At 39.4% G+C, this 72089-nt stretch overlaps 3 protein-coding genes across 12 annotated transcripts; 1 reads left to right on the plus strand and 2 right to left on the minus strand.

Moving 5' to 3' along the window:
- Window positions 1-1536: 1536 nt before the first annotated feature.
- On the minus strand, window positions 1537-18205 carry LOC123744850 (uncharacterized). Of its 2 annotated transcripts, none has more exons than XM_045725030.2 (8): window positions 17988-18205; window positions 15040-15205; window positions 11971-13577; window positions 11185-11423; window positions 6661-6872; window positions 4879-5480; window positions 3368-3786; window positions 1537-1751 (listed from the first exon to the last, which is right to left on the minus strand). In XM_045725030.2, the coding sequence occupies exons 1-8, from the start codon at window positions 17992-17994 to the stop codon at window positions 1590-1592; spliced, it is 3414 nt and encodes a 1137-aa protein (XP_045580986.2). In that variant the 5' UTR covers window positions 17995-18205; the 3' UTR covers window positions 1537-1589. The 2 variants fall into 2 exon arrangements, with proteins under 2 accessions (XP_045580986.2, XP_045580985.2); XM_045725029.2 differs by having other exon boundaries at window positions 3275-3786.
- A 5119-nt stretch (window positions 18206-23324) lies between these two features.
- LOC123744848 (uncharacterized) lies at window positions 23325-49692 on the minus strand. Of its 7 annotated transcripts, none has more exons than XM_069311745.1 (4): window positions 49338-49692; window positions 35153-35318; window positions 34197-34245; window positions 23325-28579 (listed from the first exon to the last, which is right to left on the minus strand). In XM_069311745.1, exons 2-4 carry the CDS (start codon window positions 35308-35310, stop codon window positions 27572-27574), a joined length of 1215 nt encoding a protein of 404 aa, XP_069167846.1. In that variant the 5' UTR covers window positions 35311-35318; window positions 49338-49692; the 3' UTR covers window positions 23325-27571. The 7 variants fall into 7 exon arrangements, with proteins under 7 accessions (XP_069167846.1, XP_069167845.1, XP_069167847.1 ...); XM_069311744.1 differs by having other exon boundaries at window positions 49471-49691; XM_069311746.1 differs by lacking the exon at window positions 49338-49692 and adding an exon at window positions 47873-47890.
- Window positions 49693-52941: 3249 nt separating this feature from the next.
- On the plus strand, window positions 52942-71429 carry LOC123744847 (terminal nucleotidyltransferase 4B). 3 transcript variants are annotated; one of them, XM_045725022.2, is made up of 10 exons: window positions 52942-53452; window positions 58981-59151; window positions 60062-60182; window positions 61132-61368; window positions 62576-62722; window positions 64254-64400; window positions 64605-64829; window positions 65519-65680; window positions 67868-68264; window positions 68562-71429. In XM_045725022.2, exons 1-10 carry the CDS (start codon window positions 53115-53117, stop codon window positions 68792-68794), a joined length of 2178 nt encoding a protein of 725 aa, XP_045580978.1. In that variant the 5' UTR covers window positions 52942-53114; the 3' UTR covers window positions 68795-71429. The 3 variants fall into 3 exon arrangements, with proteins under 3 accessions (XP_045580978.1, XP_069167849.1, XP_045580979.1); XM_069311748.1 differs by having other exon boundaries at window positions 52959-53452; window positions 68551-69442; XM_045725023.2 differs by lacking the exon at window positions 52942-53452 and adding an exon at window positions 58522-58561 and having other exon boundaries at window positions 68562-68937.
- Window positions 71430-72089: the final 660 nt, after the last annotated feature.

Raw genomic sequence — 72089 nt, forward strand, 5'->3', positions numbered from 1 at the left:
AGACAGGTTCAGGTGATGCAGGAGCAGGCCAGAGATGAAACAATGTGTGAAAAAGCATGTGGGGCCAAAGAGAAAACGACTCTGAATGCAACCCAGAGCGACTCCATCAGCGCCACAAAAAGAGAGGTGAAGATGGTATATGGCAGAAGACGACAAGCAAGGACAGAATAACCTATCAGAAACCGAGAAGCAACGATGAAGGAAGAAAATGGTAGAAGGCACGCCATGCCATGACAAACTGTCGCCTGGAGGGCTGCAGGTGGGACACCATTAACTAACCACCTGATCACCATAGATATGGTGATACACATGTGTCAAAAACACCAGACCCAAAGAGTGGAGGAGAATGTCGAATCAGCAAAGTATGTCACTCGCCCAACCCTTTGAGAGAGGCAGAGCCGCAGAAAAATGCCTGGGTTAGGACACTGAGCAAGCAGTGCCTGAAACCAAGGCTGGACCAGTCATCAAGGAGACAGAAGGATCACCCTCCTCCTGTAGGACTCAAAATGTGCTAACATCCAGAGCAACAGCCAGACCGAAAAAAGTGATAAAGGAATCCCCATCTTGACCAGTCCAGCCGAAAGGTGTCCACCACTAGGGCCTTGCAGTTGGGGAACAGTGCCACGAAATGAGATGATGCCAAGACCACTCCAAACCGAAGAGGTGATGATGTCTGGGCGCCTGAACATCTGACAAAGCCAGAGGAAGGAAACACCACTGAGTGCATAAAAAATAGAGCATTTTGCAATGAATGTGACTTTTCAGAGCTTCAGAGCATCAACAGCTTCTTGAAGTTTACAGCTCAAAGTCAAAAACAATCACAAAATACCCAACATTTCTGAGAAACAATCAAGACACTCAATCAACATAATTGGGAGTAAGGCTAATTATCCTTGCCCCAACTCCCTCAGCCACCACCATGAAACTTGAAAAAGTTCATCACACAGCAACACAACTGTGTTTCAGAGGAGACCATCTCTGGAAGCCAAGGGCCATTGATAAAACAGAACCAGAGAAGAAAACCACAACAGAGCTGCTAGTGGAAAGCAGCAGAGAGTCATGCAAACAAACAGTTGCAAGCAACACAGTAAACACTAAAGCAAGAGAAGCCACTGCAGCCTCAAAGAATAAAGCAATGTAAACTTATTTTAGTGACCTTTTATTTAAATTTTAATCCGGAGAGGATTTATCGAGTAATATTTATTTTTTGTACAATGAGTTGGTATCTTGGTGATGGTCCAAGTTAGATTTGGTAGCCTCCCTTTCCTTACTATATGACCAGGCAATTGGAATGTTACTAGTGATGGTGGATGAAGAGGGCATCAGAGCAGTAGGATGTACAAGGTGTTTGTGTAGACCCATGCAGCAGTGGTTACTGGCTCAGGTTAATCAAGGGGCCTTAGCTCAAATGCCTTTCAAGAAGCAAATAATTATTTAAATATTTCCTGGGAAGATTACAATTAAAAGACTGTACGCCTTCCTTCTTCAGCCTTATTGAAGAAACTAAGTGACATACGCTATAGCATTGATAAACATTGTAAGCCTGTGATTAGTTATCATTAAACTGTATGTCTATAATTTTCTAAGCATCATATTCCCGATAATATATGGTTTAAGAGCTTTAAACCTGGCATTGAAATAAGATAAGGCAAGGAACTCAACAGAGTACATACCTGACATGTCTGGCTGCAGTACACAATACTGTTACAGCAGGTGAACTCTCCCGTCACCCCACACAAGAAACACGACCGCTGTAGTCAAGAGAGAACCAATTTTAAGATAAAATACCCCAAACATACATCAATGAAACATAATAGTAACCTATTAATGAATAATTAACTACATCAAGTTATTCAATATATATTAATATGAAAGGGGAAAGCATAAGTGCAACATAGTGTAATGAAATACTAATCCTAAAAAAAGCCTTTAGTATGGTGGTAGTATAAAGCCATGATAATTAAGCTGGATACAATACAGCATGTGGAAGCAGCAGCTCAGGAAAGGAAGTGTCAATGAGATGTAAGGAGCCACTTACATCTCACTGATGCTTCCATTTACATGTATATAAATGTTACTACATTTACAGCAGTCTCGTCACATTCCTTCACACAATTGCCATAATCAAACAAACAAAATGACTACGGTTGGATCCCAGAAGGGGATCAAGAAACGTATCAACATAGAGTATTTCAGGATACAAAGAGGATGGCAGAATGAGTAGAGGTTGGTGTAATGAGCACAGATTAATAATATAGGTGGAGGTTGGAAAGAGGAGATAAAAGGAAAAGATGGTATTATGTGATGGCATTATGTAGAAGTATGTGGTGGTGGTATGTAGCAGTAGTTGGAAGGTTCTCCTGGTAGATGGCCATCATTATGATAAATTTAAATAAAAGTTTTGTTCAATGAACACACTGCATGGGAAAAATTAGTGTATGAATTGCTCATTCTTTAATATGCCTATTATTGTTTTTTGTTTTTGTTTTTAAATTTGTAAATGAGCACAATAGTGAGAAAAATAGTTGCATTAGAAAAACCATAGTTCAGTTTTAATTTTGAGATGGCATTTGTTTCATTCACCCATGTGAGCCCAGCTACCTTTGTAATTAAGGTATTGAGGCTTGGGCATGGGAAATTAGCTAGATGAGATGAAATCTCTCTACAAACAGGTGCTAATGATAACCCCCATTATATTACTAGTGTAGATTGAAATTGAAATTTCACATGGTGAAATTGGAAAACAGAGTTTTCCGCAGCGACTATAAGAAATATTGCCGGAACAACCGTGGACATCTTCAAGAGAAAACTGGACTGTTTTCTAAGAGAAGTTCTGGATCAGCCGGCCTGTAGTGGGTATGTGGCCCTGCGGGCCGCTCCAAGCAACAGCCTGGTGGACCAAACTCTCACAAGTCGAGCCTGGCTTCGGGCCGGGCTTGGGGAGTAGAAGAACTCCCAGAACCCCATCAAGCAGATCATAGACAATGGAAAAAATTACAGTATGAAATCAAATATCAAAATTTTCAGTTATATGTACATCCAGAGGAACCAATTAATTCAGAAAATCAAGGTTGCACTGTGCAGCATTTAATTAATTTAGCTGTGGGTTTTTCCAGAGGAAAAATGATGTGAATAATTTGTTAGTAAAGTAGAACCCTATTCAGTAATGTGACACAATAAAAGGGAATGTTATGTGTAATTTAGGGTGAGGTAGAGTCTTAATTATTTTAACACCAACAGATAATAACACACCGATAACTCTAGATAATCTCACCTGTGATAATATGGATAATTCATATTTGCTTCTTAGAAGACTACTCTTATTGCTGTCAGAAAAGTGTATTGGTGTCTGCCGAGGAGAACTTACTGGTGTGACTGTTGCTTCTGATGCAATTTTCATAGAGGCATTTTGGTGGGTAGTTGCTTGTTGCGCCTGTTGGTGCGATCTCGCAACTCCCATCACTGAGCTTGTGGGTATGTATGGTATACGACCGGGTGGCTGATGATCTGGTTTAGGTGTGTGTACCACACTAGGTGAAGACTGAGCATTATTCCCAAAACGTGCCATGGCAGCTCCTGAGGTGTGAGCTGGGATGGCACTTACCAGAAGATGAGATTGATGTCCTGGCTTGCTCACTGGTGTACTAACTAGTGTCTGCCCATCTCTCTGCTGGCCTTGAGTTGGTTTACTTCCAGCTGCACCTAATTTAATACATTGACCAGCACTGCCCTCAAGAGATGAACGAAGTGTCGCTGGAATAACACTGCTTCCAGTAACAACAGTACCTGGTGGAAAATTGCTTTCATTTAATAAGGATGTAGTTTAAGGAAAACTATTACAACTAATGCACTCTCATGGAAGATGAACTGGTTCACAACTGACATAACAGGTCCTGAAGCAGAACCATCAGTAGTAACAACACATACTACACACACCAATTTTAGTCATATTACAAAAAATATACATGTATTTTTTAGAATAATTACCATAGTAAGTGCAGAAAAGCTGCTGATGATAAGGTAAGTATTAGTAAAAAAACAGAGATAATAAGTCACTCATGCTTGCCTATTAGTGGCTACGGGAAAGTGAGATTGCCCTGCCTCCTAGCTGTTCATACCTGGTGTGCTAATTACCTCTCAGAATTAACCTTTTCATATTTCTTTTTATAGTTATAGATGGAATTGGCTTTGACAATCTCTTCACTGTATTCCACTTTCCTACCACCCATACAGGGACTAGATGCTATGCCCTTGTTTCTGCTACTGCTGCAGAGGCTATTACTGCATTACTGCTGTATGGATCATGCTACCAATATTATGCCTACTAATAAAGACAACAATAAGGATGAGAATAGTCACTTACAGAGATCAAGGACACAGCATATGAGGTGTATGTAAATGAAAAAGAAGCAGAGAGAGAGAAAGAGCAATACATGAAAGTGAGCATGTGCACGAGTTGACAGGAGTTGGCTCACCCAAATTCAGGAGTGACAAGGTTGAAGAGGGTAAAAGGTTTTGCATGACCAGGTATTAGTAAAAATATTGGTCCTAGAAGGCAAGTCTGCAGTTAAAATTACTTTAAAGAATCACAGGATCCAGTAAGAAGTCTTAATGGTACTTAAAACCTTAATGTAAATGATATAAATGAGGTCAGGTAAAAACAGTTGAAAGTAAATGTCATGAATGGAGAGAGAAATCTATTGGGTGTAAATGAGGTGCATCTTAATCGCAAAGATAATTGGTAGAGGTGAAAATCAAGAGATGGAAGGGGTTGAGGTTAGTTTTGTGGTCGTGAATGTGATTTGTGTAAGCATTAATCGTCTTCTAACTGTACCTTCTAACCTTAACCACTAATGATGGAAAACTTCCAAACAGTACCTTGCCGGTCACTGCTGTGGTGCTGCTGCAGTGACTTTGACTGATGCCGGTGCAAAAGCAGGTGCTGCAGGTTCTGCTGAGGCTGATGATGAATTAATTTATTCAACAAAGGATTGGATGTGTGTGTCGACATCTGTACCAGTGTCGTATTAGGCTGCTGTTGATGCATGGACACTGAGACTTGGGGCTGATTTGAATGTGTTGATACAATTTGTCCTAGCTGTGCCGGAGTCCCTGAAGGGACTGTTCCCAACCCACATCCATTCGCCTGTTGGATGAAAGCAATGCGATTTTTGTGCTGCACATCTGCAGTAATCAGCTGTTGTGGTTGAACACTTTGCTTCTTCTTCAGCTGGTGGTGTTCTGCATAAGTGGGAGGCTGCTTTGCTGGTTGAATTGAATGAACCCCAAGCAATTGTGGTGGTAATACATTGGTGACATTGTAGCACATTGGTGCAGTAGAAGAAACTACTGGCTGTGCAGTAATCATGCCTGTAGGCCAGAGGGCTGTGGTGCTCGACTGGACCTGGGTTGGTGGTGGATTTTGTGGCTGTAGCATCAAACTATTAGACACAACTGCAATTGTCACATGAGCACTGTCCCTAGAAATATAAACAATTTAAATATAGTAATTAAAATTGCACGAGTAAAATGACAAAGGAAACCATATTTTGTCAAGTGTCAGTCATGGAAGATATGCTCAAATTCTGGAGAAAACTTATGAAAAATAATGCACTTATATTAAGGCCAATGCAAGTATTGCAATGCAATGTATTGCAAGAAGGCCTGAATAAGCTTTCTAAATGAAGGCTGATAAACTTCTGATCACCTGAGAACAAATGCTAGTAATTATATTTTATTTCAATTGTTAACTAGAATCTACTGTATATTTTTGATGATTTTCTTTTTAACTTTTACCAGGGCCATAGTTAGCATAAGAATACAGTTCTACCAAATTCAAGATTCCTGCATATGGAAATATGTGCAATGACCTACATACATTAGAGTAGATAAAGGAGTCAATATGCTGAGCAAATGGGGCCATATTGAAGCACTTTACCTGGTGATGGATACTTATTTATGGTTTTATCAATGGTATTATGAATTAACTTGCAAAAATTAGTCATTTTGGATTATGAATTAACTTATAAAATGGTTAATTTTGTATAAACAAATAACAATTGTCAATACTAGTAAGTAAAAGCAAAGCGTTTCTGCCCGAAACGCTTTGCGTAATAGTGGCTTTAGGCATTGTATGTACTAGCTCTATCTATAAATTCATCAATATCTGTATCACCCCTTGTATGTATGTACTTTACCTAAATAAACATTTGAATTTGAATTTTGAAAGTGCCTTACTCAAAAGGATTGAGCAAGACACATGTGATTTGGAGCATTCACTCCCACCGACCAGGCACCCAGAAAGGTAAGCACCCCAAAACAAACCCCTATTCCCCTGGTTAAAAACAACCATTAAAAATGATTGAGCAAGGATACAGTTGGAAGACGTAAGTGCCTTGGTCAAAAGGCTTACTTGTGATGAATACTGGTGCCAAAATCAACTACAGATGATGAATCATCTCAAGTAAGTTTTCTGTATTTACCTCTGATTCAGCTCCACCACTATTTACATGCTTTTTAGAAATATACAGTACAGGTTTAATATTATTGTCTGCAAGAACTGTTAATTTATTCATGTTAAGTGAGTGGTGCCCAGGTGATGATTCTGTGACTGCATCTCTGACCCACCTCCACCTGTGTGATAAAGTGTGATCCACTCACCTGTTGGTTTGGTCTAACACCTTGTGCTGTGAAGGCAGGTTACTTGACACTGGCTGCAAAATCATGCTGGATGAAGCTTTGTTTTTTATTACTGGTGGTGCACTTATGGATGGTGAAGCTGCTGCTGCTGCTACGGCTGCAGAAGCTGCTACTGCCGCTGCCGCTGCTGCTGCTGCTGCTTTTGGTTTTGCCATAGATTTCTTAGCCGTTTGCTGCAAAGAACACAAGGATCAGATCACAGCAATTATTTGTTGGTACCCAACTCTGATCTTTGCCATTCATATAATAAACACATTTACAGCTCCCTTAACTCTATCAAACCATAAACTCAAGACACAGCATAAGGAGAAAGTCCTAATTTCTTGTAGTCACTGATATGTAAGCACAAGAATCCTTCAACCATGTGTTTCAACTCACAAACACTTGAGTAAACACTCAACACATGAACTAACACTTAACTCCTAAAAATTCAGGAAAATCTTAACTACTGACTCGACTGATTAATATCTAACTTTCTACATTAATACAGTACTGCACTATTATTAGTAAAATGCTGCTGGAAGCCTACACACTACACAATGAAGCCTAATAAATATTCAAACAAACTGGGAATCTGAATGAGATTGAGTCTGATAGTAGTTAATCAAGGAAGGTATACCTGATCTCTTTACCTAGCATGTGTCAATATAAATATTATATATATTCTTGATACCTGTACACAGTATAATGGGTCATCATCATCCCCACCACCCCACTTAGTGGGAAGTATTTCTCACGTCACAGCAAGACATTGGAGAAAAAAACAGTGTTGAATGTAATGAAAAGTCATTTTTCTGGGAGAGTCCAGGAGGCTTCCCGGAGCTTCTGGAGCTATCCAGGCTGATATGCATCTCTCTAAAATTTGACATAAGTCGATGTGGGTGGAGTTCTAGGCCTGCCGGGGTCCATGAGCCAGAACCTGGCCCTCTCAGAAAGGCACAAGGAGCAATAGCCTGAAGTGCACGTGATTTGGAGCTTTCTATATCTGCCATCGACCAGGCACCCAGAAAGGTAAACGCCCCAAAACAAACCCCTATTCTGGTTAAAAACGACGAAAATAGACAAACAAGTGAACAGAACTCCCCAAATGAAAACGAGCAAACGAGCATGACATCACACGAGCTGCGCTGCATGTCTGCACAGTTTCCCCTTCTCCCTGCCCTGGGAAGGGGAAGGGGGAGACCCAGACCCCTGCACCGGCAATTCACACCCCAGTACTTCGGCTGATGTGAATCGACATAGTTGTGTGGCTCCAGCTCCGGACTCTTGTGTTGTGCTGTCCTCTGTTTCAGAACTGATCTTACGGTGGTGTACAAGCTGGGAGTAATAATATATGAGCTGGGAGTTTTGCACTGGTAGGGGCACATGGTACTGCACAGCTAGTTTTCACCTTTAACAGCAGCTGGCTGACTCTGTTCCCTCTGGGTACATTGTCCTCTTGCGAGATTTTTCTTTTCTTTTTGTTTTTGCCTGGTGGAGAAGTTTGCCTTGGTGCCTTTCCCCTGTTATACTGTACTAGGGTTTGCTTTTTGTTTGGTGGTACTCCCTGCTTTGCCCTCGTGAGTGAACACGCCCTGGGGGTTCAGCATTAGCAATGTTGTTTGGTAGCTTGGGTGCAGGTTAGCAGTACCCTGCCTGGGATTACCCTTAGCAACCCAGTCTAGGAGCCCTAGGAAACCCCGCGGGGGCACTCGAGTCCAATGGATGTGACCCCCAAATCCCCTCTTGTTTGTGCAAATTTGAAGGTTGCTCTATCCCCTGGTCTCAGGGCAACGCTCATTGTTTTTGCCTCCGTCATGCTGCCTGTTGGGTTAGTGACATCTTCGACCCTGAATCCTGGGAGCATTGTTGCTTGTTTGTGACTCAATTCACCCAATCTACTGATGACATTATTCGGGTGCAAGAGGATCGCGCTTTGCAGGCTCGGTTTATGTTGATTGCTTCCCCGGATGCCCCGAGGCTGCCCCGTTTTGCTTATAAGGAGTTGGGGGTATCGGTTGCGTCGTTCTTGGTTCAGTCCACACTCCCATGTTCTTCCCTTACTGTGGTTTCAATCGGTTCCTCCCACCCCCCCACCCCCTTTCTTCCAGCTCCTAAGCGTCTGAGGGCCTCTAGGTTGGAGAAGGGTTTAGAGGTTTCCGAAACTCGTGCGGTTTCGGGGGTTGCCCCTTCCGCGGTGGTGACTGAGGCAATCGAGTCTGTTCCTTCAGCTGTAGCTCCTACTATTTCTTTTCCTGCTTCCACTCTCACGCTGCTATTTCAGCCGCCCCGGCCTTTTCTTGTGAGGCCGGAGCTTTCGAGGAAGACTCGCCCCGGGGCCTGATGTGGAGGTTCCCGGGGTTGGGGAAGAGCTGACGTGGGGGCCTTGGGCCCCGTTGGACCCCACCTGGGTTTTCTGATCCTCGGGGCAGAGCTTACTGTTACAAGGAGTGGGGTTTTCCTTTCCCTCCCTCTACATACGAGTTGGATTTGGATTTGGATTCGGCTCCTCCCCGGGTTCGGTTCAGTGTCCCTGTGGGTCCTTCGGTTCCGTCCTTCCTTCGGTTTTCAGCTTCCCATGTCTTGCCTACTGAGGTGGTGGTGGCCATTGCGGCTTGCCTCCTGCACAACCCAGAGTATGCCTCTATAATGGATCCATTTTTCCTTCAGGTTTGGATCTTCGTCTCCATATTGGGTTCGTTATGAGGTTCGTCTTGTTTCGCACCGAAACAAGGCCGAAGCGACCAACACCCCCCTAAGTCCGGGTCCCAATAAGCAAAACGGGGCAGCCTGGGGGATTACAGGTTAGCAATCAACCTAGCGCATTGCAGCAACCTAAATCTAGCCTGCAATGCCTGAGCTGCCTGCACCCTGATACAGTCATCAGTGGACTGGGTGAAAAAGAGTCACAAACAAGCAACAAATCTTACAGGACTCTGGGTCAAAGGTGTCACCAACCCAGCATGACAGAGGCAAAAACAGTGAGAGTCACCCTGAAACCTGAGACAAGGGGATCAGAGCAACCCTCGAACTCGCACAAGGTGAGAGGGAATCCAGGGGTTGTGTCCATTGGACCCTTTATGCCCTCGCGGGGTTTCCCAGGGTCCTTAGACTGGTATCGCTAGGGGTAAGCCCAGGCAGGGTACTGCGAAATGGCGCCCAAATCTACCAATCAAACTGCTAAAAACTAAACCCCCGGGACGTGTTCACTCACAGGGGCCTAGTAGGGGGTACCACCCAGAAACACAGATATATAAACCTAAGATATAGATAGGGGGCAACGAACCAAAGGCAGACCCCCACCAGGCATGAAAACAAAAACAAAAGAAAAAACCCCGCAAGAAGACAACGTACTCAGGTGAAACAGAGCCGGCCTCTATAATAGGTGATAACTAGCTGTGCAGTACCCTGCGCACCTACCAGTGCAAACTACCCCTTACCCCAAGGTAAACAAGGAAGAAACCCTTAAACACTCTCAAGGCAGTCAATCACTGAGCAGCAAAAGACCAACAGAGGTAGACCCCAAGGTGACTCGTGGAAGATAACCCCAAGCCCTCAAGGGCAGTACTTACAGGGCACTTAGGGAAGGTGACCCTAAGTCCATGCAGCCTGAGTTCCAGTGAAAATTACTCCCAGCTCACGCACCACCCTGAAGACAGCACTAAACACAGGGCACAGCATGGAGACAAGAAACAGGAGCTGGAGTCACACGAACAAGCCTCAATCACATCAGCCGAGAACTGGAGGTGTGGGTAGCCGGCACGAGGGGTCTCGGGCTCGCCCTTCCGGGAAGGGGGAAGCTGCACAGACGGCGTCATGGCAACGTGGTGACATGCTTGTTTGCTTGTTTTTCTTTGGGGGAGCTCTGTCCACTTGTTTGACTTTTAGTATTAGTTTCAACCAGAATAGGGGTTTGTTTTGGTATGCTTACCTTTTTGGGAGCCTGGTACAGTCAATGGCAGACATAGAATACTCCAAATCTCATGTGCATTTCTATAGTCCAGTGCTCCTCAGGCCTCTATGAGGGGAAAGCCAGGTTCTGGCTCGTGGTCCCTGGTAGACCTAAGAACTCCATTCACACTGACTGATATAAAAGTCTAATATATCCATATCAGCCTGGACCCCTCCCCCCCCCTTCCCTCCCCGGGAGCCAAAGGGGCTCCCCCCAGAAAATGATAATACAATGACAAACAAAATTTTAGTTGTCATAACGTAAGTGTGTGTGGTCTGAAAAGAGGGTTTCATTCCCCAAAGCTCCTTCACAAAAGAATAACAATTCTAAAAATAATTAAAACAAAGTTATAGCAAAATACAGCAATGGAAATTACTGGGAAAAAGTACAACTTTTTCTTTGCTAAACTGTGAGTGGGCAAACTTACCCACCCCCTTTCCTTCGTTGTATTTGTACCACCTAACACAAGACAAACTGTTTACATATGCTTGAAATAACCAGCATGATGCATGTTCACATATACAAACTTCAGAAAAAAGTGTTGTTATTCTTACTTTCTTATTGGGTGACTGTGTAGCACTGCCAAAGTGGCTGATGTTGGCAGCTGGTATGATGTTAATTATCCTGTTTTTTAGTTGATCTCGATGGTTTTTGGGACCCTCGGTAATATTATCACGTGTGGCAGACTTGAACACAGCTATTTCTCGAGATAATTTGTATGAAGAGACATCCTGGGGGAGCCTTGCTAATGAGTTCACCATCACAAAGGTAGGCTGTTCAATTTCTAATGGATCTGAAATATCAGTTTTCATAATAATTAAAATGCAAATTAAAGCGACTGGTTTTATTTTTTAATACTGTTCTTAGCCAATTCATTTTGTACTGTGCTCTCTAGTCTATTACTTTGCCAAATTTGACTTATCCTTCAGGTGTCCATTTGTTCAAAATTTAAGTAAAGCAACACCCTGGAATCTTGTGAATGTCTAAGTAGACCAATTACACAAAACTATATCTCTAGCATCATGCATTAATTAGAAATTGTAGCTGAAAAGGGGGAAGAAATCTTCACTGCAACAACATAATTTCATTAATATATTTATCACCTGATTATCCAAAGTATATAATTACAGTGGACTTGCATCAAATAATTGGGAGAATCAGATAATCTAGAGATTTTTCAGTATGTCCAGAGTATCTAACCAGTTACCAGATAATCCAAAGAATGTTTCTATAATCAAGAGACTTTAAATAAACCAGACCTGTTCCTTACTATGATTTCCAATTTATCCCATTTATCTCTGGAGGTAACACCGACCTGTGTCAGGGAAAGCAGCACTAACCTGTTTCTTGTTCAGCTGTATGTGATGTCTCATTTTCTGCAGCAGAATCATTCCATTTATGCACTTTGATAGTCAATTCCTCTATCTCCGACTCATATTGTTTCTTTTCTGACTCTAAAAGTGTAATCTTCTTGTCACATTCTTCTTTAATTAATTTTATCTTCTCCTCACACTTTGTCTTCTTGCCGGTCAGCTCTAACATTTCTTTGGAAATTTCCTTAAAAAACTCCATCTGTTTCTCAAGAGATCCCTTATTATTTGGTTCTGCTTCACTTGGTAAAGTACAAAATTGGTTTTCTTTATCAACTGCAGGCAGCATCTTTGAAATTTTCGGAGCAAGAACCAGTGATGAACTTTCGTATACAAGCTCTCCTGGCTTAGTTTTTTTACTGGTAGTGGCTGTTTCTATTTCGTGAGGCACTGTATCAGATGTTTTGCTGGAAATTCCCGCGTGCCCATCTGTGGTGTCATATGATAGGAATCTTGCCACCTCTGCATTTGGCTTAATTTTCTTATTATTTTCAACTATTTCATTGTCTTGACTCTCTAATCTTATCCTTTTTCTCTTTTTGGGACCAGAACCATCATCAGTATTTCTGCCCCAAGTACCTTCTTTTACTGTATCTAAATTATTTTTCTCTATGTTCGAGCAAAGTGGCGGAGATGCCTCAAATGCAACAGTTTGGTCAGAGTCATATGAACTGTTTCTGTCTTCTTGCACATTTATATCATCAGTATTCATATCACCTTCATTTTCACTGGCAGTAGGTGACAGAGCTGCTACAGTATGGATATTGGAAATTGTCATTCCAAAAGCAGGTGGCGAGTCCTGAGTTGACACAACCCCTTCTTGTGCCATGTGCTGAGGTGAGGAAATTAACTGTGGCAGAGAATCAGTACACACTGTTTGGGTCAAGTCATTCATCGAATCCTTTGGAATTGACTGACACATATTTGCCCGTAGTTTAGATAGGAAACCATGATTAATATTGTCAGGGGCAAATGAGGAAAATGTACTTGAAAATGAACTTAGTGAGTTGGGCTCTGGAGGAGTGGGAGATTTAAGCTGTTGATCCTGTTGCACTGATTCAGGTGACATTGTAATATCTCTGGAAGATATTGATGATGCTTGTACTATCTTTGGTTTTTTCTTCTCTATATTTGATGATATAAACATCTTCTGTTGATGTTCAAAAGCCTTTCTGGCATGCATCATCAACTTACCAACTCCCTTCTTTTTAATATTTTCATCTCTCATTTTCTTCTTTTTCCACTGCCGCTTTTTTGGAGATTTCATATTATTGCCTTCCTTGCTAGGGCTTACCCACGAAGGGTCATTAAGATTCGGTAGTTCATCCGACCAGTCAGAATCCAGCACATCCTCAACATTTTCATCCACATCTGATCCTGTAATGTGCTGTGCAACTGAGGTGGGGGCCACCCTTATTTCTGATGAAATGTCCACACTCTCACTGTTTATTATTTTTGGCATTCTCAAATCATTTTGTACATGAGGTAGTGGGTTCTCTTCCCCTTCATCTTCAGAAGTAGTACATGAAGAAGTCGTGGACTCTTCCCCTTCACTCAGTGATTGACGTCTCAACCGCCTGCCAAAAGACAACCGTTATCAACTTTAAATAAGAAAACCAGATATGCTTCAAATATTAAAAACATTCATCTTAGTAAAAGAATAATGTTATAGCAATGTAATTAAATAATGTGTTCAAGGCTTTAAAATATACAGTACAATTAAATGTATTAACAAATACTGAACTGCTAAACTGTGATGTAATCACATTTTAAATATGTAGTACAGTTCTGTACATCTGAAGTACTGTACAGCATATCATTAACTAAAATTCTCAATAAAAAAATACAGAAACACAAATTAATTTCACTTTTATCAAAGTTGGACATTTGAATGAGCATACATGGTATCATAATATTAATTGCATCATTCCTCTAAGTATCTTCAGGTTTACAGATAGATCCTGATTCAATACAGCAGTATTTTGTAATATTCAAATTTACATAATATAATTAAATTCTAAACAATTAGCATTTTTAGAATATCCACAAACTTATGAAAATAATCAAATTAGGTGCTGAATGTAATGAAACAATCTTTTCTGATGTCCAAGATATATATAGGACTGAGGCTTCCACATCTTAGGGAATAGCATCAGGCTTTCCAGACCCACCTGAGCCTACTTACTGGGAGCCAGAACCAGAATTTGGTTCTGTCTACAAGGCAAAGGAACCTTAAGGATTGGAGACCAACCTAAATCAAGAAAAACACCATAACGTATATAAGCATCAAAATAAGCAAGTGTTTAAATTGAAAATAATCTGTGTGGTACTGTATTTACTGAAATCTCTATTATAAAAACATGCATTCATTGAGCATGGCAAGTCATCCTAATACTGTATTCCTTTCTCAATCTTCCTGTTTATAATTTTTGTGTACTCTATATCCCTTCATTACATTTCTATTCCTTACGCTCTATTTTACTAACACCATGCATTTCTCAGACTGCTCATGTCTCATATTATTATTCTTCAGTTTTTTCTATATTCATACCACAGTTGTCTCACTTCCATACATAATGTTGTGTGAGAAGTCATACATATGGATCAACACTAGCACTCCTTCATACAACCTCTGCCCCCATTCTTACATTAGGTTCAGCAGTAGCACTTTATTAAAAGGCATTGTCTAAATTTTTCATATTCTCAATCCTGTTCTTGTGATATTTTCTCCATTCCATGTACTATCCTCTGTCTTTTATCCATGTCTCACATAAACTTAGCACAACAAAGTTTTTGAAGTTTTCTTCATTAAAACTTTCTTCACCTGCAGTTTTTGTTCCTCTTATATTTCTATAACACTGAACACAGCAGGTGCTGTTTCCAGGTTTTTTTACCTTCAGTGGGAAGAAATTCTGTGAAGATGGTGTTGGCACATCCCTATGCCTAAATTATAATGGAATATAAACAAATGATTATATGAGTTGCAATGTATACAATTAACTGTGGCAAATACAGCACTAATGTTTATGGTTAACTTACTCTCTCTGCTGCCTGGTATGCTGCTCAATGGCCTTGGGAGTAAGTCTTCGGAGAATTACCTTCGGGGACATGCCATAAACTGTATGACTGCTGATTTGGTTAGATTTTAGCTGGCACAGCCCCCGAACTTCTGCGACAAATTTCTTAACTTGAAAAATCTGTTTTTCTGGAAAGAAAAACACCATTATTATATATGCACCACCCCCAGTACAAAAGGCATCCTTGGCAACAAAGAATAAGAAAGTATAAGAGTTGACAAATATTATGAGCATGTTGGGGAGAGTAAGAGAAGTCGGGATGGTGTGGGGGTAGGTTTAGGGTTTGGGTGGGTGAGTGGGTGGGACAATTTAAGGTTTGGATGCTTGCCTATCAGTGAATACTGTACAAGGCAGTGCAAGCTAGGTCATTTATATCCCACCTCCTAGCTGTTTATAGCTGGCATGCTAATTACTGTATCTCTCAACATCACATTTTCATATCTTATATTTTTCTTTAAAGTTGTAGATGGAATTCACTTCAACAACCTCTTCCTTCAATGCATTCCACTCGTCAGCTACCCGTACAGGAAACGAGAACTTCCTTAAACCTTTACAATTCAACTGCATGTCCGGCTTCCACCAATGACTTGTTGTCCTCCCTTCTTTTAATTTAAATAGGCTTCCTTTATATACTCAGTACTCTGTTCATTCCCCTCAGGATCTTGTATATGGTTATCACATCCTAGTTCTTCTATCCTTTAACAATGTGAGAGCGAGTTCCCTCAGCTTGTCCTCATAGCAAAGCGCTTTTAATTCTGATACTAATCTTGTTGCAAACCTCAAAGCTTTCTCAAGTTTTTTGTGTTTCATATGGTGTGTGTGTTCCATGCTGGTGTTGCATGCATTTCTTGAATACTGGAAATACATTTGCCTTTTTCTAGATTTCCACTAGCTTTTCTGTCTCTAGAGAACTATATACAGTAGTTAATGGGTAATGCAAGACCCTAGTGTTACGGTAAAATCCTGCTTAGGCAGAAGATCCGGCTTGTTCCCTCTACCGCTTATTCATCGACGTATCTGCATGCTTCAACAACAACAATAATAATAATAATACGTGTTCAAAACATATTGGGTGTCTAGACAGACCCCCCCCCTCCTCCGTATAGTACCCGAGACACCTGGACACCTGCTGTCTCCCTAGACGGAAACTGCTTGTTTAACTGCCGGTTTCTCCAGGATTCGCACCAGCTTACAGTTTTTTATTCTCTTTGGTTTTTACCTGCAGCTCTCACACTAAAGAGATCAAAAGCAGATTTATTTTCTTTGTTTTACTTTTTTTTTCAATGTTTGATCGGCACAACACCAGCCAGAATAGACACTGTTCTATTTCAGATTTTTGTCACACTAGCATTATCCATTATAATAATAATACCCCCATCCTTGTGTATTATTATTCATATAAATTTACTAAAGAGCAGTATAATTACTCAGTTGTGAGAGATGCTTTAGCATTAGTGTTCGCACTGAAGAAATTTTTAGATTTATTTAGCTGCTATTTAATATAGTTGAGGTATATACTGTACAGTACTGTATTGATTATAATCTGCAAGTGTTCATTAAACAAATTAAGGAAAAGAACAAAAGCATTTTATAATGGGTATTGTATTTACAGGTCTTTAATATAACTATGCACCATTTACCATGTAGATTAACTGTAATTGCAGATGCACTGTCAAGAATACCAGCATCGTAAAAAAATGTCTTAGATAAGAGATGCTGGGGGATTGTTCCGAGTCCTATTAGAAATATTTTATATTATGTACTGTACTTTCTATGTACAGTAATTATTTTGTGGTAGCATTGTATAAATTAACTGCACCTCTCTGAAAAAATGTATCTACTTTTCAAGTAGTCACGTTTTTTCCCCTTGGGTGGGGAGGAGCATTGACCAGAGTTGGTCTTGGTTAATGAAGCAAGTCATATTACAAACAAATTAAGGATATTTGTTGAGTGTGGGAACAGTTTAGCTATGGTGCTGCCAAGGGCATGATAAATTTATACCATGTAAGCTCCTGGCTGGTTCAAAGAGATACAAGTCTATAAAACAGTTAAATTATTAAACAGCCAGGTTATATTACATATACAGTATAATTATGAAAGTGCAAGCATACTCCACAGTGATTGTCTGGTGGAAGTCAGCTTGGAGAGGATTTCTGACATACTTCGCGGGCTCAGAGAAATGTTACACTGTACTTCATCAACAAGTTTTGGGATTGTGTGATGATAAAACAGGAATTATGCCCACTTGTCTTTTCCTGTCCAGTTGCAAGGGAATAGATTTACCTCTATTATGGGTTAGCTTTGAGATTACTTTGGGATTGGAATTATGTAGGGGCCGGGCCTTGTCCACCTCAACTGGAGGGCGTGATGTTGGTTTACTGTTGTTGTGGTTTATAGGGGTTGGTTTACTGCAAGATCACAACAATTTTTAAAGCCCACCACATCAGAGGCTTACAGTTTTTGTGAGGAAGATGTCAGTTATTGAATTTAATGTGTATTATTGAATTCAGAATAAGTTTATATTGTAAAGTGCCAATTTGAAATTAAACCTCAGCTAACAAAACATACTCACTCCAAACTCTCAAGTTCTTGGATGGGGTTTACAAGCTTACCAAACCCATCCAAGCCATACCTAAGCTAGCCTAAACAATATATAGTATTAATTTTACACAGAAAAACTAGATCATATTATGTAATGTCATATTAGGCGACACGGCTATGTAATAAATGAGTCTCCAGACTTGCCACATCCCAATGTGCATTCATCGAGACCCCCTCATCAATTATTGATGAAATGCCTCAGCATAACGACTCTCAGTGTTATTAAATAATTGATGTCTGGAGCCACAAGGCCAGAGTAGAGTCCTCACACACACACATATATACCAGCTGTCTACAGCTCACACTTACTCTCCATCTTCCTCAGCAGCGACAACCGTCTCCAGGAAGAACAAATCGAGCACTGAAGCAGTTAAGGTGTAGGAGGAGGAGCGTGGTAGGAGAGGTGGAGGCTGCCGCTGCTCTCACTGTGTGTGTGGAGACTCTCACCGTTCACTTGGTACACAACACGCATTACCTCACACCACTAACACTACCACCCACCAACACTTGCTACAAGTAGCGCCCTGAGAGGGTAAAACTAGCAACATTGTCATAATAGCCAATATTTTTTATTTAGTGACTGATACAATTTTCAAAGTAATATATTTTATTACATAGAGTTTACTACATGATTTTATTAATATTATCTCTGCACACACACACACACATATTATATATATTTATATATAAAATTCAAATTCAAATGTAAATGTTTATTCAGGTAAAGTACATACATACAGGGCGTGATACAAATATTGAGGAATTTATAGATAGAGCTAGTACATACAATGCCTAAAGCCACTATTAGCAAAGCGTTGGTGTTGACGTGGCGGGCTTGCCATGGGAGGCCAACTTCCTCCTATTCTCCGGGTAAACTCCGTGGGTCTGGAGTTCACCGGTCGTGCTGGATATGCAGACATGGAACTGGTTATGTGCGACATGCTCCGTGTTCCTGTGATGGCCGTTTACGGTGTTGAGTTGGTGACTGCCCACCGGGTAGTTATCAAGTTAGTAATGGAGGAGGAGTACCGTGATTTCCTCCATCGTTATGAAGGGCGTTCGTTGCCATTGCCGGGTGGTGCCGGCTCTGTTTCCATCTTGGACCGTAGTGGTGCCCTGACCTATGTCAGTGTTCATGGTGTATATCTTGATATAGATCACAAGAATCTCCTTAGGAAAGGAGATTGCGCCTATTCCTTCATTGCCTTTTCAACAACAACACGTCTGCATATTCAACAACATGTTCTCAGGAGCCATGTCTAAACAAGCCTCTCCACCCTACCTCCTCCAGTACCCATCAGACCAGTACACCTGGCGTCTGGGAGTCACCCCACTAGCTGGTCAACAAGCACATTGGTCGTTTGGGTCTGCCGGCTTCCAATTATCGGCACACCAGCGCCATTTACACGACCTCACCCGTATATATATATAAGGAGCCCACCAGCCACTACACACCAAGTACGGGAGACATCTCCCGTCAGGCAGGGTGCAGTCGCACCTCCACAGATCTCCAGTATCAGCTAATGATACTGGTAATGGCTCAAAAGGGCCACCACTTACGGGCTATTCATGCCCGTGCCACCTTTTGAGTGGCTTAATGTTCATCAATCAATCAATCACTACACAACGGGAGACATCTCCTGTCACGCAGGGTGCGGTCGCACCTCCACAGATCTCCAGTATCATATATTGATACTGGTAATGGCTCAAAAGGGCACCACTTACGGGATATTCATGCCCGTGACATCTTATGGGGTGGCTTAATCTTCATCAATCACTACACATGGGGTCACGACCTTCCGTAGGGTGTAGTCGCACCTCCACAGATCTCAAGTATCGGCTAATGATACTGGTAATGGCTCCAAAGGGCCTCCACTTACGGGCTATTCATGCCCGTACCACCTTTTGGGTGGCTTAATCTTCATCAATCACTACACACCCCCTACAGGCTACTCATGCCCGTGCCACCTCTTGTGATGGCTTAATCCTTATCAATCAATCACTAGACACAAGTTACAGTCCCACCCCTGTGCCAGGTAAGTCCACTACAGGTTCACCATAACCCCAGGGCGCAGTCGCACCTCCACAGATCTCCAGTATCAGCTCTTGATACTGATAATGGCTCAAAAGGACCATCACTTACGGGCTATTCATGCCCGTGCCACCTTTTGGGTGGCTTAATCTTTATCAATCAATCAATCACCATAACCCGTGCTACTTGGGACTTTTTGTTCTCAGTAGCTGAATCTATAACAACAACAGCCACTACACATCAGAATACTCTGTGCTCCTAAACTGCTACGTCTGCTTCTCGCTCCCAGCTGGGTGGTGGTAGATTTACACAGCCTATGTATTTAGTATTCCAGCAACATTTATTTTGATCTTAACGTAACGATCACTTGTCTGTTTTTATTGTTGCACTGTGTTATTAAGCCAAGTCATTGAGAAGTTTATTTCGTGTAAATTCTTAAGTATTTTAAAATAAAAAAAATGACTAAGTTTTTTCCATGCTTTGTACTTTATCCTGCAGCTACCTCACCGTAAAGATATCCACAGCAGTTTTATTTACTTTGATGACTAAAAGCAGTGGCTTAGGGCAGATGGAATGCAAGGCACACAAAAAATATTGAGTACTAGGCTGCGTAAGTCTACCACCACACAGGGTAGTGTGAGAGCAGATGTAACAGGTGGAGCACTGAGGAGTATTCTGCCTGGTGGTTGTTGTTGTTATAGATTCAGCTACTCGGAACAAGTTCCAAGTAGCACGGGCTATGGTGAGCCCGTAACTTACCTGGCACAGGAGCGGGGCAAATAGCACAGGCTATGGTGAGCCTGTAGTAGACTTACCTAGCACAGGAGCGGTGCCGTCGTACCCATGAGAGTTTGAAAGCTGAAATGAACAGACTGTTGGGTCAATGTCAGAAGAAATTACAACCTCTGAAGGCCTTGACATGCTGTGGAAAGGAGTAGGGGTCCCTGTGCTACGAATGATATACTTGAGTACTGTAAGATCTCTTATTATGCTGCACCTGTCATTTCTTGTTTTGGTAAAGGTAGGCTGGGCAAGTTGGAGAAGGTACAAAATGAAGCCATGAGAATAATCTTAGGATGCCCAAGAAATGCTATGATTGAGATAATGAGGATGTAATTAAATCTGAAGAGTATTGGGATAGAATTTCCGAGATATATGTAGCCTCTGCCATTATATTAATGAGAGGTGGGGGGAGCTAATGAATTAATCCTCTCAATTCAAAAGGTGGGAAGTAATGAACAATGTATGATAAGAACATAAGAACAAAGGCAACTGCAGAAGGCCTATTGGCCCATACGAGGCAGCTGCTATCTATAACCACCCAATCCCACTCATATACATGTCCAACCCGCACTTGAAACAATCGAGGGACCCCACCTCCACCACGTTACGCGGTAATTGGTTCCACAAATCAACAACCCTGTTACCGAATCAATATTTACCCAAGTCTTTCCTAAATCTAAATTTATCCAATTTATACCCATTGTTTCGTGTTCTGTCTTGTGTTGATACTTTTAATACCCTATTAATATCCTAAAGGATATTAATATCCTAATATCCTAAAAAAAGAAACTATGAAGTTCGCATAGCAGGGCAAGCAAAGACAAATCCTAAAGGGTTTTTTCAGTTATATCGTACTAAGACTAGAGAAAGGATAGGTCCATTAAAAACTGAGACAGGTCAAATAACAGATAGTGATGAAGAGATGAGTAGTATTTTTAATAAATATTTTGTATCTGTATTTACTAAAGAGGAACTTAACAATATGCCTTCAGCCGAACAAGTCTATGTGGGTGGGGACGAGGACAGGTTGACGAGTTTAGCAGTTACCAGGGAGGATGTTCTTAAACAAATAGTAAAACTCAAACCAAACAAATCCCCAGGGCCGGATGAAGTGTTTGCCAGGGTGCTTAAAGAATGCAAAGAGGAGCTTTGTGACCCACTGTCAACCATATTTAATAAATCAATAGAGTCAGGCAGAGTGCCAGAGTTTTGGAAAGTTGCTAATGTGATACCAGTTTTTAAGAAAGGAGATAGATCACTTGCGTCTAACTATCGACCAATTAGCCTAACGTCTATTGTGGGAAAGTTACTCGAATCTATAATAGCAAATAAAATTCGTCTTCATCTTGAAAAACATAAATTAATAATTGAGTCGCAACATGGTTTTATAAATGGCCGTTCATGTTTAACAAATTTGTTATCTTTTTATTCTAGCATTGTTGAGGCAGTTGATAGTGGTAAGGATTGCGATGTTGTATACCTTGACTTTAGCAAAGCTTTTGATACAGTGCCACATGAAAGACTGATTAAAAAAATAGAGTCTCATGGTATTGGGGGTGCTATATTAAGCTGGATTAGGGCATGGCTATACCAAAGGAAACAGAGAGTTAGTATAAATGGAATCAAGTCAGAGTGGGAAAATGTTGTAAGTGGAGTGCCTCAAGGCTCTGTCCTGGGACCTCTGTTGTTTATAATATATATAAATGATTTAGATTCAGGTTTGAGTAGCAACATTTGCAAATTTGCCGATGATACGAAAATCGGTAGGGAAATTAATTCGGAGGAGGACTCACTATCACTTCAAGTTGATCTAGATAGGGTTTTGAAATGGTCAAAGGATTGGCAGATGCAGTTTAATGCTGATAAATGTAAAGTTCTGAGGTTAGGTAATGATGATAGAGTTACAAGATACGAGCTAGATGGTGTTGAGATTGCGAAAGGGATCTGGGAGTTATGATTAGTAAGAATTTAAGACAAAAGGATCAATGCATAAATGTTCGTAATAAGGCAAATCGGACACTTGGATTTATTAATCGCAGCGTTAGTAACAAGACACCTGGTGTGGTTCTCAAGCTATATCTTGCTCTAGTTAGGCCCCATTTAGATTATGCAGTTCAAAACTATTTCAAAACCCTATTTAATCAGCTTGAAGTGATAGTTTTGTGTGTTAATTTCCCTACCGATTTTAGTATCATCGGCAAATTTGCAAATGTTGCTACTCAAACCCGAATCTAAATCATGTATACTGTATATTATATAAAGAGGTCCCAGGACAGTTGACCAGACCACACACTAGAAGGTGAAAGGACGACGACGTTTTGGTCCGTCCTGGACCATTCTCAAGTCAATTGACAGACTTAAGGCACTCCACTTTACATTTTCCCACTGACTTAACCCCATTTATACTAACTCTGTTCTCTTTGGTGTAGCCATGCCCTAATCCAACTTAATATAGCACCCCCAATACTATGAGCCTCTATCTTTTTAATCATTTCATGTGGTACTGTATCAAAAGCCTTGCTAAAGTCAAGTTACACAACATCACAATCCTTACCAATATCAACTGCCTCAACTATGCTAGAATAAAAAGATAGTAAATTTGTTAAACATGAACGGCCATTTGTAAAACCATATTGCGACTTATTTATTTTGTTTTTCAAGATGAACTCGAATTTTATTCACATAACTTTCCCACAATAGACGTTAGACTAATTGGCCGGTAACTTTATCACCGTTGATTCAGCATTTAAATTTTATTGTCCTTGGAGTGTGTGTCCACTGGGTGTGTATTGAATTTCTATTGTCTAGAAAGGAGAAATAAACAAATAACATCTAATTACAGTATCTTTTATGAGTACTATTCATACATTCACATTATAGGTAAAGATTATTATATCACTTTCATTATCAATAAAGAGCAGTACAAGGAAATGAGGAAGCTATCCTGATAAAGTATGCAAAGCCATCATATTATTCTCTTCGTGATCAAATACCTTTCACCTAAGGAATGAAATGCATATTACTTCCCATATCAACTGTGTGCATTCATAAGCAAATATTTTTTACGCATAATATTGAGTGCAGTTCAGTATTACGTCACCTGTTAGGAGGTAAAGGATAAGTTTCCACAGCTGCCATGGACCACAAGAGCAGCTAGAGCAGAACCTCGAAACTGATGCAATTTGCATACCTTTACTGTATTTAAAAAATATATTTACCATACAAAATAAATTTCACAACTTAATTTTTCAAGATGTTGAGTACAGTACTTAATTACAGGTACTGTACTGATACTACAAAGAGTACTGAACTGAAATTTCTAGACACTAAATGAGTAATTTGTGAATTAGAACTTAAGAGATATTGCTCAATACAACAAACAGAAGAGTATCCTCAATGGAATTATCTTCATAAAAAACGAGAATTCCTATTAAGTTAAAAAGAGCCAGTTTTTTTTAGGGAAACTGGCTCTCTCAAATCCCCCACTACCTCGTTACAGGCTCCACTTATTATATTTAAGAAAATATATTGCATGCATTTCCATTTGGCTTTTATTCAGATAAATCAGGTGGCATTCAGTTGTTAACTTAAATAATATCTCTTCTACTACCAACAATCATCAAATTTAATGCCAATATGTAAATGAATCGGCATTACTGCACTACAGTATTTCCAGTTAATTTCTGGCACAAATGCACTTGTATATTAAAACTTAAGAACATTTTTCCACTCAAATAAAATGTAAATGTTACAGATCTGAAAGTTAGCATATATACAGCGTAGTGTCGCAGAACTGTGTTCCTAACCGAAATGCTGTGAAGGCACACACTACTTAATACAGACAACCCCCTACACCAGAGACAAGTGCACGCACCAATTACACATTGCTATGGAAACACAACATAGCAGGTTGACTCTAGTCTTTTGTATAGGAAATTGGTTTCTTCTTGAACCCAAATGACTTTCTTACAAAATGGCCACTCAACACAATGCAAGCTACCTCATAAATCTATGCCATATATTCTACTGCATAATGCAAACTTTTACAGCTGAATTCCATATAAAATACAAAAATACTGCTCCACACACTATACATGATTGCATTAAGAGAAACTTTTTTTTTTTAAATAAATGTGACCTTGACCTCACATTCATTATGTTGCTATGAATATCGATGCCACACCCCCATGAGGGGAGGGAGGAATTGAGAATGGAAATAAAGTTAAACAGCTTTACAAGAGACAATGATGGACACTTTGTTTTATGTTTACACAAATATTTTCTAACCCTATACAGAATAACCCTATTGTTATATATTATGCTAAATATTCTTTACATGTTGAGTCAGGTGATGCAAACTTGTGCAACCTGTCATGACAGTTCTCACTGCATGTTTAAAAAAAATTGGTGGTGTCTTGCAAGACAATACAGTAATGTGAAAATTATTATACTACACTCTCTTTACCATATCTATCATTACTACTAAAAGACGACTCAATTTGGTGATTCACCTTTCCTGATAGAGGTGTCCTTCACATTTCCAACACATTTCAGCCACTCTCAAACCTTATGAGACATTAGTAGCACTTGAAACTGATGTTGGTTCACTTATGACAGGTGTGAAGCAGCCACCAGCTGGTTTGCTATAATAAACGTGAGGCAGTGTTACTTGTTGTTTAGCTACCGAAGGCGAGAAACTGATATTAACTTTGTTTTTAAACGATTGGGTAAATGGTTAAGTAGTGTCAAAAAGCAAAACAAGGAAAATTCAGAAGCCTAGTAACAGGCAAAGAAAAAAGTAAAAAGTAGAGAAAATTGTAAATTTGGTTGCTGGAAAGACAATGCAAACAATGTCCATTTTACTACCCTGGTGAAACTGGTGACTGACACCAAAGTGTCCTGACGGCTGGAGAGAATTATATTACAAAGTACAACCAATGCAAAAGAAACTGCAGGCAATAAAAATAGGGAATAAAACTATTTAGTGAATGAAAATTTGAATAAATTGGCTGAAGAACACTACTCCCTTACTTGCTGCTGCTCAACTCCTTTAATTATTCATTATTAAAAAACTTTAAATTTAAAAATCAACTGAAAATATCAATTAAAATACCCTGCAATGAAACTTGTACCAAAACACAGTGTCAGTAACCACACTTGACATGAACTCTCAGTCACTGGGGAACACGAAGGAAAATAAAACATTCCATGATCTATTTACCCAGTGATAACTTACACAGTAATGTGCAAGGGGGTGCAAATGTTAGTGTAGACACATGGCTGTCCAGGCTAATTTGAAGTGGCCACAGCAAGCAACTGAAGCAGCTCTAGCAGTGTATAAAAATCTAAGTTTGTACCCACTATGTATCTACATACACTACCACTACAATTTGTGGCCAATTTAAAAGGCATGCCTTAAAAATATTAAATCCTTATCAATCTAAACAGTACTGATGATGCACAAGCCCTCGATATCCAACAAAGCCAAGATATGTGGCATGCTTTGCCACACTGGCAACCTTTTAATTGATAACTCACTGATATACCCTAGCCTCGTATACCACCTCAAATATCCTAATAAACTTACTATGCCACAGCTAGACGCAAATGACACTGCTGCAACACATACCCTGACTGACTCATAATTAGTCTCCATTTACCTACAGAAATACTCCTAATACATAAAATATATATAGTATTCAGCACTTTTCTCTGTCAGAACAAGTGTTTCTTAACTTGGAATTATGCATCTACAATTGGGTTGTAATATATCATTACTCCATTCTCAATTCTCATGTGTGGAGCTCCTCACTTGGAAAGATTAGATTAACATTATGGGGAAAACGGACAAATTTCTTTCTGTAAATTAACTCAAGGTACAGTTTTCAGGAATTCACTAAATACCAAAATATTAATAAAATGTTATAACAAACCCTTCACTAGTAATTTGCTTTATATTTTTGTTAGTGGGATTTAGGCCTTAGGGCAGGTAGTGGAACGAGTTAGGGTACTGAGTACAACAGTTTCCCTAAAATATGATTCACAAATTGTTTTACACTCAGGTCCCCAATAACTGTTAGGGGGTTAACAGTGTAGAACAGTGACAGAATGGTGTCCAACTGTTCAACGCTGCCCAGTCTTTGATCGCAGACATACTTATTTTATAATCATGTTTCTTATGAACAAGAAAACTTTCCTGATATCTATCAATTGTGTTATAGTGGTGGAACCTGAAAGATCAATTAGAAATGGAATAGCTTTTAGTGTTTTCCAAATCCAGTTTTTATATTAAATAAGTGAGGTAGTTACCACTTGTTTGAACTGAAAGAAAGTATTCAGAAATGAGGCTTGCTTTAGCAGGCATATATTTTTATCAATATAACAAATCAAGTAAATATATGAATACCAAAAAAAAGTGGGAAAAATAGAGACCAGCAGGTGGTGTGTACACATGAACATAGCCAAAAAACCCTGCATGTAGGCACGAAACATCTTTTGCTTCTCCTAAGGCCCACTGTTCAAAAGCCTATTAATATATGCAAACTGAAAATGTTAAATAATATATCAATACTACTCAACCTTTGAAATAGGTAATAGAGAAAATACTTGGCTAGGCAACAAACTTGTTACATTTCAGTGTGTAGTCCACACCTCCCCAGCAAAACATGGGTGTAAATTTACCATGATGGAATGATTTAAAAATAGATGTTGTGAATAATATGCATAAGTTTAGAGCCTCAACAATTTAAACAAAAAAAGATACTTCAAAGGAATCCAGCCACCAGTCCTGCTAATTATGACATGACTATGACATACAGGTCTCTCAGTACCTTCAGTTTACAAAGTAACATAATAAATGAAAAAGCACACATAACAGTTGTCAAGGAATTTATCAATCATTGCAAATTGTAGTGGAAATTTTCAATGTCCCACAGTTGAAATTTGCCACTGTAGTTGATAATGGGAGTTCACAGCAAACTATATCAGCAATTTTCAACTGTGTCCCACAGCCTACCATCCCTAAGTGATTAGTGAAGCCAGTAGAAAATACAATTTGATCATCAATGATCCCTTACATCTATTTCTCAGTGGTTTTGCGAGATCTTTTACTAGTTTCACCTTTGGATCCCTCTTTCCAATTTTGAATTAAAGACAAGACACTGTCAAGCTCCTTTTCATTGGCTTTCTTCTCGGCTTCAATAACTGCCACCTTTCTGTCATACTCTTCTTTGAGTATCTGAATCTTTTCATCGCACTGTAGATTCTTGTTGTTTAATTTGACTAACAAATTTGTTAATTCTCTGAGACTTTTCTGACCCATATTGAGTGACTGATCCTTGAATGAACCTGATGCTCTAGCACTTGCTTGTTCTTGAGATTTATTTCGGTTTCTTGATCTTGTATCCGAGAAATCCTCAATTGCTGGCAGCGGTGAAGCGGTAACAACTTCCCTTGGCATCAAACAAGAGCCATCATTCTGAAGCTCACTTTGAAATGGCATTGCAATTACTTGATCAGGATTATCTGAGTCGGGAATTTCTTGCTTAATATTTGCTTCAACATTAGTGTGTGCATAACCTGTTTCGTCCCCTGCATTTTGGACTGTGGCAACACTGTTACGGTCAGAGTTACTCAGCACATCATCAGGATTCCCAGAAGAGTAATTTGCAGTGGGGAGCATTGATGACATCTGTGACTGCGCCATATATAGTGGTAAAACAGCTGGTGCCAAAGGATACACGGGGATTGGAGCAGTGTATGCACCTACATTGGGTAATATGTTCATTGACACATCTGGAGGGATTTCTACCATATGCTCAGGGCTATCTGGCTTTTCTTGTTTTACTGGCACGTCTTCAACTGGACTTGCTCTGTCAACATCAACTGCTAAACGCCCTCTCTTTTTACCATACCCCCTGCCGCCCCCGCGCTTTCTCTTAGTTCCTCGCCTTGAATTACTCTCATCCGATATTTGGACAATTGGCTCCAGCAAACTCATGTTCCACTCTTTGCTGTCGTCTTCCCAGTCATCAGGTACTGCGGAGAACCAGTCCTCCTCCTCGTCACTCATGAACTGATCGTTCTTCCTGTTGAGAAAAGATGCAATTAAAATATTAAACTCAATTTGAATAATAATTGGAATCATAACAAAAATGCAAAATATAAGGAAACTGTCAAGATGAGGACCACAATGAACCAACACCTGGCACATACAACGGAGTGTTGAGGACCACAATGAACCAACTCCTGGCACATACAACGGAGTGTTGAGGACCACAATGAATCAACACCTGGCACATACAACAGAGTTGAGGACCACAATGAATCAACACCTGGCACATACAACTGAGAGTTGAGGACCACAATGAACCAACACCTGGCACATACAACGGAGACTTGAGGGCCACAATGAACCAACACCTGGCACATACAACGGAGACTTGAGGACCACAATGAACCAATACCTGGCGAGTACAAAATAGTTCAAAACACTTTATAATGGTTAATAGAAGAGAGTGTTAGTGATGGCACATCAGGGCTCAAAGAAAAAAGGCCTAACATAAGAAACAAAAGTGGACATAATAATGCACTTAAAGCAAGGAGAAATTTTAACACAGATTGCACGTGTGTATTGAGTAAGCCACTCAACATTAAGCACCAGTAATGAAGACAAGGATACAATTTTAGAACATGTTAAGGGGAACACCAGTGCTATTATTGTAACACCACAAATGTTTTATTCACTGATATAAGCAGAGTCAGTTTACTCAAGAAATTGTGTCATCAGTCTGTCGGTCATTGACAATAGCAAAGTCACACCTCAGAGGTGCTAATGTTCAAGGTTGGGGGAAGGTTAGGTTGTGTCAGGTGGCCTTGAGTTATGCTTAGCTGATGGATGCAGATGGTGGCTTGTGTTCTATCCATCGAACTAGCTGCCTTATCTGGTGTGATAACAAGATACTTGTACATGGGGATTCTCTCACATGGGGATGGAGCTTAGCTCTTGGCTTCTCTTTACAAGGCGAGCAATTGCACATTGACGAGGAGATAGAGATTTTATTTACCTCCGAGATGGAGCCCTCTCCCCACTTCAGATTTATTTCCAAGGTGGAGCAAGGGGCTCCACCATTGAGGATTCAACTCTGGTGGCTGGATACTACTCAGGCGTGTCCAGGCCAGGAGGGAGCCTTGACTGACAACTGTGCTCCCCCCTCTCTAAACTTATACCGAGACCTTTGGTGAGTTTGGGTGAGACGTATTTTGTGTTCCTAAATTATATGTTGTGAAATTTCAGGGGCAGTCCACAATATTGATCTCAATTTCTTGGTCAGTGATTCTGATTCTTATAGTGTTGATATGGGTAACTCAAGGGTAAATAATTGTCCATTAATTTTATTGACTTAACATGAACCTGTATAATATAATAATAAATGAATAATCTCTTAATTTATTTTTAACAATCTTTAAATCTGATCAAGTAATTATCAAGAGAAGGATTCATTTGTTAAGAGATGGAGTGAAAGGCACCATGAGGAATATACTTATTAAGGAAAAAGATATTGCAGTGATTGTATATTATCATCAAGTAGAGATAACCGTGGAAAATAAGAAGAGTGCCATTTCTTGTCTTAAAATACTTAATTAGATAATGACAGCTCTACCCTTCATCTCATCTGATCTCTCTCTCTACTCTTCCTCTTATTTTCTCTTCCACCTCCCTTTCTCCATCTTGCTCTTCCTCCCTCTATGATGTTCATCCTCTCTCCTTTTCCTCTCTAGCTCTGTACTTCCACATGGGTTATCGCTTCCCATTTTTCAATTATCCCCAATCTATTCACTTTCAACTACTTGTTACATTATTTCTGACACGGAAAAGCTAGAGTTATTACCTTCTACATCCTCATTTTCCAATAATTAAATCTCTCTCCTCAATAATTGACAAATCCAAAAAGAAAGGCAATTCCAATGTTCAGGGTAAATAAAATCTGTTTATGCAACATTATATTTTAAATATGACCCCTTTTTAGCATATTTATTGCATTTATAGCATTGCACTTAAGGAAACTAGTGTTCCAGGTAATGACCAATCAATTTCCAATGGAAAATAAGAAACGTATTTCTGCTATAAGTTGAGGACCACGATGTGTTTCTTATTGTATCTATGCTCTAGAGCATTTATTTCTGAGCAATTTGACACAAACATCATAATTATAATACACTAAATAATTTGAAAACACACAATATATAAAAATATACACCTTGCTGAGCAAGGAGGCAAGCATGATGGATCAAATTAGATAAGTGACCAAGCAGAAGGCTGGTTCAACATACGCTAGTGTTAAGCACCCAGTGCCACTTGCTGCTTAATATGACCAAAAGATGTTAAATACAAACAATATACCATGGTGTAATTTAAATTGGTGCAGGTCATTCATTACAGCCACTGATCACTTAGGTCTCACTCATGTTATCATCCTTACAATCTTCTGTCTTACTCGCATTCTGAAAGCACCTTGGAGTAGCTGGCCAATACGTTACACAAGTGCACCCTACTTCCATTATCACCACCACACAATAGTTTAAATTTATCCTCATCTTTACCAGCTCGTGATCAATAAATGCTGCTAATCTTAATACCACTAGTGTAACATCTCTCAGAGATGCTCAACATGCCCACCTTTAGTGGAACACTTTATTTAGTCATGGTTAAACAATGTGGGAGCTAGGATATAAAGAAAGAATGCAAAGGTTATAAAGGAAAACCTCATCAGTATAGCAAAACCTAACATTGATTACTACTCTAATGCAATGCTCTTTGAAGAAGCCCTGGACTGTAAATAACTGTATAAATAGACAGTAAACAACTTCCCAGTTAACTTAGAAATGCAATTGAAGGAGACTCGCAACAATGCTTGTGACATTTATATTTTTTACATTTCAGATTAGCATTATCTGTTTGGCTCTAGATGAGCAGCAGTTTGAAGCTTCAGTACAGCCAAGGTTAGAAAGTAAAAAACCATTTGCTTTATTTTGTCATCCCGTTCCTAACAAAGGAGTTATAAGACAAGGAGCTGTCTTGGCACACGTAATTTAAGAGAAATTAACAAAATGGTAGGTTCCAGAGACAGAAAAAGTAGAACTTGGCCATTTTCCAGTAACTGAACAATATACACATGGGACATATTTAACTGATAATGATAATCAATTGGGCTACAATCAACCGAAAGTGCTAATAGCAAGATTTTAACACTTAACTCTGTTATTCATTCATAGTACTGTTCGGGCACTCCAAGACTGTCTAGACTGATAGGCAAATCCTAAGGTTATGCAACACCGGTCCAACACCATTTTCCCATGAACTGGTAATGACATGAGTGAAATGGAGTATTTGATTGCATACCGCTTATGAAACATTGTTCACGAAATGAACAGATACGCTGGCAAACTAATTGGAACCGAGGGCATAGTACGACATTCACAATTGCAGCATTGGAAGGACACCACTGTAGTTGAACTATATTTCTTGCCCTTTGTATGATGAATCATTCAGTGAAACACATCCAGAATTATTGAAACAGACACTTGTCCTGTCACCTATTTTTGGAAACTACTTTTCTCATGACAGGTATCTGTTGCTTCTCAGATTTTGAATTTTGAATACTGTATAATGAAAACCAGAATGCAGATGATAAGACCGTAGAAGGGAAGGCATGACCTAAGTGAACAGAACGAGAAGCATAAGGATTTCTACGTGCTAGGTCAAAAGCTGGTGATTGACAAATCACTGGTGCTTTTCAAAGGGTGTCTTGCCTTCCAGCAGTACTGTACTGTATTTGTAAGAGCACACAAAAGAGGCCAAAAGCATTCAAAATATTCACATCTGGTGCAAAGAATGTGGCACTGCCCTGATTTGTGTGAATTGCTTCAGTATCACACACTCCAGAATCTGTGTTTCATAATGATGCATAAGAATGTATATATTGAGTGAGTGAGAATATTGATGAAACTTCAGAAAAACTTAAGAAATTTAATGTAAAATACATAAAACATTTTGGTGTGCATATTTGTGTGCATCAATGTTCTGTTCATTATGAAAGAACATCAAGTGATACCCTGGTGAACAAATTGTTACCAAATAGTTCAGACATATTGTAACAGAAGTGAGCATGAATTGGTGACATCAGGAAATTTCTTTGCTCATTCACAGGCAAGATATACTGTATAATTTTAATTTTAAATTTTTACTGTGATCAGGGAACACATTTGAACACTTTTGAAACAACAACATTTTTAGATATTTTTTCTTGCACATGGGCATTGTCAGCTATAAATAGGAGCACAATGCAGGGGTTATAAAACATTAGGATTCATTATACAGCTATGTTCAAGAGGCAAAGGATTTATCTTGATGCGTTACCTAGGAGTGTAATTCGTATGTGACATCTCTATTTTCCGACACTGTTTTCTTACATGATTGCCTAGGTAGACTAGGCAAGGTTTATTAGGTATTTGTGAAGGGACAGGAACTTATAAATGTATTGTGATACCGGAATTTAGCCGATATTAAACATACTGTATTTTGCTTACGTTTAATATAGAGGCTTTTGCTTACAGCAGATCGAATTGTCTGCATACAATACAAATGCATTTATGTAAAATAGTAGAATGTGTTGTGATTTTGGCAATACAGTAATACAATGCATTATGTACATACAGTACTGTTACTTTTTCCATACCAATAGCTACTCTGCACTTAGAAACAAACTATGTAACTCTTTTATTGCCCCCTTGTTCCTCTCAACTGTGGCTGTTGTTATCTCAGCTAAGACTTATCCTTCACACAGCAATGAGAGGGATGTCTCCTGTTTGAGAAGGAGCCAGTCATAACTGCAGTAAAGCAATTTGAAGTATGCAAGTAAGCAATTTAAGAAAAAAATTGCACAAATTAATTTTGGAGTTAGAGCATGTGGGGTCAAGTATGAGCTGACGAGGCAGACTACTTTACTTTACCTAACTAAATACCAAGTCTCACAATAAATAAGTGAAAGTTGAATCAAACAATATTTATTAATGAGTATACATAAATACATGAAAATACCATGGATAAAGTTGTGTGTGTATGACAGCAAGTAGCAAAGAGTGTTCCACCATTCTAAATATGGTCATTGATGCAGTAAGTACTCATCAAAATATTAACCAAAATATAAATGTGGCAAGATATACGAGACACCAGGTATTCAGCCACCCAGATGGCCAGGTAGTCATATCACCCATTATAGCGAAGAAATTTCTTCAGTATAAACATTTTTATTATTAGTGTTTACCTTATATACCCCTTTTATTTCAATAATATTAGACAAGTGTAACATAGGTCTGCCATCTGAGTGCCCCTCTTCTGGAGAGTGATACTGGTCACCCCAATGGTCCACATTATGTTTCTTGCTAACAACAAACATAGACACCAAATGAACCAAGCCCATAGACTTTCCTATACCCAAAACTGACAAGCTTAAGATTTCCTATGAAATATCTTAGGAACCTGTACTTTTAAGTAATTAAGGAGACATAGCTTCTTTGTTATTTTCAGAACATTTCTGGTATTTTCAACAATGTTCAGTGATTGTCAGAGTTTACAACAAAAAATACACGGTACAGTATACAAAATTAAAAAAAACAAAAAAAAATCTGCTGGAAATTACTTCCCTTGATATCTGATCATTAGGAGGAGCGCCCCAGAATCCAGATCCGTTTCTGAAAAATAAACAAAAATTGGAGGAGAGATCTGGTGGTTGAATGTTATTCTTTGTTTAGAAGGATCCATCACAGGGAGGTGCCACTTTTGCTTATATTTTTTAAATATAGGTGCTTACATTTCTTAAACAGTTCATTTTAACATCCAGAAACTAAGTTAACTATTTCACTTATGTCCAAGGCTTCCTGCCAAGGAATGGGTATACAGTACTGTACCATTCTTTACAGGTTTGTTAACCTCTACCTCCCTTTCACATTCCTTGTTAATAATACAATTACAGTTTCATTTTTTCAATGCCAATGCAATACCTCGCCCTCTGTGATGTACCTGATGATAAGTCTTCATTTATTTCCCACTCTTGAAGTATGGCTTGAGGCTAGGCTTCCCTGGTGATCACCTGGTCAGTCTATTACTGCTAGAGACCTGCAAGCTCATATGATCACAACCAGCTAATCTGGCACCAACTGCAGGAAGTTGAAGCATTTCTTCTTGCAAACATCCACCTTTATTTTGACAGTACAGTATTTCTTCAATTTGCTGGTAAAATATTTGAGTCATGGACCTTGGATGTTGACACTATTCTGAATATATTTATAGCACGTTCACTTTTCAGTTTGTTTATGCTATAGCACCTACCTATCTCTGAATCTAGTAAGATATTACTAGCTATTTGGGACTTTATCAAAGAACTGAAAGTAACAACAAACTGAACTAAGACTTCCTTTCAACATATTAAACATTATCAGCAGAGAAGTGGTAAACAATTCACGCATAAAGACGATGATAATAAAGTGTTTCATTTCAGTAGTTGCTTGAAACATGCATGATGTATAACCCATCAATTATGTCCCATCCAACAAAGGCCAGTGGAGTCCAGATGCCTATACAAGTCAGTGAAAAACAAACCCTGTGCTTTCCGTGGTGTACTTGTCTATCATCATTGGGTTGAGCCGTAGGAGAAGAACTCGTGGTGACATGGCGTTGCAGATGTACGGGCTCATCTTTACAAACTTGCTCAGGTACAATTCCCGTACCTCCAGAGCCACTTTCCCCATGCTCGTCATTATTCTTCCTGTAAATGAGGTATAGCTTACAGTGAACTCTTGAAAATGGGTAGCTATTATTATACTGACATTTACAACCTTTCAATTAACACCAACTTTTTCGTACTCAAGTTACACCATTAGCGCAAAAAAAACTAATACATTGTATGGTAGTGTTACGTGGTGGGGATGGTAGTGGTGATTCATGGTAGGGGTGGTGGTGATGGTGCATGGTTGGAGTAGTGATGGTGTTGCATGGTGGCGGTTGTATTATATGGCAAATAGTGTCTTGCATGGTAATGGTTATAGACAATTGTATTCATTGGTTTGCATTGTGGTTAAAGTTATTGTAAAGTGGTGAGTGTAGTGACTGTGGTAGTATATTTTGTTTGTAGCAGTTGTGGTGTGGTGATGGTATCTGTGCATTTGATGGTGGTTCTATGTTTAATTATGCTTCTACAAGTTTGTTAGCAGTGGTTCTATGAATGGTAGTTGTAACAGTGGTTGTAATCTAGTTGCAGTGATTATGATATTTTTGCTTAGGGGTAGTATTGGTTATGGTGATAATTGTGGTTGTAATGGAGGTTACAGCAATAATTGTATTAGTGGAGTGGTATACTATGGTGATGGTTGTGAGGTGGTGATGGATGTGCTACCTAACAGTGACTATCTGGAAGTATAGCGCTTTATACTTTGTACTGGTGATTTTAATTTTAGTTTCCTTGGCATTCAAATTTCTTGTTATATCTGGCCTTAAATATGGTAATTTTAATTTCCTTGGCATTCAAATTTCTTGTTATATCTGGCCTTAAATATGTTAACATTTAAATATGTTAAATATGTTCATGAATTCTTCCTTCATCACATTCCATGTGTTGACTATTCATAAAGGGTGTACTATACAAGTACTGTATTTCCTTACACTTCTTGGACGCGACCCTTTCCAGTTTCCACATCTGTCTTCTTGTTCTATTTTCTCACTTTAAGGGCTATTCTTGTCTATTCTCATGAGTATCTTGTATGAAGTGATCATATTCCATCAGGTCCTTCCCTACTTTGGGGTTGTGAGATTCAGTTCTCTAATCATTTTCTCGTAGTTTAGTCCAATTAATTCTAGCACTTTTCTTGTTGCAAATCTTTTCTTTTCAAGTAATGGTTCCCACTGTCGAGGACAAGAGGCCTGTTAGGTTATCAAGGTCCCCCCCCCCCAGGCCAACTACCAACCTTCCCCCAGGATGCAATGCCCAACATATGCCTAACTAAGTTACCTGTTTACTGTTAGGTGAACAGTTTCAATGTGATCAAGCTTTTCTCTTTAGCCACAGGACTCTGCCTCAGAACCTTTCAGTTGTAACCCAACTGTGCCGATTGATATTCCCATGACATATTCCATGTCAGTACTGTGTATTCTAATATTGGCTTCAAGTTACCTGAATATATTGTCTTGAAGAGCTCTTATCTAGGTTGTAAATGCAGTCCTAATATTGGTCAGTTTTCCACATGCTCCAATGTTACCCTATTTATTAAGTCTGTATGTGCCTCTACTGGTGGCGAGGCAACTATGTCCACTCTAAGGTCTTTTTTTTTCAGATTCCTATTGGTGCTTTCCCTTTACGGTCTGGATTCATTCTGTACTCCTTATCTCCCTTTCCAATTTTGTTAGCTTACCCTTGTCAATGCTTAATAGTCAATAGGGCTTAACAGTTCTAGAGTTTACCTAGGTTTTCCTGTAATTGCAGTCTTCCTCACATTTCGCATTTATAATTATCTTTACATCATCAAAAAATACAGTATTGACAATTGCAAGTTTATAAATACAGTACAGTATTAGGAACAACAGTCCCAAACCCAATCCTTAGGATACCCCACTTGCAGCATCCCTCCCGCTCGACCCCTCTTCTTTCATTCAACCCTTAGTTTCACGTCAAGTACAGTACTCCCTTACTCAATTTAGTTTTCTCCAGTTATCCCAGATTATCTTTTCATCTTAAACAAAGGCCATTCTTCACAAAGCACATCAAATGCTCTTTGACATGCCATTTACTTTAGCTTTCTTTTTTTGATAACCTTTTCAACGAACACAATCAAGTTTGTCAGGTACAATTTTCCCCTCTACACCCACATTGACTTTCCATTACAAAGTTTATCCTCTTCAGGGGATCAATTATTCTCATTCCGATTACTCTTTCCAGCACTTCAAAAAGAATACATTTGAGTGACATAATTTAGTCCTTCCCTAATATTCAGACATTTATCCTTTTCTAAATTTCTGGGAGTAAACAGGTATGAAGTGTTTTATTGAAAATTTAAGTTAGGGGATACAAAGTACCTCATGAAGCCACCTTCAGCAGATATGGTGATATTAAGCCTGGTTGTGTATGTTCTTGCTTCAAGTTCTACCAGCAGTGTTTTTCTCATTTTTTTTTTTTAAGTATCAAAATCATTCTACGTTGTTTCTGGCTACTTATGGGGCCTGACAGCCAAGTGGACAGCGCTATGGATTCACAGTCCCGGGATTCCAGGTTCGATCCCTGGTAGAGGCGGAAACAAATGGACAGTTTCTTTCACCCTGATGCTCCTGTTACCTAGCAGTAAATAGGTACCTGAGAGTGTGTAACAAAAAGGAGGCCTGGTCGAGGACCGGGCCTCTGGGATGCTAAGCCCCGAAATCACAAAGATAACCTATCATTTCTCATCTCTACACTGGTTTTTTTTTAAGACCTCTTGTAGAATTCCGCACACACGTCATTTTCCACAAGAATGCCTCCTTCCCACCTCAGCCTGATCACAGTTTCTTACTGCCGATTTCCTTCTCGTGTGATAAAACAACTTTGGTTTGCTCTTAGCTTTTGCAGCAACATTATTTTCAAATTGCCTCTCACTTTCCTTCCTGGCTCTTGTGTACTTATTTTTACCTGTTAAGTGCCCCCTTATTGTCCTCTGTGCCTAGTTGTCTGCTAATCTGGTATGTTCCTTCTCTACCCTACAAATCTTATTCGACCAAGGGTTTTACTCTTCTATTTTCGTCCACCTTCTCATTGAGTGGGATGAACTGCTCTGTGGTGAGTGTTGCAGTGATAATAGCAAGTGTGATGACAAGCTGCATTTGGTAGTTGTAATTTTATGGCTGATAGTTGTTACTGCTAGGGATTGTATCCTTGTTGTGGTTATAGTGGTAGAGGCTGTAGTGGTGCAATTATACTGTTTTGTGATTATGGTGGTGGTTGTGTTGTGCTTGACTAACAGTGAATATAGAAGCGAGATCAAACTCTTGAAGCCTTCTTGTATCCGTTACATTTTAGATTAACATTCCTGAAGTCCAAATTCTTTGTCAAATCTGTCCTTAAAGTTGTGGATGAAGGTGGTCTCCACGACGTCTTTCAGTGCATTCCACTTATTGACCAACCACATCGAGTACATATAATTCCTTATACGTCTTCAACTACTTACCATTTCCAGCTTATCCCTGTCTTCTTAGGCCTAATTTCTCTAAATTGAATGAGGCTGACCTTGTTAATCTTGTTTATTTTTCTCCAGTATCTTACATGTAATGATCACATCCCTTCTGCTCCTCCTCTTTAAGGATGAGAGTAATTTTCTTTAACCTATCTTCGTAATTAGCCCTCTTAGTTCTGGCACTAGCCTTCAGGGAATTCTTGGCTAATGCTGACCTTGGATTCCATGTCAGCACAATATAATCTAGCATTGGTTTTACATAGGCTTACTGCATCCTTATGTAGGTTTTTAAATGCTGTTCTAATGTTAGCCATTTTCCCATATGTTGCTGATGTTACCCTGTATATGTGCACCTCTGGTGTTAGTGTCGTGGTGGCTGGTTGTGGCAGCAAGAGGGAGGGGGGGGGGGAAGAATGGGAAAAGGTAGAAAGCTCAGATTAGTGTATTGGTTAGAGGGACTGATGAGGCAAAGAACTGCTGACTTGGCATAAAATAATATATTTAAAAAACTAGTCACAATTTGGCCAAAAGCCTGAAAATTATGCTTAACTATACATCATTAATTTATAACTCCCCCCCCTAAACAAAAACAATAGAATGTAATGACATGCCTCTTTCTGATAGAAAGAGGCATGTCATTGTGACATGCCTCTTTCGTGACTCCCTGAAACCATTTTGCTGAGATTGCTCCAAGATATTGAGTAACATCAGTCGCAGAAGTTCTTGGCCTACCAGGGACCAGAGCCAGAATCTGGACATTCCCTCCCAACATAGGTGCAAGGAGTAACAATCCGCCACCCCACTTGGACAGCATCCATAAAGTCAGTAAAGCTTTACAGACAACTGCAAGGGTCATGGTAACTGAAGCCTCGAAACTGCTAAACAATTCCACAAATGATTCGAACAAAACTGGTTCACTCAAATCTAGCTTGAACCCATTAGTACCGTTAGCCATCATTAGGCAGCCCAAGCCCCAGCCTGTCAACACATGAAGAGGGCCAAGTAGAACGCCACCACCACCTACCTAAGGATAGGGGTAGGCGTGACGTGTACTACCTAAGGCATTGTAGGTAGAGCCTCTGAAGCTGACACCACAGGCCGCAAGGCCTCTGCATCTGGGACCGAATGCAGCAAATCTACATCTCCACAGAACTTAGCCTAAGAAGCTCCAGGAGAGCCCAGAAATGCATGATTGTTGCCAGGGTGCATACAAGCCCTGTGGTCATTTACAATAAAGACCCTGGAAAGCACAGGCAACTGTGCATGGAGCTGTCACATACCTACATCCTTGGAGAGTGTAAACAGGCACTCTCCAAATGCAAAATAAGGAGTCCTGCCCAAGAACATATGAAAGACAGTACTATTTCCTGCCAACCAAGCATTCGGGTATGACAGAGACCTAGTCAAGCCCCAAAGGAAGACAGGAATGTTAGCCAACTAGTACGTAACGAACTTTAAAATGCAGCCAAACTGTCAAAGCAGACCCAAACCCAAAAGAGGCAGGCTATCAATGAAGGTGATCCGCTCAAGCCACAAATGGCAAAACACAACAGAAACCTCCAGAAAAAGAACGAATCCAAAGCACCAAATAGTACCCAGTAACAAATCCTGGTGAGATAGGGATCCTGATGAATAATCAAACTCATACATGGAAAGGAGATAATAGAAATCCTCATTAAATGCTGCCATTCATAGATGACAGAGTTAGTAGTCAGAGAATATGTGCCAGTGCACGCGAGAACCCGACAAGGCTCTCCCGGGTGCTGCATATCATCGTCTTCGAGGCTTAAGGGTCCCTACAAACAACCAAAGGTGGTACCCCATAGTATATTATATATATACTGTGTATGTATATATTTAATTTATTTATTTATTTAGGACAAATTTATTTCAACCTAAAACATACAAGATAGAAAGTAAATTATGCCCTTAATGATATTCTCTGGTTTTGAATTATTTTTAGCCCAATACATTGAGATATTTGGGTAATTATTTTTAATATAATAAAAGGAACTAAATTGTTACTTTATTTCAGATTGTACAAATTTAAGTGTGGTTTTTAATGTAAAAAAAAAAAAAATTCTTATTATACTGTAAATGTAACATGAAAAATCCATATTTGTATTGAATAGGAAAATAAATGTTGGAGTAATTTTTGTTTTGAAATTTGTGACTAAAATACAAAACTCTTTGTTTAGTACTACTATGCTTATTTACTGTATGTATGCTTATTTATTGTGTGTATACTTATTGATTGGGTGTATGTGTATGGGTTCGGCCATTTCTTTTATTATAAAGTACTGTACTGTACGGATAAGTACAAAACTATTTTATTTTCAATAATTTTTTTTAATTATTACTAATGGTACATAAGGAACAAGAAATTGTATTCCTACTGGCAAGGCTATAGATGTGTTGGGAGAAGTTTTGTTATAAGATCATTACTGTAGTACTTTTTTTTTAATAGTAACGTAATGCATCCTAGTCTCAACCCACCTCATGGTAACCTCGTTAGTACAGTACTGTGCAGTACATTATTTGTGGTGGAACAAAGGTGGGAGGCAGGACCTCAACACTGTACAGTGTTTCAAGGTACAGTACTGTGCAGTACATTATTTGTGGTGGAACAAAGGTGGGAGGCAGGACCTCAACACTGTACAGTGTTTCAAGGTACAGTACTGTGCAGTACATTATTTGTGGTGGAACAAAGGTGGGAGGCAGGACCTCAACACTGTACAGTGTTTCAAGGTACAGTACTGTGCGTGTTGCTTTTCCTTGTTTTTGATTTCCATCCAAGTATATTTTTATTTTGTTTTTTAATCCTATTTATCAGTTTTCTTTCTTTTAATCTTGCACAAAGCATTTTCTTTCAGCATGTAAGATAAAAATGGTAGTATGAGAGATGAAATAAGAAAGAGGATAATGAGAGGGAGACGAATGGGAAGAGACACGAATTAGTGCCAGTATAGGAGCTATGAAAGGACAGATACTGTAGTACGTATATTAATTCCAGCCCTGACATAGGGAAGTCAAACTTTTGTATGGGAATGGACAGTGATCAAGTGCGCTTGAAGTTGAAATTTAGTTTTCGAGAGAAGTGGTGCATGTGTAATGGATACAGTAATGAGGAAGTATAGGAGATGTATGTGGGAATGAAATGTGGAGTTATGGAGCGGGTAAAGCACTACACACTTAAGTGCCTGAACATGTTAGTAGAATGCTTCAGAATCTTTCAAGTAATGAGAGGGGTGCCTAACCAGAAGCATACAAACCCAAGCAACCCACCTAACCTTTCGAGGATGATGCATAGAAAACATCAATATTACAGAGCTTTATTGTGTACTAACACATTGCATTTGTAATAGATTCCATAAAAACTTTAAGTGAGAGGACAGGTTGGGAAATGAAGAATCTTAGAAGGGAAGAGTGGAACAAAACATGAAGGAATGAGAGTTGGAAGAAGGACCAAGAGTGCCTTTAAGACAAAGGTTTGTGTGGTGACAGAGCCTCGTGAATCTCCTGCTGCAGCCAGCCCCTGATGGGGAGCTCCAGGCTGGAAGACATCAGGACTATAGATATAAGGTGTTAGAAATGTAAAATAAAATAAAAAAAAATTGGTGGCTACAATTATTAGTTGTATTAATGATATTCTTTAAATGAGAACCCTTACTGTCTGGTATTCAGTTATTTGGGCCTGCTTTTCATAGAATGAAAATAAAATTTTGCCAGTATGAAAAAAAAAAAAAAATGGAAATTTTTTTTATATATAAATGGAGAAGAAAAACATTTATCCCAAAATTAATTTTTGGTAACCTTACACAAATCAAACACAGTACTGTACTGTATTGTACAATACCTGTACACACAAAATAGTTAACCATTCCACTGCATGGATTGTTTTGAAAAGAAATAAAGGCATATCGGTTCCGCACGCGTACGTTCCAAGAATACATTCACCATACAGTATATATATATATTAACATATGGTGAATTGTTTACAGTACTATATTTGAGTTATTTTTGCAGTTAACAAAAGGCACTGGAGTTCCACTTAATAATGGAAATTAAAATTCCCACTTTCTTTGGTATGAATAACAGAAAATCTTTGGATCAGGACAGAACGACTGAACCAGCACCTTGGTTTGATGCTGGGACGATACAGCCATTATGCTCTGAAGACTTTCTCACAGATATACTGTACAGTACAAGGTTACTGTGATTTTATTGTATATAATGAATAACCATTATTTATTATAAAACCTTTCAACAGTGAAATTTTTCACATAAAACATCTCTTTGAACATTAATAATTAATGCTCAGTCCACTTCCCAGCCACAAATCCAGTACATAATGAAGTCCAGAATATACAAGAATCTACAGTAATCTATTGTAATTCAAAAGTTTGTAAAACACAAAAAATGCAGCATGTGGTACAGTAGCCATGACAAGCTCACAAGACTGCTGTAGACCCCATGGGTCACCGGATATAAAACTACACTAATGCCCATTTAACCCCCATAATATTGGCATTTGCCTATACAGTATACATTCCATGCACAGAACTATGAAACTCAGAATGAAAGTGCTTACCCACATACTGCATAACCTATCTCAAATATAGTACAGTAGAGTAGAACCTCGGTTGCCGAATGTCCCTCTATATGAATTTTTTGGGTTACGGGCTCAATTTCCTTGTAAAATTTGAATTGTTTACTGTACAAACTTTGCTCCGGTTTGCGAGTTTATCGATACGTGTATGAGTCGACCGAGCATGTGGTTCCTGGTGGGATGGGCGACTGCGCTTCTGTTTACCAGTGCCTCTCACCTGGTGACGATCGCGCTTGAATTCTTTGTAAAGAATTCAATTGTTTTTCAGCTTTTTTTTTTTTTGGTTTCTAAACATAAAAGTACAGGTAATTATTATATACCACGTCATGGGTCCCAAAAGTCAGTGGTAAGGTTCAACCTAAGAAAACATGTGAGGATGACCATAGAGAAAAAACAAGTCTCTATGGAAAGGTACTTAGTAAAACAAACAAGCAGTAAGCCACAACCAGGTCCCAGTGGTATGCAGGCAAAACGTAGGAGAGAGAATACCCCAGAGAAGTCATCACTCCCTGATGTTATAATGGAAGGGGATTCCCCCTTCCAAACAAACACTTCTACTCCTCCCCCCCCTCACCGTCTTCCATATGCCAACAAGAGTCGACAATAAAGGTAAGCTATAACTTTTACATACTATAGTACAAAATGTGTGTACTGTATTATGTATGAAATGTACAGTACAGTATTTTGAAGTTAATACTTTTGGGAGTGTGGAACAGATTAATTCAATTTACATTATTTCTTATGGGAAAATTGGTTTAGGTTTGAGATTTTTCAGTTTACGAGCCATCTCTGGGAACAGATTAAATTCGAAAACCAGGGTACCAATGTACTGTGCAAGTCGATGGCTGCCTGTTCAGTATGTACTGTATGAAAATCGGATATTATTTTTCTGTAAATGCTCTTTGGTATTAATATATTATTAGAGTACAGTGCACCCTCCAAAATCTGGACCTCTATCTAATGGATTCCTTTAAACAATGGATTCATGTCTGCATTTTAGTTCTTCCCTCAAAATGTCTGATGTCTGAAAACATCCAGATTCTGAAAGGGGAGGCAGTGAAATTAATATCATTAAGTAATTTCCAGTAGGTTACATGTTACAGAAGTTTTGCTATTCTTGTGCATTTTTTGTCGTTCAGTGGAGGTTCGAGTTAGGCAGATAAATTGCCAGAAATATTTTTTGGAAAATGATTATGGTTTCCCATTGTCAAGGACAAGAAATCTATTAGGCACATTGTCTCCCCAAACCCAATGACCAACAAATTTCTTCTTACCTGCTTATTGTAAAATGAACAGAGCTATTAGATGTAAGGTAACATGCCCAAATGACTCGCTCTGTCCAGGAATCAAACTCTGGTCCAATACGTTGTAACCCAACTGTTAACCACTGAACAATATAGCTCACTCCTCAATTACTAATTAGAACAGGTTCCAATATTTCATAGAAAATCTTGAGCATACATCAATGAAATTACAGGGTATCCTTTTGCTATAGCACTTGCCAATAGTGGGAAAAATTTGGATCCAAATTGTAGCAATTTTGTTATTACAATAATCTGAATGTGTTTTTTGCTTATTTTTGTAAATGGATGCAATATTAGGAAGTATAGTTTGTGCCATGGGGAAACCCATTAAGCATACCGTTAAATAGTTCATCTTCACTGAGTTTGCAGTAAAAAGTCAGGAAAATTTGGTAAAAAAGACAAGGTTCTGAAGCTGAAGTTCATGCAAATCCAGATCAGGTCCAGAACAATATACAGTAATCTGGATTTCAGAAGGTCCTCTGCATTGATTTTTATATTATACAATATACAATAATTTGTGTATTAATCAGTATAAACAGCACTGTACCATAGTATATTGTGTATCAACCACACAGATTCATGCAGCCGCAGCAATAAAATCCACTACCGAGCATGCCTGGAAGCATGGCAGTCTAGTAATTGTACCAGTGTACTTGGATGGGGTTCTGGGAGTAGTTCTACTCCCCCAACCCCAGCCCGGGGCCAGGCTTGACATGCGAGAATGATAATGAGGATTTTGTAATATAGCCTATCACTTCCAGAGGTAAAAAGTCAACATTGAATGTAATGAAACGCCATTTTCTAGGCGAGACCTAGAGGCTCCCCGGAGGTATACTGGGTTGTGCTTGAATGTTCAACAACCCGCTCTCGCACAAGACAGCACATATATGACTTATTGCTTATAGTCAATATTTGACTTATGAATAAGTATATATGTGGTATATTCCAATTTATATTTTTTGTATATTCCATTTTATGTATATTCATAATATACAAATATTTATGTATATGTATGTATATTCCATTTTATATTTTTTTATATTTTAATAGCTTTGGGAAGGAGGGGCCCCAAACCTCTCGTGCCGGCTACCCAACCCCAGTTCAGAGGCTGGATATCAAAAACACTGTGCAGGCAGTGGCACTGTGGCTGTAGTGATGTCATGCTTGTTTGCTTGTTTTCTAATTGGGGAGTTCTGCTTGCTTGTTCAGCTTTCAGTTTGCAATTTTTAACCAGCTGTAGTTTTTTTTTATTCCTACCTTTCCGGATACCTGACCTGGTAGATGGCAGACATAACTGCTTTCAACTAAATGGGAGGGTGTCTATAGGCCATTACTCCTCGTGCCTCTCCGAGGGAGGGCCAGGTACTGGCTCGAGGGCCCTGATAGGCATAGAACTCCACCGATTGACCGTTGCCATGGTCTAACATATATACACATCAACCCGGAATAGCTCTGGGGAGCCTCTGGGTCTCACCTAGAAAATGGCATTTTATTACATTCAACGCTGGCTTTTTACCTCTAGAAGTGATAGGTTATATTACAAAATTCTTATCATTCTCGCATGTCAAACCACACATCTCTCAATATGTAGTCAGCAATACGTAGTCAGCAGTGCGTATTCTCATGCCAATAGTAGTCCCTCTGTATTTTGTCAACTTTTTCAGATATGTATATTAAGGAAATTACTATAATATCAAATTAAAAAAAAGTGTATTGTGATGCAGCAATGCCTTGGAAAGAAACTATAGGGTGGTAAATAATCACAGCTCCTATTCCAACCAACTCCAATTTACATGAAATTTTGAAGGATGAAGGATTTACACACACACGTAAAATGTCAGCCCTCAGTGATGCAAACTACTGATGCATGAGATTCATACAGCAGGGTTGCCAATGTGAAAAAATTAAAAAATTTCTTACATACTAAAAAAAAAAATTCATAACTTTGCTTCTAATTGAAGTAGAATACCTTCATGTTAGGCTTGTTTTTAAGCTAACAAAACACTTTTTAACTGAAAATAGTTTTACATTAAATATTGAATTTAAAGATCACATGATGTGACATGCGACTTTGAATATACAGTATAACAAATTGTATTTTTAATTTTTTGAAGATTTGTTTAACAGTTAAATGCATTTTTTCTTTGGTATAAGTTTAATTTGGGGGTGACTTTGGGAACATGAGCCAGGTGTGCAAAATAGTCTTACTAAAGAGCAGAGGTGCAATAGGCATACAGAGAGAGAGAGAGAGAGAGAGAACTGCTGCCATAAAGGTACCTTGATTCATAGTTTAGAGCATAATTTTGAACCTGAAAAACCACCACAGAAATAATCTTGCCAGGTGTCTCAGTGAAAAGGAAGGTATAATAAAGGATTTTTAAATTCTTCACACTAAATAGTCAATATTCAGTGTAACACAAGCACAGAACATGGTAAAACAGTCTGCCTTGTGAGTAAATATTGGCCTTACATGGTCTCTATTCTCAGGAAGACTACCAGGCAGAGTGTACAGTATAAAGATTGAACAAAACACTGCAGTGATAAATAAAAAACATAGAAAAGAACTCAATGCCTCTGTTAATTAAGGCTATACGGTCCCGCGACTTAAAAAGAGTGGAACTGGTATCCAAACAGTCCTGAGGGTGAAATTCTAAATTTCATAATCCAGAACTGACTTGAGCACTAGGGAAATACCGTGCTACAACTTATATGCACTATTTTTTCAAACATTAACAGTAAGGTTTGAAATGGTTATCACTTTCAATTGTTTGCTGGATTTAGGATGCTCACATTTGGAAATCTAAGCATTCCTGCTTTAGTAACGCTGAAACCACGAAATCTCTGCCAAACTATTCTTTAGAAGCCTTGAATTCAAGAGTCTACCTCAGCAACACATTAACTCCAATACCCTATATGGTAATCATCTAGAGTCTAGACATTACTCCAAGATTTTATATGAAGCAATCAAGCAACACATCAAATATTCGTGTATGGTATTCAGTAGCTTTATTTTAAATTATTGTGCTATACTTTATTGTTATATTTAACTCAAATATTTTTGTAGTGTGTGTGTTTGACGAACTACACAACCAATCCCTTTTCTGAAGCCCTCTCAGTCCCAAAGTGGTCATTCTAATTCATTTTCTTCATTATTAATTTTGTCTTTACAAGATACTGTATAGCAAAAATAAATAAATCTATATGCAGTACCTACCTTACAGTAGTGGTTCCATGGGTCACTCCATTACTTAAGAATTTCCTGATAGTATTAACCTGGATATAAAATTATTGCCAGTATTCTAGGAAAAAACCATGCCAAGGTACAAATCTTAAAAATATATTTAATTACTTAGCTACACTAGAGAAAATAACTTGAAACATGCATCACCTACACCACTATAATCACTACTCAAGAACACACAAACTCCCTGATGTGTAGCAACTTGCAGAGGATAAAACAAGAGGGTTTGAGGCCACGTGCTGACCTTTGTTATGGCTAATGCTAAGAAGATTAAATGGAAACTCCAAAAGGCCTATTTGCCTATGGGAGGTAATGCCCATTTATACATAAGCAAACTCATTCATACATACATGTCTAACCTATGCTTTGGCACAATCCAGCAATTCCATCTGTAGGGTTTCCCAGGAATTTGTCCCATATATCAATAACCCTATTTCTAAACTAGCACAGTATTCACCAATGTCTTTTTTAATCAAAATTGATCCAATTTGTGCTGATAAATTTAACACCTTATTAATATCCCCATTGTTGTACCCTTTTATCCATTTATATACTTCACTCATGGCACCTTTACTTTTCACATTTTGTGAAAAATGTAAATTAAGCTTTCTTAATCTTCAAAAGGAAAAGATTCTAATTTCTGAGAGGAACTGTTGTCATCCTTCTCTTTACACATTAAGTGCATTGATGTCAAGCAACATAACACTGTAGACTTAAGATATCTTATTGTTAATACTGTACTTCTAGATATGACTTCAGTATTCTATTTACCTTGTTATATAAATTTATGCACAGATTTATTTTTATAAAATCACTATAAATCATGACTCAGATTTTTTTTCATTCAGATTTGGCCAAATCAACATTTATCCAGCAGAGAGAGGAAGGAAAGGAGCAGTTAAGTCCTCTCCTGTGATGCAAGTAATAGTCCATACGATTACTGAAAGCCACCCAAATTTCAAGCTCAAGATCAGATTCAAGATCTTAAATTAGGTAAGTAGAAGAAATATAAAATATTTGCTTACTATAATATTGGTGCTGAGTGAAGTCCATAATAAAACTTTTACCAAGACATAACAAAAGGTTAAAATTGTGGGTAACGACCATGAATGTCCACAAGGCATTTAAATCCTAGGCTTTTATTCCTGCAGCCCATTATCAACGTCTTATTTCATTATATAACAATATAGTAAGCAAATATGTTATATTTCTTATTTACCTATGGAATTTAAAGGGGCTTTAAGTAACCCTTGGTTGGCTCTGGGGGATATTCTATGGACCCATAAGGAAGGCCAGGCAAGATGCCGGCACATCACCCATCCCCTTAGTGTCTAGAGGCCAGCACACACAATATTGGCAGCACACCTGCCTCCAACGCCATCATTAACACCCAGCAATAACCAGATGAAGTAATCTGCAGTACAAATTGCAAACGTACCTTTCCCGGGCGGGAAGAGGAAGCCGAGCTTCCTCGTGTCCACGTCTCATGCCTCTAGTGGGCGTGTGGGTGTGGAGGCGGGTGTGTGGGCGTCAGTATGGAGGTGCGAGGGAGAGTATGAGAGGGGTGTTACCTGCTGTAGGTGACTAGTGAAGAAGACAAAGCAAGCGTCCGGTAACGAGAGGAGTGGTAGCGTCCCTGAAGCCCCGCTGCCACTGTCAACACTAGGGACCCACGCTATAACTCCCACAACATATAATATTATCACTGGTATAAATATTACTAATAATAATTATATATATGAGTAATAATAATGGTAATAATTTTGTATCACTGATTCAGTAGATAAGTGTGGGTAAGGAAGCAGCTGTGAGACAGTGGTCTATTAGAGGATAGCGTGTTGGGGAGGCCGGCAGGGTCGAAATGCTGCTCCACGCTCCCATGGCTCCCAGTGTCCGCGCCACCCACACACACTCTTACCTAGATTTAATAATAATAATGACTCATTGTGACGGGGGAACAGGCAGCCAGAGTGTATTCATGCACGTTAGGCTTATATCAATGTACCCCCCCCCCTCCCTCAAGGTCAAATTGCTGACCCCGCCCAGGATGCAACCCCCACAAGCTGACTAACTGACTAATTATTCCGGACAATTTCTTCAAAAGGTCATATGTAACACAAACAAGGAGCAAATGTTTCAAGCTCAACCAGCTACAGTGAAGGATTGAGAACCACAGGGTTATTAACCCATGGAACTGCCTACCCGCCGAAACCGTAAATGTTAAACCTGTTAAATTTTAAAATCCAGCTGGAAAAAAATCCTCAAAGCACATGGGGGGACCTATGAAAAAAGCCGTCGGCTTACTGTCCTCGTCGAGACCACTAGTGTTAGTGGCCCTCTACTAATAGAGGTAATTAGTTATAGACTAATATATATTTGTGATCAATATATATGAAATTTGTGATCAAGGTAAAGTAAAAACTGTTTGTCATTAATGCACCACAAACGTAAACTCACGACTCGGTCGACTCACTCAGCATGAGTCGACCTACGGGGACATGGGTCGGGTGAGTCGACCTACGGGGACATTGGTCGGGTGAGTCGACCTACGGGGACATTGGTCGGGTGAGTCGACCTACGGAGACATAGGTCGGGTGAGTCGACCTACGGGGACATTGGTCGGGTGAGTCGACCTACGGGGACATTGGTCGGGTGAGTCGACCTACGGAGACATTGGTCGGGTGAGTCGACCTACGGGGACATTGGTCGGGTGAGTCGACCTACGGAGACATAGGTCGGGTGAGTCGACCTACGAGGACATAAGTCGGGTGAGTCGACCTACGAGGACATAAGTCGGGTGAGTCGACCTACGAGCACATTAGTCGGGTGAGTCGACCTACGAGGACATTAGTCGGGTGAGTCGTCATATATGGTGGCTTAAATCAGCACGATTTTATTTTACAATAAAGTTTAATATGGAGTTTTATCCTAGTACTTTGAACTTATTATATTACTTTTCATTTATCCTAACCTACCAGAGGACCCAATACAGAAAACGGGACAGTACGTCACTTTCGCCAGCCGCTTCCATTTTATAGTACGACAATTTTTGGCCTTATGTAACGCATACGCGCGAAAAGCGACGTATGGTGTAGGATGGTGTGATGTGGGTGGCGGCGGGCCGCGGCGGACACGTCCGACACCCGTACACCAGGGCCACAAGGAATACAATGTACACTACTGTATTCCTTGAACATGTGTTAATGCACGATAACGCTCGGACTATTTTCGTTGTTTTTCACTTGAGTGGATACTCACATATAATTTAATCACGTGCTTTTGTGATTTTCTTGTATATACTGTATATCCTAATGTATGATATGTAGTACATTGTTTGATAGTCAGTCAGCTGCATGCACAATTAGTTGCTACAGTGCTCACATGTTGTGCACATACATATGCCAATGTACAAATTTATGATGTATTATACTAGACATATATAAGATGTAGTGCTCACATACATGGTATACAGTGAAGATACATTGGGGGCATAGTGCACATACGTAGAGCTCATATATGGTGCACAGTGCTCATACATGGTGCACAGTGCTCATACATGGTGCACAGTGCTCATACATGGTGCACAGTGCTCATACATGGTGCACAGTGCTCATACATGGTGCACAGTGCTCATACATGGTGCACAGTGCTCATACATGGTGCACAGTACTCATACATGGTGCACAGTGCTCATACATGGTGCACAGTGTACCTACATGGTGCACAGCATATTCAATATACATCGCACTAGGGGACACAGGAAGAAATTGAGTGCCCAAATGAGCCATAGAGACATTAGAAAGATTTTTTTCAGTGTTAGAGTAGTAGACAAATGGAATGCAATAGGCAGTGATGTGGTGGAGGCTGACTCCATACACAGCTTCAAGTGTAGATATGATAGAGCCCAGTAGGCTCAGGAACCTGTACACCTGTTGATTGACAGTTGAGAGGCGTGACCAAGGAGCCAGAGCTCAAACCCCGCAAGCACAACTAGGTAAGTACATACATAATGTAGTGCAAATACCTGAATTTACCTGAGGGTAAAAATTACCTAAACAATTTTAGGTAATTTTTTGACGAGAACTGGAAGCCGGCGGCTTGTCCCTACGCCTGTCATGCACAGTGCACATACATGGTGCACTTTACATATACATGGTGCGCAGTGCACACAGATGGTGCACACTGACCATACATTGTGCACAGTGTACACACATGATGCACATTGTATATACACGGTACACAATACTCATACATGGCGCATTCTTCGTCAATTTTTTTTTTACAATGTACTCGTTAACATTTCTCAATTTTGCTAGAAATTACCTTCTTAAAATTATTTGTTAGATTAAGGACCTGCCGGAAACGCTATGCGTGTTAATGGCTTTACAAGAATGTAAAAGCATCAATGCTATGTACTCTCATTAACCCAATGTACCTTCTTGTATATAAATGAATAAATAAATAGCGCACATACATCGTGCACAGTGCACATGCATTATACATATACATAGTGCAAAGTATAATACATGGTACATAGTGCACATACATGGTGTACATGGCGCAGTGTAACACATGGTGTACAGTGCACATGCATGGTGCACAGTGGACATGCATGGTGCACAGTGGACATGCATGGTGCATATTGGACATGCATGGTGCACAGTTCTCATGCATGGTGCACAGTTGACATACATGCTGCACAGTGGATATGCATGGTGCACAGTGCACAGTTCTCATGAATGGTGCACAGTGCACATGCATGGTGCACAGTGCACACAGCCTTGCATACAGAGATCACATTTCATAACACTGTTGCCGCGTCTGGGCCCTCGTGCACGTTGACGAGATTTGGCACCTCTTTCTAAATGATCCTACGAGAAACTATGATGCCGCCTCACCTTCTTTACTCAATAAAACATTACTTGCTACCCTTTGTAGCCTCATACTAGATATTTATAACGATATTGAAGTTTGTGTGAATGAGGAAGGCCTGCTGGGGTAATAATGTCCCCCGAGGGATTGTGTCCTGGACAATAGTTGCTGGCGTGTGCTGGAGTTCAGTGTTGGGATTGTCTTGTGTGCGACCATTGCTGTGTCGTGGTGGACTCGCCTAAACCGATTGATTTATGTCGTGTTTAATGCCTACACTCGGCGAGGAGAGAGGGCAGAGGTGTAGCGAGGTGTTGCCCGCGTGTGGAGCGCTTTCCTCGGGCGGATGGATCCCAGTATAGGCTGGTATCAGCCCGAACAGCAAGGCCCCGCTAGAGACCTCTGGGCCAGAATTTGGCTCACCCAACAGGGTCTTGACAACATGAATCTCAACGACGCTAATATGAACCACGAATACATTCCCCTTAGTGCCGATGACGCGTCCAGGACTAACAAAAATGCCAGTGTTAATGCTAATAATAGTTATTACAACAGGACTAAAAGGAAACGAGAGAATCGCGCCAGCACCTACGGCCTCAACCACAACCACAAGAACCTCATAGGACAGTTTGGTGGCTGTCCCTGGCGCCGGGAGCCCAATAGCTACGATCTGGGTGTCGTTGGGTGAGTCACCTGACCTGGGGTGCTGGTCTCACACCTGTCCTCATCACCTCACACCTGTCCCCATCACCTCACACCTGTTCTCATTACTTACAACATTCCCTTATCACCTTCCACCTGTCCCCTCATCCCTTATCACCTTCCACCTGTCCCCTCATCCCTTATCACCTACCTGTTCCCATCTCTGACCTGTCCTCTCCACCTCCCACATGTCATCACCACCTCACACCTGTCCTCTTCATCTCACATCTCCTCATCACCCTTACACCTGTCCTCAACATCTCCCACTCATCCTCATTGGTGTGCACCTGTCATCATTGCCTCCCACCTGTCCTCGTCCCCTCCCACGTGTCTTCGTCCCCTTCCACGTGTCTTCGTCCCCTTCCACGTGTCTTCGTCCCCTTTCACGTGTCCTCGTGCACTTCCACGTGTCCTCGTGCCCTCCCACCTGTCCTGGTCCCCTCCCACGTGTCCTGGTCCCCTCCCACATGTCCTCGTGCCCTCCCATGTGTCCTTGTGCCCTCCCACGTGTCCTAGTGCCCTCCCACATGTCCTCGTGCCCTCCCACATGTCCTCGTGCCCTCCCACGTGTCTTAGTGCCCTCCCACATGTCCTCGTCACCTCATACCTGTCCTCGTCGCCACATACCTGTCCTCGTCGCCACATACCTGTCCTTGTCCCCTCACACCTGTCCTCGTGCCCACCCACGTGTCCTCGTGCCCTCCCACCTGTCCTCGTCCCCTCCCACCTGTCCTCGTCCCCTCCCACCTGTCCTCGTCCCCTCCCACCTGTCCTCGTCCCCTCCCACCTGTCCTCGTCCCCTCCCACCTGTCCTCGTCCCCTCCCACCTGTCCTCGTCCCCTCCCACCTGTCCTCGTCCCCTCCCACGTGCCCTCGTCCCCTCCCACGTGCCCTCGTCCCCTCCCACGTGCCCTCGTCCCCTCCCACGTGCCCTCGTCCCCTCCCACGTGCCCTCGTCCCCTCCCACGTGCCCTCATCCCCTCCCACGTGCCCTCGTCCCCTCCGACGTGCCCTCGTCCCCTCCCACGTGCCCTCGTCACCTCACACCTACCCTCGTCACCTCACAACTGTCCTCGTCACCTCACACCTGCCCTCGTCCCCCTCCCATGTGTCCTCGTCCCCCTCCCACGTGTCCTCGTCCCCCTCCCACGTGTCCTCGTCCCCCTCCCACGTGTCCTCGTCCCCCTCCCACGTGTCCTCGTCCCCCTCCCACGTGTCCTCGTCCCCCTCCCACGTGTCCTCGTCCCCCCTCCCACGTGCCCTCGTCACCTCACACCTGCCGTCGTCACCTCACACCTGCCCTCGTCACCACATATCTATCCTAGTCACCTCATACCTGTCCTCATGACTTGTCACCTGTGGGAGATGACCCATCACCTGCAGGGGGCAATCTGTTGCCTGAGAGGGGGGAGTGACCCCATCATCTACAGGGGGTGGCATGGGATGTACAGCAATGATCTGAGGGCAGCGATGAAATTGTTGTTACATAATAAAAAAAAAAGATGAAATAGCAAAGTGCCTCATGATTGAGTCATCTGAATAGGCCTATATCAGTTTGGAGTGTAGGCAATGCTAATACTGTACTAACATAGGTCTAAATACTGTATGTATATATTGTTTAGGAACTGCATGGCCTTCCAATCAAAAATTTGTTATTTTAACCTGATAAATGCTATTAGGTTATGATAAAAGCGTGGGTCGGACATGTATATGAGTGGGAGTGGGTGGTTATAGATAGGAGTTGCCTGGTATGGGCCAATAGCCCTTCTGCAGTTGCCTTTGTTTTTATGTTCTTATGTTCTTATGATAGAGTTCATATAGATTGAGTGACTGACCTGCCATTGTTTTTTTCCCCAGAAACATCTACCCTCATAAGTCCTCAGTTTGTTTACAGTAGGCTATGTAAATCTTGTGGTGATCAAAATATTTGGCCCCAAGATGAAACATCCATAACCATATAATCAGCCTAACCATGTCAATTATATACTTTTAGATTGTGTGCATACATTATTAGATGCTGGATTCAAATAATGTATAGTGTTATCTTAATGTCTACATCACTCATGTTCTATATATACTGTCCATCATGTAGCTAAATATTTATAAAACAAATTATATTGTAAATATTTTTGATGCTATACTACAATACAGTACTTAGTAAAACTATGCACTGCTCAAGGCAGTGCCTACTTATAGCAGGAAAAAAATGCTGGTCTTGTGGGTGAAAGATGTTAGACAGAAGTATGCAATGACTACATGATGCCATGGCAGGGGTTAGCTGCAACCACAGTACCAGACCCAGAGGCCTCCTGGCTCTCATTGTGAGCAGTTATGTGCTGCATTATGCTCAGTGGCCATCTGTTATTTGTTTAGCGCTAGGGTCATGTGTATTATGCCTAGGATTGCTTGGAGATCCTTGCTTAGGTTAGGTTCTATATTTATGTTTTGGCTAAAAATGTTTCCCCTTTGGCCAAATTCAACAATACAAAATTCAACTTTTTAGTGGTCCTTCACTACATATTAGTACTTCCACCAAATAGTTACTATAAATACTATCATTTTAGGAGGATTGGCTGAATATGGTTACATTTCTAGCTCTATATTTAGGCCTTACCCTATCCATCTGTATTAAATATAGTTGTCACTTGATAACTAGGGAAAGACCATGTGGCTGAGCACTGAATAACCTCTTGGCTCCAGTGTTTGGACTCCAGCCAAAATTCTGTTATAAATTAAAAAACGTGAATGAAAATATTAATAGGAATTCAGTTTTAACGTACAGATAATCAGACCTTTAGCCACATATTGCCACTAGGTAAGCTAGTTTTTTTTTTATTATTGTATGATACATAGCTAGATTGTAATATAGTCTGGTCTGGAATACAATTTATTTATACAGTGTATTGTATTGTATTTAATTCATGATATAACTTGTTATCTTTGAAACTACAACCACCCCTCCAAAATATGTTAGTTCATTTTTAAATTGATTAATTGGTATAATTATTATTAGATACTGTATGTACTGAAGCTATATCTTCATTGCTATATACTGTGTGTTAATTTTGTATCATTTTATTCTAGAGTACAAGTTGGTAGCTTTTAATAGATAGCATTGTAGCATGGTCATCTGTTTTTGTTTGCACTAATCTAATTGTTGCTGTAAAAACTAGGCTTTGAGTATACTGTTCAGTATATCGAAGCCACCTTGACAGGCAGTAGAGCGACGGTCTCGCTTCATGCAGGTTGGCGTTCAATTCCTGACCATCCAAGTGGTTGGGCACCATTCCATCCCCCCCATCCCATCCCACATCCTTGTTCTGACCCCTTCCCAGTGCTATGAAGTTGTAATATCTTGTCACTTTCCCCCCTGATAATTAAATAAAAAAAATGTACAGTATATGAAAAGCATCTTCCTAAGTAGAATCATTGGGGTTACCTCTTAAGAAAAGATCTGCTGTGCTATAGGCCAGGACCATGAATACTGGCACTGGCACTATAGGAAATTTAAAATCATCCTACAAGGTCATGTCAGAGTCACCGGAGATCACTTAATGAAACCCAAAATGGCCGGCAGAAGAGATACTGTATTTATAAACCCTTAAAGCCTTTCCAAGCTTTCATTTGGCATTACAAGTGACTGGCAACAGAGTTTCAACAAATTATTTATTTGCCTGCTGGCACCCTACTGACCACTACAATCCAGAACTGTTAATTAATATGATCCCTGACCCAAGATGAAATAGAGAACAGGAAAGTCTGGACAAAAAGGAAAGGACCTGGAGCAACCAAATGATTCTGCTCAGAAAGGAGCTTTTGCACACACAGGGCACTCGGTCTGGTGGCCGAGTTGTCAAGTTAATTAACTTGTTTGCCAAGGTAAGAATGTTCAACAAATGAAAGATGAAAAGCAAAATACAGTAGTTTTACTGGTAAAGTTACCTGGAAGGCATAGTGGTGCTGAAGCAGAAGGGTGTAGATACTGTAAATGACACTTGATAAGAGAAAACGACGGAAAGCACTGGCACCACAGGTACCAGAAGTTCTACATGATGGGCTTCCTAATGCCATATTGGCATTACAGGCATGGAATTTTTGGGATGTAGTGCTTGATGAAGACTCGATAGGTCCTCAAGAAACCCCTTGTTCGTATCTCTAATCATGACATGGCTGAGAAAATGGCTGTTATGTACTGCAGCTTATTTATGCAAGTCACGAGCTCAGAGGTTTAAATTGGGCTTATTAAACTTGCCAAACCTACAGAATACTGTAATCAAGAAATGTGATCCTTTGGGCAGGGAAGCATAGATATAGAAATCTATCAACTATCTAAAACTAGGGAAAACTATCAGAAACACTATGATATAGCTAATTTGTAATGACAAAAAGAAGCCACAGGACACAGAGGATATGCACCCTTGAATGCATGACCTACGCTTTGATCACACTGTAACCTCACTGGAAGGAATTTGTCTTATTGTTGATAATTAGGATAAAGACAAGTGAATTTTCTCAGTCACAGACAACAAAGTTTTTCTGATATAACAACAAAGAATTTCCTTATAAAAAGAGGAATGTGTAAGCAAAGTTAAGAATAGAGTAAGCCAGGAAAGGAAAGTAGCTCTCTTCCTAAGCCAACTTGACAGTTAACCACCCTTGAAATACTGTGTTCATTTGTTCACAGTAAATGTTTTGAATTAGTAGCTTAGTATTTCTTGTTTGAAAACTATTCATTATTCATATTATCTTTGTTAATGTGATAATTAATTTTGCTTTACCAAGGTAAGTTCATCAGATGTAAGTAATCATTTCAAGATTGCTTACTCTTCTTATGTATGCTCTATCATATGTATACTCTAGTTTTAAATATTTCATTGAGTTATCTGCATGAAGAAATTTCACTTGAATATCATAATTTCCAATGGCTCATTGAAAAATTTGATTGGTGACTAGATTTTTGACATCTTTGACAGATGATATTTCATAGTGATTCTCGTATCATCTGTGGGCTGCTGAAGAGCCATGTCAATGGTAGTGAGGGTGATGTCATCATGGGCAAGGGACTAGATATACATGCCGTACATAATAAAGGTAAAAGTGGATACTGAGACTTTTGGGCAGTTGTACACTAAGGCCCCAAGTTCCACCTGTTGTGTGTTTTGAAATCTTGCTGGCTTATCCTTGCAAGCCACAGGTAATGAATAGGCACCACTGTCAACATATAGTTCCCTTGTCTTTATCAAAGTTTTCTGTCTGGAAGTTATTGTAAATAATGCTGTATAAACCTCACTTGTCTTTAAATTAATGGTGGATGTGAGAAAATGAGATGAGCAGCAGAGTATCTCAGTTCCCATTGTTTAGGGGAAAAGCCAGTAGAATCACCAGATTTTGAGTAAGTTAACGTTTTTTTTAGTTTAGAATGAGAAAATTGCTATTTAATGCTTTATTGTATAGGATTTAGTAGTAGTATTACTATTAAGAAAGATAAAATGACTGGCTTCTCTTTACAGGCTGCACCAAGAAATGGAAGACTTCTACTCTTGGATGTGCCCCAGTGAGGAAGAACACACCATGCGTAAGCGAGTTGTCGAGAGAATTGAGCAGATCATTGTTGACCTGTGGCCTCAAGCAAGAGTGGAAATATTTGGTAGCTTTCGTACCGGCCTCTACTTGCCCACCAGGTAATTACTGTTATGCACTGTTCTTTCCATGAAGCTGGAGGCAACATGTTTGCAGAATAATATAACAATAATAAATAAGCTTCTAATGAACATGATATCATTGGTGTATTTATTTTTTATGGTAGTGACTGGTATGTCTGGATTGTGGGTACAATACCCACAATCTTTTTTTGTGTTTGATGGCCATAACCTGCCCCAATATTTAGAGATAACATGTACACTTTACCAGTAATGCCAAATGTTCCTAGTCCATGCTGATATCATTGCCAAGAATGTGGACTATTACTTAATGTAGGGTCCTTGTAGCCAGCAATCACATGCATAGGCTACCGGTCCAACTTTAATCTCGTGCATCATTACAAATAACACTATAATCCCTCTTCCTTTTTACTTCATATAAACAGCCAATTCATCTTTCCCTTATAACTCTCTGAACACACATTTCACCATGAAAGAGATTCTTCAGTAGAGAAGGGTACACCCTTTCCTAAATTTATCCCCCAGAGTTTATATCAGATTCAATGAGTGCTTTCCAAGTGTTGACCCAAGCTGGCACTCCTTTGCAGAATTTGTTGAAGTTTCATTAAACTTTAGATCTGATTCTTTATTATATCATGAATAATTTTTATGCCTATTGTTCTTATGAACTCATACCTTGGTGAGTACCTTCTTATGAATTTCATACCTTGTAAGTATAATCATCCTAAGACGATATGGATGCCTTTGTGTGTTGCAGATTCAAATGAGCATCTAAAGCATTTTGTCATAGAATTCTACACACTGGATTGGCTATCAAAAGTGAAGCAGCTACTGTAATAATAATTTTCAAAATTATTGTTACTGCAAGAAACACTTTCTTAATGTCATTACTTCACTTTCATCATTGTTAAAGATGACTTTTTATTTTCAGTGACATTGATCTGGTAGTCATAGGGAAGTGGGATGCCTTACCTTTACGGACATTAGAGAAAGCTCTACTTGACAACAAGATAGCTGAACCCTCCTCGCTCAAAGTCTTAGACAGAGCATCAGTAAGTTGTCTTCTGATTACAAATCCCCTTGAAAAGTGGATCCCATTTTGTTTTCATTGAATTAATTTTTATTTTATTTTTGTTCCAAAATTGTTGATAATGAGCATGTGATATTTAACATTTCTTAGACTTATTTAGTGGTTCAAGATCTCTGTTGTTATTGGGATATGTGTCTCATAGCAGATTTTCAAACAGTTTTTAACCATTAGAGTGCAGGTATCATCAGGTCTTGATCATCATATTGCTGCTTTTGCAGTTATTGATTCAAATAATTTTTCCATAATAGGTGTTGAGCTAATTTGCCAATACAGTAGTTCACTGCAAGTGATATATTCCCCTTCAGGATCGACACAACATTTATAAAGCTGCACAACTGTACCCTATTGGACTGAGATGATTTATTACCCCTCAGTGTATGGCTGCCATTAAAATTGTCACCTCACACCTTTATAAACAAAAAACTACTGCTTCTTTTCTGGTAATGTGGCAGGTGCACAGTAGCTGTGTACTGTGTGGAGGGGTCACTAGGTATGCAGTTTTCTGGTTCATGAGTTGGGGGCAAGAACTCGAATACTCAAGTTGGATGGTTTTTAAGTTTGTGGCTTCACTTACTTATTGGGATGAGTTACTTAATTTAGTACACATAACTGATAAAACAGTGAGTACTGTGTAATTTTAATATAATTTATTGTATCTAGGGACAGTCAGCCAGTGTGTGTGTGTGTGTGTGTATGTATGTATGTATGTATGTATGTATGTATGTATGTATGTATGTATGTATGTATGTGTGTGTATATATATATATATATATATATATATATATATATATATATATATATATATATATATATATATATATATATATATATATATATATATTTATTGTATGTATGTTTTAAGTGAGATATTAACAAATTATATACAATATATATATTTTTTCTTGTAACAGGTGCCAATTGTGAAACTAACGGACAGTGAAACGGACGTTAAGGTGGACATTTCTTTCAACATGAGCAGTGGTGTAAATTCTGCACGTCTAATAAAAGAATTTAAGCACCGCTTTCCTGCCCTGCCCAAGCTAGTCATGGTGCTCAAGCAGTTTCTCCTCCAGAGGGACTTGAACGAGGTGTTCACGGGTGGAATATCCTCATATTCCCTCATCCTCATGACTGTCAGTTTTCTACAGGTGACTGAATTGAAAGTTGTCATCTTATACAGTAGTACAGTACTATGTGTTTAAAGCAGAACACTTACATATTATACTTTGTTAAAGATGAAGTCATTAATACTAATGTATATAGGTATTTGGCTGCTATTGTGCTTTAGTAATTTCTTTTGAGTACATAATAATGTAAACCTATTGTGAGTGTTTTGGTGAAAGCATTCGATCATTTATGTTTTCAAGTTTCAATGCTTCAGGCTTGGGTAGTTTTTGTCTAAATGGCAAGAAATTTTGAGAAGATGGGTCATCAGCCCAGTCCTCCACATACATGTCAAAGGATGCAAGGCTAATTGTACCACTTAGTAGTATATAGGAACATAATGTGGCCAAAGGGCTGCATGAAGGATGGTAGTGCAGACTCTCGGGTATGGTTGTGAAACATGTGCAGTGTTACGAAAATAGATAATATAAGGAATAAAAGTGTCAAGGAGAGATGAGGCATGCATAAGTCAGTACACCACAGGATTAAAGCAAACAAAGAGATAGTTTAGGCATGTTAAATTAATGAATGATGGCAGACTGGCAAAGAAAGAGAGTGTATTTGAGGGTTAAAGAAGAGGAAGGCTGGGAAGAAGTCAGACAGATCGAGTGCAAAGAAGTACAGTAGCAAGAGTGTGTGGACATCACAGGATATGGTAAGGGACAAGGGTGAATGGCAGCAGCTTGTAAGAAGAAAGAGAAATTATTTTATTTTGGGAGAGTCCCCTTGTGGCTCTTAAGCTACTATACTGATATAGTGCCAAACTACTAGGAGTCATCAGTTGTGGAGTTCGTTTAGCCCTACCAGGGACCATGAGCCAGAACCTGGCTCCCCTCCAGGGAGGTGCAGAGAGCAGTGGTACTTAAGACAGTGCCACTGCTCCCTGCACCTCTGTGAGGATTTTGGCTCATTGTTCTCGGTAGGCCTAAAAGAAGTCCGCAACTGATGGCATTTAGTAATTCGGCACATTATCAGAGATAGCTTCAAGGAGCCACTGCGACTCAAACAGAAATTGGAGTTTCAGTACAATCAACTCCTTTTTTTTCTCTTCCCTCTTGCTCTCTCTAGAGACAATTATGTATGTGATCACCCTCTCAAGGACTGAGAGTTGCCATGAGAAACAACGTATTAAAGAGAGAGAAATACTTCATCAGACACCAATGTTGTGACTAATGTTGTTCCACATTTCAGTTACATCAGCGGCTAGATGCATCACAGCCCAATGCTAACCTTGGAGTCTTGCTGATAGAGTTTTTTGAGCTTTATGGCAGACACTTCAACTACTTAAAGACTGGCATCAGAATCAAGGATGGTGGAGCTTATATCTCAAAGGATGAGGTTAGTAACTAGGGAATAGTGCTTTATTATTAGTAGTTAGGGAATAGTGCTTTATAAGTAGTAGCTAGGGACTCATTAACACTCAGATGCTTATTACTGGGTATTCCTGATAAGAATGCCATGTGGTTTTGCAATGTATACTACCCCAAGGAAGGGCTAAAGTTTCATTTGAACACTAGATGGGTCTGTCTGGTATCCTTCATGATTGTGGGTGCTGGTGGTTCAGTAGGTAGGACTGTGGGGTGCTGCTTTTGTGGTCTTTCTGTTCTGAGGGTCAAAGTGCTTCCCCCAAGTCCCCATTGCCTGAGACACTCGGCGCCTGGGGTAAGAGTGCCACCAGTTTTTGTAAGAAACTGGGTTCTAGGCTAATGGAAACAACAAAAGACCCTAGAGCTGCCAACTTCCTTTTCCGGCGCCTCAGCGTGGTGATACAGAGGGGAAATGCACGCTGCATTCAGGGTTCCTGCCCGCCATCTGAGGAGCTGGAGGCACTCGACAACTTATGATAATCATCTTTGTACCATATATGTAACTCCCTTTTTGTAACAAAGTTTAAATTAAGCAAATATACATGTATATATATATATATATATATATATATACAAAAGAATTGGGGTGGTAGGAGAAGAAAATATTAAAGTGTTCAGTGAGAATCCACAAGGTCCTCTCTGAATACTCTTTTATTTTCTTCCCTGAGACTATGGGTCCCCACACTTGCACACCAGAGCCAGAGGTGGTACCCTGTATTAACCTAACCAACCCTACTTAACCTAACCTAACCTAAACTAACATAACTAAGTCAATAATTTATGTTCCTAATATGATATAATAATAATAATAATTAAAATAAACCAATTGGAAACAGTTAATAGAAAATAAAGAAAATGACTCGGCCTATTAGGCAAATCGGGCATTGCATAGTAGGCCGAGAAGTGCATTCTGGCTACTAGGTACGATCGATATATATATATATATATATATATATATATATATAATGTCGTACCTAGTAGCCAGAACGCACTTCTCAGCCTACTATGCAAGGCCTGATTTGCCTAATAAGCCAAGTTTTCCTGAATTAATATATTTTCTCTAATTTTTTTCTTATGAAATGATAAAGCTTCCCATTTCATTATGTATGAGGTCAATTTTATTTTATTGGAGTTAAAATTAACGTAGATATATGACCGAACCTAACCAACTCTACCTAGCTTAACCTAACCTATCTTTATAGGTTAGGTAGCCGAAAAAGTTAGGTTAGGTAGGTTAGGTAGTCGAAAAAACCTTAATTCATGAAAACTTGGCTTATTAGGCAAATTGGGCCTTGCATAGTAGGCTGAGAAGTGCGTTCTGGCTACTATGTACGACATATATATATATATACAGACACACACATACATACATATACATATGCATACATACAGAAGGGTGAAGTGTGGACACTCCAATTGCAGTGTTTTGTATTTTGTTTAGTCTCTTGATAATAAGTGTTTCCATTTCTTGACTGAATTACCCTTTGTATCAATTTGTGCAGGTGCAGAGAGACATGCCGGAGGGTCATCGACCGTCCGTCTTGTGTATAGAAGATCCCCTCATACCTGGCAATGATATTGGACGATCTTCATACGGCGTCTTGCAAGTTAAACAGGCATTTGAATATGCATATATTGTTTTATCTCAGGTAATATAATTTATTGTTAGCTTTTATAATATAGCAACTTTTTAGGCTTAGGTTAATAATAATTACATAATTTACCCCCATTCAATATTTACAAAAAGCCATCATTCTTTTGGCAAAGTAGTTCTTCTAAGACAATAGGAGTTAAATTTTGTAGTGTAACAATGTGCATGTAATACAGGTAACTTAATTGTCATGTTATTACAGGCTGTGAACCCTCTTAACAACATAATAAATGATCCAAACCACTACTCCATACTTGGCCGAATCTTGCGGATAACGGACGATGTAATTTTGTACCGGCATTGGATTCGGAAAACGTTTCCTGTGTCTGGATCCATAGCCCCCAGCACCACTCATCATCTGACCCCTACACATCCAGCCACACCGCCCACTCCTCCAGTTGCGTTCCACACTCAAAATCATCTTCAGGTATACAGTTGAATGTGATATAATTAAGTTGAATGGTGATGCAGATTAACATCACAAGACAAAAGATTTCTACAGTTAGATAGATAAGAGTAAACACACCCATAACTTGGAATAAAAAAATTTACGTCGGATGTTATAAAAAAGATCAAACTTGAAAGAAGGAACAATGACACTACAAGTTAAATAATATTTACTGAGTACATTGTTATGTTTTGATCTAATAATATATCAACCTTGTATGCAAAGAACATGACAAGATAGTCTTCTAGGAAGTTAGATAACTGAAGCAGCCTCCTCTGAGGGGTTTCTTAATGATAGATTTTCAGGCCATTGTGTTTGTGCCTACTTTATTTTATTAAGTAGATCTCTGTAGTAAAAGGATATTAGTAATGTAAATGTCATTGAACATGGTTATATTTGCTTAATATATATGAGACATTTGTAGTCAAGGTTGAAAGGAAGGCAAAATGTTATACAGTGTACTGTGGTGTCCATTAGCAGATTAATACTAGTATGCCAAAACTATATAATTTAAATGTGCTGAATTGCTACCAGTGAATGTGTAAAGTTACATTACACTCCAGGTCTTAGTAAGGTGCATTAGTATTCAACTACAGTAAACTTATTTTGTTCTTTAACTCATTGAGTGCATCCAGTAGAAAGTTAATAATAGTAATTTTTCTATACAGGTCACATCTGATAACCAGTACAACAGCAACAAAAACAATAACAACAATAACGATAATACGCATAATAAATCCAGTGTAGCAGATGACGATACGTTGTCGTCCGAAGCGTCCGAGCCGCATTCCACTCCTCCTTCCTCCGTCTCGTCTGTTAGTGATGACACTGTAAGTTGAATAGAAATACAGTGCATCTATTAATTGTTATTATCTTCATCTCTTGTATTATGAGGAACACAACTGAACCTCATTTAGCTGGAATTTGTACTAATCATGAGTACTGTAAATTTAATGATTGAATTATTAGCATTTTAAAGTATAGATGTCATTCTGATATATGATGAATACTGGTAGTAACTGTTGGCACTTTCAGCAAACGAAAGTTTTGGGTAAAAATTCAACTTAGTGTGAACTTTAAGAGTGAGATACTGAAATATTAATAACACATAAGTGTTAAAGAGATGAGCTGTGGTATAATGTTTGTTATTTGGGATGATTAGAGTTAATCACAACAGTCTATTGAATGACTCTGGTATCCATGGTATCCAAATCGATGGATGATTTTGCATGGGTAAACTGATGCTGTATTTTCTCATGTGATGATAATTTATGACCCGCATTCCAAGGACTTTGTTAGTATGAAGCATGTAGACATGATAAAGAGGAGGTAAAAGAAAAATTATATATGAATATGATTGGGTGAGGTTGAGATTATTTTGAACATGGTTTTGGATCATCGTGGCATTTTTTTTTTTTTTTTTTAATGTTTCTTGTATTTTTTTTTAATGCTGAAATATGAATGTTAAACATTACTACGTAAAATTTCCAAGCCAGTATTTACCTAGGTCTTTCCTGAGTCAAAATGTATCCAATTTATATACATTGTTTCATGTTCAAATTTGTGTTGATTCATTTAAAACCTTATTTATATTCTACCCCCCCCCCCCTTTTTATACCCTTTTATCCATTATTTATACTGTATTCTTGTTATATCCTTTTATCCATTATTTATATTCTTGTTATAGCCCTTTTATCCATTATTTACATCCACATGCTATACCCTTTTATTCATTATTCATATCCCCTTGCTATATCCTTTTATCCATTAGTCATATCCTTCTTGTTATTCCTTTTATCCATTATTTATATCCTACTTGTTATGCCCTTTTATCCATTATATCCTACTTGTTATACCCTTTTATCCATTGTTTATATTCTTGGTATACCCATATTGACCTACCTAGGCTTTGTGCCCTGGAAAGGCTACTCCAGGCCGACAACCAGGGTGCAACTCCATAGTCTCCTGAGACTGATGGATGCCTACTACTATACTGTTTTATCCATTATTTATGTCTTTGTTATCCCCATTATCCATTATTTATATCCTTCTTATTATACCCTTAATTTAATTATATACTTCAATCATTTCACCCTTATTCTCAATAACTTTGCCATCTTTCTCTGTATGCATTCCAGTAAATTTGTGTTCATTCGTTAGTATGTAGCACTAAAGAGAAGTGCATAATATAAATGGGGCCTAAAAAATGCAAGATAAAGCCAAAGAACACTATTAGATGTCTTCTGTGTTATGGTGTGCTTAAAGGGAGGGTTTGTTGTAAGGCCACCACAATATTTACTGACCAACCAGCTAGTATAAATTAAAATTTAGTCCTGAACAAAGTTGAGGGCTAAAGTAAACTGTATATACTAGGAGAAATTGGGTACATATCTTTGTGTATATATATATATCCCAGTTGCATAGATGTCTTATTTATAAAGCTAAGAATAACCAATGTATTATTTTCTTTATTTTGTACATTTATGCAGTGATTTATTGGCTTAAGATCCCTACTAATCTGGAATCCCAGATCTTTTTTGCATTCAGATTTTGCAATTTCAACATTGTTCAACTGATACCTGGTAACTATTATTATTACCAAAGCTTAGACCCTCTATTTTTCAACAGTAAAGTTCTAAATCTGTCAAGCTTTTGTCCATTTTAAAAGGCAATCTAGATCATCTTGTAGTGATATTGTGTCTTCATTTGAATTTATTTCCTGCACTATTTTTGTATCTGGAAATTTACAAATGTTACTGTTCAATCCTGTGTGTAAATTGCCCATATATAGGATAAACAACAGAGGTTCCAGGGCAGAGCCCTGGGGTACTCTACTTCTAATATTTCCCCCTCTCGGACTTAATTCCATTTATGGTAACACTGCTTGCTTTGAAATAACCAAGCCCTAATCCAACTTAGGATACCTGCCTTGCCCAATACCAGGTGCCTTTAACTTTTTAATGGGGGAGATTAGGTTAGTATTTCTCCAGTTTTTGTTAAATGCAATTTTTCTGTAGGATTCTGACCAGGCTGTGGACATGAGTGAGGGTAGCAGAGACAGCTCGCCAAACATCCACCAACATCATCAACTCCACCACCTCAGTGCCACACCTAGCAAGTCCACTTTAAGTAACTTGACTGGCATAAACTGTAACAACATTGGGAAACATCATACCTTGCCAGGAAGCAGCACAATGCAGCGTGTTCCCAGTACTGGGTCAGAAGTGCGAACTACATCAAACTTGGCAGATGTTACTAGCACAAGCAAACAGCCTCATAGTCAGTCACGTAATGAATACCCAGTGCCACAGGCATGGCTTCCGCACCAACAAGGTGGAGGATCCCCTGTGCAACACAACAGCAGCCCTGCCAAGCCCTGGCCAAAACACAGAAGATACTCTCAGTCATCTCAAGGTTAGCTGTTTCCCTGTTTTTAATGCAAATGTTCATGATGCTATGTACGCTGTAATGTAATCTTCAAATAGTGAAAAGACATTACAGATAGTTCAGTTCTTTAAATTCCAGTGGAATGGGCAATCATCTTACCTGACACCTTTGATCAACAGTCCTTCAAGAACATTTTCATAGCGCTATATTTTGTCCAGTAATGCGTGTGTGTATGCATGAGTGTTTGCCACTTGCATTTTTGCTCATATATATATATAAAATACCAGTACTAAGGTAGAAATAAGACATGCAGGTTTCTTCCAGGCTCTTCAGCTGGCATTGGGGAAATTCGTAATGTTAAAGGTAGCAGTGGAATCAAGTACATTGGAGAAAATGCCCCAAATGGAAATGGTAATAGTGTTCACATTAGTAGTACTGGACCTGTTAGTGGAGGCAGTAATCAGATGAGATATCACCGTGTTACTTATAATAAGCGAAAGAAGTCTGCGCGACGAGATGCCGATGGCAGAAGCGAGACACGAGACACTCACCGGTGATTGAAGGAGGATACCGAGATTCTTCCTGCAAGTGGTGATATGTTTTCTAAGCGCTCTGATGACCGGACAGAGTTGCATAATTCCCACCTTTGATGGTGGACGGTCAGGTGACTGTGATGTTGACCGTGCCCCGAGAGGTGCAGGTCAAACCCTCTTCCGTGTTTCTGTGAATATCTTTGTGCAGCTCTTGTTCTGCCAAGGAGTGGAAAAAATATACAGTACAGACAATGGTGTTAAGGCAGCCCTTCATTCTCCAAATCATTGCATTAGAACTGCATGTTATGTGCGAACAGTGTCTTGCGTAGTGACAGACTTCGAGTGAATTGGGTGTCTTCTTCCACAAACAATAAAGATTTTAGTAGACCAATATCCTTAGAGCTCATTTTTAAGAGTTTTATTTATATTCTTTAAGCTCAACTTGGCTGTTTTGGTGGCTGATTCAAGTCATCCAAGTCATTTCAAATAAATGTTTTATATGAGTTTAACTTTTGAGATTGTAAATTCAATCTCTGTGAGTCATTTTAAGCTCTTGGGAGTCACATGACACCCCAAGGGAGTGTTATTGGGTGGATGATATCTCTGGCCTATGCAAAAAAATATAAAAGGAAAAAGAAAAAAAAAGGAAAAAAAAAAAGAAAAAAGTCCAAACTAGTAGTGAAGGAGGGAAGGTTCCCAGTGTGTGTGCATATGTGCTTGTGAGTGTATTTGTGCTAGTGTGTATACATGAATGTGCAATAGTGCATATGTTTACATGCATACATACTTTGTGTATGTGAAAAGCATGTCAAATATGTGTTTTAAGGTTCATGTATCAGAGGAGAATGTTGGCCCCTGTGTGGGCCCTAGTGTGTGTGTGTATGGGCATGTATATCTGCATATATGCAGATGAAATACATGTTTTGAAATGAAATGAAATACAAATTGAAATACATGTGATGGTGGGGATGGTAGGCAGACTGAATGTTTAAGGGTGAGAGGGGTTATGACTTATTTTTGTGAATCCCTGTTGGACCAAAATCTTGTTGAGTGAAATAAAATAGTTATATTAATGGATATTGTTGTGCATCTTGATAATTTGTTGTTTTCCAACTCATGACAATTGACTGAGGCCACTCACTGCCCACAAAGTTAACCTGCACGATGGCTGTAATAAAACTACCAGTTGTGGATCATTGGTTCAGTGCCACTGTGAGGCATAATTACACGTCGGCCAAGTGGGATTGGTTTGTGACTAAATATTTTCCTAGATTGTGATTTGCTGTGCCAAGAAACTACTTTTGCCGAAGAAAGGTGTACTGTACAGAGGAGTTAATCCAAAAATCATCTAAGTCATGAATAGAAGTCCATATCATTTATGTTCTAATAAATAAATTAATGTTCTAATTCAGTAATAGAATATTTTCCTATGTGAATGACAGTGTAGTTGTACCATAGTTATTTATTGTATTAATTATAAATGCATTTGAAAATTACATAGGTTGTACATGACTGTGTATTTGCATAAATTGATTGCTATTTCTATATTTAGTTGAACATGGAGCAGCTGTATGCAACTGAAAGTTAAGCCTCTCCAATGTTTTTCTAAGATTTGAACATTTTGATGAAATCCTAGTGTGATATTTGTTTGTGTTGATGCTTGTACCAGTGTCAGTGTAGCCCAGTTTCCAGCAGGTGCAATTGTGCTAAGATTGATCATACATTGTAATGGCAGGTTTAAGTCACCATGGTGTAAAGTGCATTTTGGACAACTATTGTGAATACTTAATGATGTGATGACTTGGGTTCCATCTTAGAGGCCTGAGTAGTGAGGATTGGTAAGGTAATCATTGTAATCATAATGATTACAATGTGATCATTATGGGTAACAATACACAGAAGCAGCATTGAAAAGTAACTTATAAACATGTGTTGTGAATCTTGATTGTTGGGTAGAGTTAGCAGTGACTAATGTTGGGAAAGGTGATAGCTGGACACTGTCAGCCAGAACCCCTGGGCCAGGTGGTCCCATTTTTGTTTGCCACATGAAATTTTCTTGATGGGCAGTCACTCTTGTAGCCAGTTACTGGGCTAAGCCACTCAACCTTGACTGGGAAGTTGCCACCTCACTACTAAGCAAATGGTTGGAAAACAATTTTTATTTTGATATACTACTACAAACTTTACAACATATTAATAAGTATATCTTGTGGTATAGTGAGGTAAATGTTTTGATGAGTTACCTATCGGCTCAGTTGAGTAAATCATGACAAAGTATACCATCCATTGCAATAAAGTCAGTTATTGGTGAGAATATTGTATACAGGCTAATGAGATTTTCATATGTTATGTGTACCTTTCATTACATAATGATAACTGGTAGATGAGAGTGCTTACTCATCAGTTACACATCAAAATAAGTAAATGATTATTGTGTTTGAGTAGATGGAGAGTATTATGAGAAACACACTGGGCTAGCTGTCGGACAAGTGGTGAGATTTTAGCTACCTGTAATAACACAGGCTTGGATGTATTATTAGGTTTCTCCAAGAAATTAACAAAAATGGTAGGATTTCTGATTTTTGTACAAATATTTGCAGTGTGAATATTGCCTTGGAAAATTTCTTATTAAAAATTAAGGCAAAAAAAGCAAATGTTGTGAAGGTCCTTTTCTTCTTGGATTCCTAGATTGCTAGCAGCTGTTATAAAAATGTTGACAGAGGCTTGTAGAAACTATGAGTGATAGAACAACAAGAATAGCCCATCATCTTTTGAAAACCTGGAAGAGCAAGTAAACTAATCATTGCAGAAACTGTCATTTCTTAGTAAAGGTACTGTACTCTTATGTATTGAATATGCGACATACAATACACACCACCACCCTCCCATCAACAGCCTAATACCACTCCTGACAATAACACACCACCACCCTCTCATTAACAACCTAATTCCCAATTTCCCTGTGCACCCGGGCTCTGTCAACGCATTGTTGACAGACCCCGGGTGCATGGGGGAATTGTGTAAAACCCCAGTTTGTGTCTCGGAGAGGCTGCGGGATCCATGTGAGGGCAGTAGCACTCCTGGTTGCAACCTAATTCCACCCCTGTCATTAACACTACCACCACCATCCTCCCATCAATAAAGCTGCAGCAGGTTTGAATAATAACTCACTTGTGCAGTTTTCTAGCTGTGTTGCTGCCTACATTCTGTACAAGCTAGGCTATCATTGCACCATATACCTTATATTGCCACAAACAAAATTACAATCTAGGATATTATTACATTAACTTAAGATTTAGTCAATATTTTCCAAGTCATT

Source organism: Procambarus clarkii, chromosome 70 (assembly GCF_040958095.1).
Source record: "Procambarus clarkii isolate CNS0578487 chromosome 70, FALCON_Pclarkii_2.0, whole genome shotgun sequence".
In the NCBI taxonomy this organism is placed as follows: domain Eukaryota; kingdom Metazoa; phylum Arthropoda; class Malacostraca; order Decapoda; family Cambaridae; genus Procambarus; species Procambarus clarkii.

Excerpts from the sequence above, each read along its gene's own strand:
- LOC123744850 (XM_045725029.2), bottom strand. Across the intron at positions 6,873-11,184 it reads CACAGTCACCCAATAAGAAA|CAAACGGCTAAGAAATCTAT; the intron begins GTAAGAATAACA and ends TGTTCTTTGCAG. Across the intron at positions 3,787-4,878 it reads CCACAGCAGTGACCGGCAAG|GTACTGTTGTTACTGGAAGC; the intron begins GTACTGTTTGGA and ends ATTTTCCACCAG.
- LOC123744848 (XM_069311745.1), bottom strand. The coding sequence starts at position 35,310 with ATGACGAGCATGGGGAAAGTGGCTCTGGAGGTACGGGAATTGTACCTG. Across the intron at positions 34,246-35,152 it reads TACACCACGGAAAGCACAGG|AAACGGATCTGGATTCTGGG; the intron begins GTTTGTTTTTCA and ends TTTATTTTTCAG. Across the intron at positions 28,580-34,196 it reads CTAATGATCAGATATCAAGG|AAGAACGATCAGTTCATGAG; the intron begins GAAGTAATTTCC and ends TTTCTCAACAGG.
- LOC123744847 (XM_045725022.2), top strand. The coding sequence starts at position 53,115 with ATGGATCCCAGTATAGGCTGGTATCAGCCCGAACAGCAAGGCCCCGCT. Across the intron at positions 61,369-62,575 it reads TGACTGTCAGTTTTCTACAG|TTACATCAGCGGCTAGATGC; the intron begins GTGACTGAATTG and ends TCCACATTTCAG. Across the intron at positions 64,401-64,604 it reads CATATATTGTTTTATCTCAG|GCTGTGAACCCTCTTAACAA; the intron begins GTAATATAATTT and ends ATGTTATTACAG.